The sequence below is a fragment of the Diospyros lotus genome, chromosome 1 (assembly GCF_014633365.1).
Source record: "Diospyros lotus cultivar Yz01 chromosome 1, ASM1463336v1, whole genome shotgun sequence".
Lineage (NCBI taxonomy): Eukaryota > Viridiplantae > Streptophyta > Magnoliopsida > Ericales > Ebenaceae > Diospyros > Diospyros lotus.
The window spans coordinates 46514149-46575096 of NC_068338.1; the positions used below are offsets into that span (position 1 = coordinate 46514149).

Below are 60948 nucleotides of genomic sequence, written 5' to 3' on the forward strand. Positions count from 1 at the left end.
ATGTATCCTCATTGGTTACTCTGTTACGCAGAAAGGATAGAGGTGCTACCATTTACCTACCCGAAAATTCTATGTGAGTATAGATGTGACATTTAAAGAAGATAGCTGTTATTTTCAGCCCAACCAATCACCTCTTCAGGGGGAGAATCTAAGTAACGGTGTATAGGAAGAGGTGCCAGTACAGTGGATTGACACTGGTGCTATGGACCAGATTGTTACTACAGGTGGGAATGCTATAACTCAGGGGGAGCAGTAAGATAAGAATGTGTTGGATTTAGTGGAAGCAGGTGAAGAGACTGTTGATTTTGATAATTCTGTTGATGTTGATAATTCAAGGCAGCAGGAAGAACCTAGGAATACTGGTCAACATCAAGGATTGAACAGACTTGATAAAGGAGAAATCTTGACTTATTCCCGAAGGAAACAAGCCAATCAGCTAAATCTACCAAGCTAAGAAGATTCCTAGAACCTCACTGATATTGGTAAGCACTTGATGTCGAACAACTTCCTACTTCTAGTCAAATTCCTGCAACTAACCTTGAACTTGATACTACTTTCAAACTCTCTGACTTGTAACTTCCTATAGCTATTAAAAAAGGAGTTAGAAGTTGTACACAGCATCCAATCTCCAAATTTGTTACCTATGATTCATTGTCTGCTTCCATAGAAATTGTTATCCTCTTTAGAGTCAGTAACAACACCCATAGATTGGAATCAAGCCATCAGTAAGCTTTTTTGGAAGGATGCTATGGTTGAGGAAATGAAAGCCTTAATGAAGAATGAGACATGAGAACTCACTGAACTGCCAACTGATAAGAAACCAGTAGGTTGTAAGTGGGTGTTCACAGTTAGATACAAGGCAAAGCTGGTGGCTAAGGGGAAAGTTTGCAAGTTGAAGAAGGCCTTTTATGGTCTAAAACAGTCTCTTAAAGCTTGGTTTAACAGGTTTAGTAAGGCTGTAATCAGGTTGAGATATCAGCAAAGTAATTTTGATCACATTATGTTCTTTAATGGAGAAGAACACAAGATAACTGTTCTTACTGTGTAATGTTGATGACATAGTGGTGACAAGAAATGATCATGAAGGGATACAACAATTGAAGAAATACTTGGGGGAAGAGTTTGAGATCAAGGACCTTGGACAATTGAGATATTTCTTGGGGATTGAAGTAGCCAGGTTAGACAAAGGCATATTCATTTTCCAAAGAAAGTATGTTCTAGACTTATTAGCTGAGACGGGCATGCTAGGATGTAAGTCGAGTGATTCACCTATTGAAGTTAATCATAGGCTCAAAACTGATGTAGGTGAAAGGGCTGATAAAGGCAGGTATCAAAGGCTGGTTGGTTGGGAAACTAATATACTTGTCTCATATAAGGCTGGATATTGCCTATGCGGTGGGGTTGTAAGCCAATTTATGTAGAATCCTAGGTTAATTCATATGGGAGCTGTCAATAGAATTTTAAGGTATCTCAAAACAACTCCAGGCAAAGTTTTATTATTTTCTAACCAAAATCATTTGAACATAGAGGGTACACTGATGCAGATTGGATTGGATCTCTAGATGATAGAAGATCAACCTCAGGCCATTGCACCTTTGTTGGAGGCAACCTAGTTACATGGAGAAGTAAGAAATAATTTATTGTGACTAGGTCAAGTGCTGAAGTTGAGTATATGTCAATGGCCCTAGGTGTATGTGAGCTATTGTGGGTGAATAAAGTTATGGAAGAACTAGGATTTCCTAAAAAGGGATCACTTCTACTGTACAGTGACAATAAAGCTGCAATTAGCATTGTTAATAATCCTGTTCAACATCACATGATTAAACACATTGAGATCAATGGCATGTCATAAAGGAGAAACTAACTGGTGGCCAATTGTGCATTCCATTTGTTTATTCAAGGCATCAACTGGCAGATATCTTCACTAAGGCTTTGCACAGCAAGGACTTCCTTACTATGATATCCCAGATGGGTATGAAGGAAATTCATACATCATCTTTAGGGGGAGTGTTGGATTCTTGGGTAAACAGTTGGTATAGCTGGGTGTATGTGGCTATCCTAGAAAGGTTGACTTGGTGGTGCAAGGCTGTAAATGACAGATCCTATGGCATAAATCAGGGAAGACAAAAAGGAAGATAGCAATCAATCTAAATGGTAGTTATTGTACATAAGCTATGATTAGGAGAATGTTTGTATGTATATTCTTTCATTTTCTAGATTTCTAAATTGTAAATTCTAGAGTTACAAATAAAGGAAAAGCCTAAGAGGTAGGTGTCTTTGTCTACCCTTTCAAAAGCCTAATTGCCTGCTGATTTTTACACATACCATATTGTCATGACCCAAGGGTGTGGTACTAATAAATATTAGATGTATTTCTTTTTAGTTGTACTTGTTGTAGCAGTTTGTACCTTTCAATTGAATAGGCTAGACCAGCCCATAAATAGGCTGTATCACTTAAAGAATGTCATGTTTGGAATGATAATTGAATCTCAGAATTTCCCTCTCATCAATTCTCTCTCAAATTCCCTCTCGTTTGCCTTTGCTTTCTCTTTAATCTCTCTCTTTCTCTGTTCTGTCTGCAACTCTCTCTCATTTCTGTCAATTATCTCCCTCTTTCTGTCCAATTCTCCCTCCAATCCTTTTTGTTCTTGGTTCTAATTCCCTCGGATTCTTCCAAATTCCAATCCAAACCCTAGGTACATAACACATACGAGGCCAAAAGAAATTTACTTGCACAAGTGCTAAGGTCTTGTCTCCTAAAGTGTCCAAGGAGGCCACCATCATGACATTCAAAAATATTGCTTCTCTCAAAGAGCATTGAGGTGCACACAATCTCTTTTCCAAGAATAAGTAGTTGTCTTGAAGAAGATATTGTCTATAGGGACTATTTTGATAATTCTTCCATGACTCCAAAAATCTGGATCATCCTTCTATAGCTCTTTGATAACTTCAAAGCCAATAACTTTTACTTGAAAAGTAGAAAGCGAAGTGTACCTTTGGTTTAATGCATCAGGAACCTTATTTTGGACACCAGATTTATGCATAAGGGCATATTGGAATGATGATAAGAGTTCACTCCACACAACATGATGTCCCCTAAGCTTGTTTTGACTACTCAAATACTTCAATGCTTCATGGTCTGAATATCACACAAACTCCGTAGCTAATAAATAGTGACTCCAATGGTTTATGCACAATAGCATAAAACTTCTTATCATATGTTGAGTACTTGCACTTGGGCTCGTTGAGCTTTTCGCTAAAAAAAGCAATAGGGCGATTTTCTTGGCTAAACACAACACCAGTTCCCACATTAGAAGTATCACAGTCAACTTCAAAAACCTTGTTGTAGCTAGGTAGTGCTAAAATTGAGGCTTCAGTCACCTTGTTCTTTTAAGCGTCAAAACTTTTTTGAGGTGGTAGTGTCCATTCAAACTTCTCTTTCTTTATTAATTCTGTGATTGGAGCAGTGAGAGTGCTGAAGTTCTTGATCAATCTTCGATAGAAAAAAGCTAAGCCATGAAAGCTACGAACTTCATGAAGTGAGCAAGGTGTTGGTCAATTGCTGATAGCTTCCACCTTGCTTGAGTCCATTTCAATGCCATTGTTTGATATAACATAGTCAAGGAATATCGCCTTATTCATAAGAAGTGGCATTTCTTGATATTTGCATATAGCTTTCGCTCCCTTAAGACGTCAAAGACTTGACGAAGATGGGCCAAATGTTCTTTTTGATTTCGGCTATACACCAATATATTGTCTAAATAAACAATAACAAATTTGCTAATGAAAGGTCAAAATACTTGGTTCATAAGTTGCATAAAAGTGCTTAGGGCATTGGAGAGACCAAAAGGCATTACCATCCACTCATTCAACCCATTTCTTGTCTTGAAAGCAGCCATCTCCTGGCTGCATTCAAATTTGATGGTATCCACTTTGAAAATCAATCTTTGAAAAGATTGATGCACCATGTAATTGATCTAGTAAATCATTGAGACAAGGAATAAGAAAACAATATTTGATAGTGATCTTGTTGACGGCATGACTGCCAATGCACGTACCCATGATCCATCCTTCTTTGGTAATAGAAGTGCTGATATAGCACAAGGACTCACGTTTTCTTTTATTAATCCTTTATCTATAAGTTCAATGACTTGTCGTTGCAACGCCTCATTTTCCTTTGGAATCCCAGAACTAGGAACAAAATCAATATAGTGTTGAATTTCTCGCATTAAAGGTAATCCAACTAGGATCTCTTCTGGAACAACATCTTCGTACTCTTTTAATAAGGACTTCACCACTTTTGAAAGTTCTTGACCTTCCTTATTTTCTTCTAACACAACCAAGGCACACACAATTTTAGGTTCTTCTAATGCTCTTGCGAACATTGATTTTGATACAACATTGCATGTCTGATCAGCTAAACTTGATGAAGAATTCTTCTTAAAGGGCATCAATACTATCTTTGCACCACCCTTCTCGAATGAGTAAGTATTCTTGTACCCATCATGAATGACTTGGCAATTGCATTGCCAAGGTCGACCCAATAACATATGACAAGTATCCATAGGAATAACACCACACCACACCTTGTCATGATACTTCTTGCCAATAAAAAATTCTACTAGGCATCGCTTTGTGACCTTCACATCATTACCTTTCCATAGCCAAGTAAGCTTGTAAGGATTTGGATGCTCTTCAGTAGAAAGTTTGAGCTTATCAACCATCATTGTAGACACAACGGTCTCACAGCTGCCCCCATTAATAATATCACAAATTTTCCCATGCAGAGTACATCTTGTGTGGAAAATATTATGACGTAACCAATCATCTTCTTCAACCATGGTAGCATTCAAAGCTTGGTGTATTACTAGCATCTCACCATTGTCGGCAAAAGGAATTCCATCATCACTAAGAGTCTGTGTATCTTCTTCATCGTGCTCTTTACTAGAAGTTTCCTCAACAAAAGATACCACCCTTCTATTTGGAGAGACCACAGCAATGTGACCAAAGCCTTGACACTTGAAACACTTTCGAAAGTTGTTTGATGAACTATACTTGCCTTATCACCCTTTTTTGTCGGTCTTAGTAGCGTTTGACTTGGTAGACTTTGTCAAAGTGCTCCCTTGGTTGGAAGCACTGTCTTTATTTGCACTTTTAAACTCACTTTTGGAGTTTTGTTGTTGTTGCTTCACCTTCAATGACAACTTAATTACATCTTGAAGGGTTGTGTTGAAGTTGGACTACATTAGAAATCTCATATTTTAGTCCTTCAAGAAATCTTGTAATTGTTTGCTTATCGGGTTTTGTAATATTGCACTTCATCATCAATTCATCAAATTCAACAACATATTCTTCAACAATCATGTTTCGTTGTCGAAGGTTATGGAATTTGATGAAGACATCTTGGCAATAATGATCTAACAAGTATTTTTATCTTCAATTTGTTATGCATCTTCTCCCATGTTGTGATCTTGCTATGTCATTCACTTTCTCATTGGCGTTTTAGGTTCTCCCACCAAATTGGAGCATTTTTTTTGAGTTTGATGGGCTACTAATTTGACCTTGCATTGCTCAGGAACGTCTTTGTAATCGAATACCCATTCTACATTATGCATCTATTGAATGAACTCATCTGGTTGCGTCCTTCCTTCAAAGTTTGGGACATCAACTTTCACTCCCAGATCTTTGTTTCTTTCTTTGGCTTGGCGTGCGCAAAGTTGTGGTTGAACTTCTGATCTTGGTGAAGTTGAAACCCTACTACGAATGAGCAAAGTTGACTTAGATGAATGGCCAAATCACCACCTTGGTAGGCCACACCAAGGATATCGTTATACTCTAATCCTTAGGAATCCACCACAAGGAAAAAGAGCAAACAAGAGAAATCTTTCTCTAAAGAAGACTAATTATTTCATTCAAATTGATGATAAAAATTGCTACGTAGCATCTCTATTTATAGAAGGGAATCGTAAACTAAAGAAAAAAATAATTATAATAGGAATCCAACTCCAAATAAGAATAAGAATCCTAAACCAAAAAGGGAAAATAAAATATATTCTCAAACAATTAGGATCCCTGAACCCTATCAAAGTGTAATTCTAGGTGTAGTTATGGATGCTCTTTTATTAATCAACCGAACGTGTTGGATAAGTATTTTTCAATCTAGAAATGAATACTAAGCTCAATATAATGATTTATGATCTTTCTAGATGAGAAATGTGTATCCTTCGGAGTTTGGTGTTACTGTTGACAGGACAACCATTTCAATTTTTCTTACAAATAATTGACAAACTGCATAGGTATGCTGTACACAATGTTGAGGAAATTGAAATAAAAAAAAATAAATAAAGAGTGGTGGCATCTTCTTATTTAGTGAAGGTGAAATTATATTTATTTTCTTCATAATGTACATATATGCACCATAATCATTCAGATGCTGATACCAGCAATAGTTCTTCTACTTCTTCAGGCATTGCTACATCCTTTTCCTGAGGGTCTCAGATATTTAAGACACTGATTTATAGTATTCACTTTTTGATACTTTTTTCTTCTTGATGCAGTTCTGCCCGACTTTGCACAAGTGTACAGCTTCATTGCCAGTGTGTTTGACCCAGATGCTACAGGTCATCTGCAAAAACTAAAGAAGATGGACCCAATTGATGTTGAAACAGTATACTTTCTAACCTACACTGTTTTGATTAGTTCGTGACTTTGATTTGTACCATATTTTCTTTTTCTTTTTCTTTCTTGTTAAGTCTTGAAGGTAAACCCCCCCCCCCCCCCCCCAAAAAAAAAAAAAAAAAAAAAACCGATATAGGCATTGTGGCAAGGAATTGGAACTCTTGAGTTTCTCTCCACTCTCTGTCCTCCTTTCTCATTCTTTTTCAGAGAAGCAAAAAACACTAATAGAAGACCAAGTTCTTTTATGAAGAGAAATCTACTGTCATACTTGCTGGATGAGTGTCTTAGAACCATCTACAAGCTCATTTATTACTTGGATTTGGTGCAATAGTGAAATGATTATTTATTTGGTTGTCAGTTAACCATTTTTAAGGTCACGTGGTAATTGTTTAATCACTATAAAATGTTTAAAGAGAGGTTTCTGATTAAATTATTCATTTCTGGTTTGGCACTGTATGTTGTTGTAGCATGGTATATTGAGTTTGAATAGAATTGCATTTACATTTGATATTAGCACTGTGTAAAAATGTTGTGTGCTACAACTTCTAAGATGAAAGTTTTTATGTACTTCATCTCATGGATGCTTGCTCTTTGATTTGGGTACCTATCATGCATGTGATTATACAATACATGGGATCACCTTTATCATCAGTCATAACCTTTAAATGTAGCTAAAGCTTGTTCACTTTCAGAATGAACAGGGATAAAGTATTATAGGTGTTGCAGTTGATGAAAGTTGATTCCTGTCCTCCATGCCCTCACTTATTACCGTTGTATAGACAACATGAAATTTATTGAACTTTCACCTCATCTCGAGGCTGAGTATATGTTGAAGAGTTGCTCTTACAGGTACATGTGCTAAACCACATTTGTGTTAATTTTATTGTTATGTTTTGTTTTCAGGTGTCACTATTGATGCGAAACCTTTCCATTAATTTGACCAGCCCAGACTTTGAGGAACACGTAAGTGCCTTTTCCACTTAAGTTTTACATTTTCAACACCTTAGATCATATCCTTGGATGGGCTGGAGTAAAATTTGATTTGATGATATTTGGGTCTGGAGCTATACATTGCATTCAAAGTTTTTGAGGTCCTTAAGCTGCTGTCGTGTTCCCCTCCTCCCAAACGCAATTAGTTGAATAACCAAATATAACCATTTGCCATCCAAGTTTTAGGGAAGGGACCTAATGGCATTTCTTTAACTGATCTTTTGGACTTCATGTTCCATGCAGAGGAGGTTGCTCTCATCCTATGATATTGATGCGGAGAAGGATAACCCTAGTGGTTTGAGCAAGCCTCACTATGGTAATCAATCTGATGATACGGGGCAATAAAAGGTAGGGGATGTTGCGACTCTTTAATTTGGGCGGAATGACAATATTTTTTACGATTTGTTATTACTTAAAAATGATGCCTCGAGTGTGTTTCTTATATCATAAAAGAATGCTGTTTTGGCTATTACAATACTACTTTCCATTTGTTGCTACATAAAAATGCTGATTTGAGTTGTCTAATTCCAGGAGAGAACATTGAGGTTCGGAAAGCTGTGAAATGTTGTTTGGTTTGCCAGTTTGTAAGTACCAGTCACCCTCCGTTCGCCATCTTCTGCCTACTGCCCGTTCATTGATTGACAACTTCCATTTTATGATGTATATAGCGTATATGTAAGAGAAAAAAAAAAAAAAAAAGTAAGAAGTCAAAATGCGGGAATGTAAAATTATAAAGCCAGTTTGTAAATTTGAGATTTTGTTTTCAAGTTGCTCTAGTAGAGAAGCTTGTTAGAATGTGTATGAAAATCCTGATTCTGATGCTTATTTATTTTATTACCCTCTGCGTTCCATTTTGTGTGTTTGTCCATCTTAAGGTTCACCAACGGGATTACAGATGTGATGTCTACAGCAAAAGAAGAAATAATTTGATTTTGTAGGGTTTCTTGTCTAGTTGAACGATTCAGAAAACCCTACTAGTGACAAGAGATTGGAGTTTGGTTCAACCCCCTTTGTGAATGTTGGCACTTTGCATGGTTATCTAAATGGAGGAAAGAAGAAGAAACATAAAAAGAAACAAGAGAAGAGAAGAAAAGAGAGGGGGCAAACAAAGAGAAGCAAAGCATAGAGGGGTTATTTGTTGGGCAAGTGGGTTGGGGAAAAGAGAAGGAAATGAAAAATGTGTCACGAGATAGGAGAAATTTGAATTTTTGAGGTTAAATTTTATGTTTAGATTCGTATACTATTTATTTGTATTGTTTTAGTATTTTAGTTTCTTACTTGTATTTCTTTTCAATTGGATAGTTTGTTATGACAGTTCTGTCAGGTGTACAAGTGTTAGAATATGACAAATTAGTTGGTTAAAGAGGATGTGATTTGTTGTGGCAGCACCTACGAAAGAAGCTATATATGCTTGTTCTTTCCTCAATAAAAGGCATTGAAAAATTTAATCAAAAACTCATTACTCTCCATCTTACTTATTTTCCTATCTTTTTATTTCTCTACATTTTCCTTTTCGTTTTTTTTTTGTTCTAGCATACTCTTCTAATTCTCGCTGAATCAAGAAAGCTGCTAATTGTCACAGCATTGCCGTGATATTTGGTATCAAAGCTTTGATCCCAAATAAGAGCATTAAAGGCATAAGAGATGGACGAATGAACTCGCATGAAGAACATGGAGTCTTAGCTCTAGCAACTCAATTCAGCTGTGGCTAAATTTCAGGATCGGGTGAACCGACTGGACATTAGCAACTGGAAAAATTTTGATGCGATCATGATAGTTGATCGCAAGATGGAAGGGAGACTTAATTAAATAAGAGACGATATCAACCAGATTAGGGAGGAGATGGGTAATCAACTTCAACAATTCATGTTGATGTTTTCCCAGCAGAACCAAATAAGGATGTCTCCCGACTTTTTTCATAGAGATAAGAATGACCCTATTTTACAGAATAAAAGAATGAATCAAGAAAATAGAGCCCGTGAGATTGTTGTTGAGCATGGTGATGACATTGAAACGTTGATAGGAGGTGGTAGTGAGGATCGGGTTATTTCACCACCACAGGGGTTTCACATGCCTCGAATGGAAATACCCATGTTTGAAGGGACTAATCCTAAATGGTGGGTTAGAAAATGTGAGCGATTGTTTGAGTGGTACAATGTGTCAATGAAAAGAAGAGTCGCTTTGGTTGTTGCCTACTTTGATGATAGGGTGGATGCATGGTTTCAAGGGTGGACTCAAGCAAGGGAGAACTATACTTGGAGATAGAAAGGTTGTGTGAGAGATTTGGAGAAATGAGCATGTCGGATACCATCAAAGAATTTAACAAGCTGACGCAAGTGGGTGACGTGGGGTCATACTTAAGGAGGTTTGAAGAACTAAGATCATTGATGATAGTTATGATCCTCACCTAACGAAGGCATATTTTGTTTCTAGCTTCCTCGACCTAAACGCAGATTTAAGGCCTATGGTGAAGATGATTAGGCCAAGAACGGTTGAGTAGGCAATTGAGAGTGCAAGTTGCAAGAGATGGTGGTGGAGGCATTGTTAAAGAAGCAGAAGTTACAACAGCAAAAGGCTGTACACATAGGGAATTAGCAACAAGGGGGTCAACAAGGAGCTGGTTAGAGGTAATGCTAGGGGAAGGAATTTTGGTGGGAGACCCAATGTGCCTAGGAGACAACCCAAAGCATGTTATAGATGTGGAGATAGATATTATCCAGGGCACCAACGCAAACATCAGTTGTTATTAGAAGGCAGAAAATAAGAAGTAGAAGACAAAGAAAGAGATGAGGTGGAAGGAATCGATGAAGATGGAGTAGAGGACAATGGAGAGATATCCCTCAATGCACTCAAGGGGATCGCCAATAACAAAATAATCAAAGTAGAGGGTAAGGTGGAAAAGGGCAGTCTGCCAATACTTATTAATAGTGGAAGCACACAGCTTCCTAGATGAGAACACACCAAGCGACTCAAGTGTCCACTTATGGGTACACCACCTTTAAGTGTCACTGTTGCTAATGGAAATCGGGTAATAAGCAACTCGACTTGCCTAAGATTTATGTGAGAAATGCAAAAGGAAAGGTTTGAAGTAGATCTTAGGCTGCTTCAACTAGGAGGATGCAATGTGGTGTACGGGGTAGATTGGATGAAGGGAGTGAGTCTTATAAGTTTTTGACTTCAACCGAATGGAAGTATCATTCGAAAAAAGGGGTAGGATAACTCTTACAAGTGAGAAGGAGAATTGCTAATTGTAAAATGATTATAGGAAAGAGACTGAGGAAGGTTCTGTAAAGCAAGTGGAGTCAACTCACATAGCTATTCTTGATTGTAGAAGTAGAAGAGAAGCATGAGTGGGAAGATTATAGAGTGTTGCAACTTACTGTTAGTCGCCAACCAGGGGGCCTGATCAATTAAGCGCACTGCCCTTTATTGATGGAATTTAGGGACCTATTTGAGGAACCAAACACCCTACCTCCTAGTTGCACCTTAGACCATGCAATTAACCTTAAACCAAATGTTGAACCAATTAATATGAGATCATACCGTTATGCACCTGTCCAAAAGACTGAAATTGAAAAAATGGTGAAGAAAATATTGAACCAATCCTTCATTAGACCTAACTAGAGCCCCTTTGCCTCCCTAATCCTTTTGGTAAAGAAGAAAGATGGCTCTTAGTACTTTTGTGTGGATTACCACTAATTAAATGCCTTGACCATCAAAAATAAATCCCTTATATCCCTTGTGGAAGGCCTAATGGATGAACTACACTAAGCCAATTTTTTCTCAAAACTTGACCTAAGCTTGGCTATCACCAAATCAGAATGAAACTCGAGGATATACATAGAACAACATTTCGAACCCATCATGGCCATTTTGAATTCTTGGTGATGCCAGTTTGGCTCACCAATGCCCCGACTACCTTCCAATCTTTAATGAACCAAATATTTGAACATTACCTAAGAAAATTCATACTCGTATTCTTTGATGATATCATTGTTTATATCCATACCTTAGACCAACATATTACCTACCTAAGAACCACCTTCAAAATCCTTAGATGCCATCAATTATACATCAAAAGGTGTAAGTGTGTATTCGCTCAGACTCAAGTGGAGTACTTGGGACACCTAATCTTGGGGAAGGGGGTCAATACTGACCAAAATAATGTAGAGGCTATGTTAAATTGGCCCAGACCCACTACCTTAAGGGCCTTTAGAGGATTCCTTAGACTTACAGGGTACTACCGCAGGTTTGTTAGGGGTTATGGAATCATCAGTAAACCCCTCACAGAATTGTTGAAGAAGGAAAATTTCTATTAGGGACAAGAGGCTGAGATGGCTTTTGATAAATTGAAGGTGACAATGAACATAGTCCCAATTCTAGGTTGCTTGACTTTAACAAACCATTTGTGCTAGAAACAGATGCTTGCAGAGTGGGGATTGGGGTTGTGTTGATGCATGGTGGTAGACTCAGCTTTCCTAAGTCAAGCTCTAAGTTCAAGGCACCTAAACCTAAGTATCTAAGGAAGGAATTCTTGGTTGTTCTCTTGGCAGTGGAGAAGTGAAGATACTATCTGGAGATGAGCAGGTTTGTAATTAAGACTGATTATGAGTCTCTTAAATTCTTATTGCAGCAAAAACTGCAAACTTAATTGCAAAAAAGAGGTATGACGAAGCTAATGGGGCTTGACTACTCTATATAATATAAGAAATGTAAGGAGAATTTGATTGCAAATGCACTATTAAGGTGTCACGAAGAAAGGGAGGCAGCTGCCATTACTATGGTAATGCTCAAGTGGTGCAGTGAAGTGGTGAACAGCTATGAGAGGAATGAATACATAAGGGGAATTCTGGAAAAATTAGCCATGGGAGGCAGTGAAGCTGAAGGATATGTGTTGAAGGATGGGTTGTTGAGATGTAAAGGCCGAGTGATCGTGGGTAACAATGCTGAACTAAAGAGGAACATTTTGCAATCTTTGCATGAGTTCTCTTTAGGGGGGCACTTGAGTATCCAAAATACCTATTTGAGGGTGAAACAATTATTCCATTGGTCTCAACTTAAGGGTGCAATGAAGGAACATGTTCTAGGGTGTAACATATGTAAGAAGTGCAAACATGAAAATGTAGCCTACCCGAGATTGTTGCAGCCCCAATCGATCCCAAAACAACCATGGCTAAGTGTGTCCATGGGCTTCATAGAAGGCCTACCGAGATCAGAAAAGGAAGGATTGTGTGTTGGTGGTGGTGGACCGACTAACTAAATTTGCACACTTTGCAGGGTTGGCACATTCGTACACGACCCAAGTGGCTAGGGTGTTTATGGATCAGGTGGTGGCTTTACATGGGGTTCCAAAGACCATTATCTCAGATAGAGATAAGATGATTACAAGTCATTTTTGGAGAGAATTGATGAAGAATGTGGGTGTCAAGCTCAGCCTATCAACAGCTTACCACCCTCAATATGATGGGCAGATTAAAAGGGTAAACCAAAGCTTAGAAATCTATCTACAATGCATGTGTATGAGGTAACCCAGGAGTTGGCATCAGTTGTTGGCCATGGCGCAGTGGTGGTGTAATTCTAGCCACCATGCTTCTACCAAGATGACTCCATTTGGAGCTGTCTAGACAAGTATAAACCCCCTACTCTATCAGCCACAAAAGGTCAAACCACAGCCACAACCGTGGAGAAATACCTACAATAAAGAAGGGAGGTACTACAATAGTTGAAGTAGGAGTTGGTAGCAACCCAAAATAGAATGAAGCAAAACACTGATAAGAGGAGGAGTGATCGGGAATTTGAAGTAGGGAAAAGAGTTTATTTGAGACTAAGGTATCCTCACCTAAAGGCCATCACCCAGGGGTAGATATTTAATCTTAGCCCTAAATACTTTGGTCTATTCCCCATTACAGCTTGGGTAGGCAAGGTAGCCTACCGATTACAGCTTCCTGAAGGGACCAAGATCCACCCAAATTTTCACGTTTCCTTGCTAAAAAAGCCTATTGGGAATGAGAGGATCAGTCATGAGCTACTAGCCTTACGTAAGGAAAATAAGGTCCTAAGGAACTTGATGCTATAATGGAGAGAAGGGTAGTCTACCATAAAGGAGTCCCCTTCATTCAAGTCAAGGTTCGATGGCAAGAAAAATCGTTCGAGAGGACACTTAGAAATACCTACCCATGTTGTTACAGTAGTTTTCAAGGATAAAGCCTTTTAAGTATTTCTTGAGGACAAAAAATAGTTTATGGGAAAGGTACTATCATGAGAATTTGAATTTTTTAGGCTAAATTTTGTGTTTAGATTTAAATACTATCTATTTGTATTGCCTTGCTTATATTTCTTTCCAACTGAATGGTTTGTTAAGGCAGTTTTGCCAGAGTGCTAGAATAAGACAAATTAGTTGATTAAAGAGAGTATGATCTGTTGTAACAACACCCACAAAACAAGCTATATATGCTCTCATTACTCTCCCTCCTACTTCTGTTCCTTTCTTTCTATTTCTCTACATTTTCCTCTCTCTTCTTCTTTTCTGTTCCAGCACACTTGTCTGATTCTCACAGAATCAGGAGAGCTGCGGTGACAACATGGAACGGGAGTTTTTATTCTTTAGTTAGGCGTTATTTTTTTGTTTTGTTTTTAAATAAAAATGGAAGGGTTGAGGCAAGCAGGGCATCAATAAAGGGGACACAATTACGGTATACAAGCCAGACTCACCAGATGATGATTAGCACAAGTAATCTAGAAGAAAGTATCTCTGCGAAAGAAAATAGTTTAATTCTTATGGTTTTTAGTTTTTGCCATTTAAAGTCTTAACCAAATACATATTGTATTGTTGTTGTAGCAATACTTCTTTGTTGTATCGTTTCTATGAACATTTTATTCAAGTAGTATCAGCTTCTGGTTACTTTTTGAGTCCGGGTGCCCTTACAATGTGAGCTCCTCAGAAAAGTGGCTACTGGCTAGTAGTAAATATAAATAAGATTCAGGGAGGGAATATTTAGAACAGAAATTCCAAGACACCATAATACTTGACACTGTTGATATGAGACAAAAATGGGCATTTAATTCAATTTCAACACCCCACGTGCAGAAACCATAAGAAAAGAAAAGACACCATTACCTAACATTAAACCAACCATCTTTATATATATATATATATAGAGAGAGAGAGAGAGAGAGAGAGAGAGAGAGAGAGAGAGAGAGAGACCAACCATCTTTATATATATATATATATATAGAGAGAGAGAGAGAGAGAGAGACTCAAACCCAGAACATGCACGGACAGGCCTATTAATAACATACTACATATTCATTCAGTCGACTTCCTCCATTTTGCTCTCTTCCAGCTGAGGCATCATCTCAGCATCCTCTCCACCCTCCCCCTCCTCTTCCTCTTCCTCATCTATGCTCAGCCCCAGCTTCAACATCCTGTGAATCCTGGCCGCAAACGTGTTGGGATCATCCAGACTGAACCCCGACGTCAACAGCGCCGTCTCGAACAGCAGCATCACCAGATCCTTCACCGACTTGTCGTTCTTGTCGGCCTCTGCCCTCTTCCTCAGCTCCTCCATTATGCCGTTGTCTGGATTTATCTCCATGGTCTTCTTACTGGACATGTACGAGCTCATGCTGCTGTCCCTCAGCGCCTGCGCCTTCATGATCCTCTCCATGTTAGCCGTCCACCCGTACTCTCCCGTCACCAGACAGCAAGGGGAATCCACAATCCTGTCCGAGACCACCACTTTCTCCACCTTGTCTCCCAGAATGTCCTTTATGGTCTTGCACAGGTTCTCGAAAGATCTCTTCTTCTCCTCTTTTTTCTTTTTCTCCTCCTCACTCTCGTCCTCCAGCTTCAGCCCTTCCTTGGTGGCAGAAACAAGCTTCTTCCCGTCGTATTCCTTGAGCTGCCCCACTGCATACTCGTCGATGGCATCGATCATGAAGAGAACCTCATAGCCCTTCTTCTTGAGCCGCTCCAAGAATGGGGAGTTCTCAACCGCCTTCTTGCTCTCGCCCGTGATGTAGTAGATGTCCTTCTGCCCCTCTTTCATTCTGGTCACATAGTCTTTCAGGCTAGTCAACTCTTCACCGCTCTTGGTCGAATAGTACCTCAGCAAATCCGCCAATTTCGCTCTGTTTTGGCTGTCCTCGTGGATACCCAACTTCAGATTCTTCGAGAAAGCTTCATAAAACTTGTTGTAGTCCTCCTTGTTCTCTGCAATCTCGTTGAACATGTCAATGCATTTCTTAACAAGATTCTTCCTAATGACCTTCAAAATCTTGTTCTGCTGCAGCATCTCACGAGAGATGTTTAGCGGCAAGTCATCAGAGTCCACAACGCCCTTCACAAATCCAAGGTACTCCGGAATGAGCTCCTCACAGTTGTCCATGATGAAAACTCTCCGGACATACAGCTTGATGTTGTTCATCTTTTTCCGGGTGTCGAATAGGTCGAAAGGAGCTCTCCTTGGGACAAAGAGAATGGCCTTGAATTCGAGCTGGCCCTCGACTGAGAAATGCTTGACGGCGAGGTGATCTTCCCAGTCGTTGGTGAGGCTCTTGTAGAAGGACGCGTATTCCTCCTTGGTGATCTCCTCTGGCTTGCGTAGCCAAATGGGTTTCTGCTTGTTGATGAGCTGCCATTCATGGGTAACCTCCTTGACCTTCTTCTTCTTCGACTTGTCTTTATCTTTCTCCTCGTCTACCTCTTCCACGTCGCCCTCCTCTTCCTTCTTGGGCTCGTCTTCCTCGTCGTCGCTGATCTCTTTTTCAGTCGTTTTCTCAGTCCATAGGTAGATTGGGTAGCTGATGAACTCAGAGTGCTTCTTCACAAGGTCCTTGATCCTCCTCTCTTCCAAGTATTCCAACTGCAAAATTTATGGTAAGCTCGAAAATTATCAATATGCACTAGCACCAAATTTCCAATCAAATTTAGGAATGAGAATGACACGTTTTATACAGAAAAACACCAAACATGTGAAGATACTATAATAAAAATCCTTTTACTCTGAATTGATGATGAACCTAGATGAAATGGACTAAAGCACGTAGCAAGAACATTGAGATACAATCAAAAATAAAAAATGTTTGAAAAGCGTAACCAAACCTGATGAGATTCTGAAAATGTTGTTATTTAGGGAATGGATTTCTATAAGCAAATTGAACAAGATGGTTTACCTGATCATCCTTGAGAAAGAGCGTGATCTTGGTTCCTCTGCCCAGCTGCTCTCCATTGACGTCCCTTGTCACGGTGAACGAGCCACCGGCTTGAGATTCCCAGATGTACTGCTCATCATCGTTGTGCTTAGTTGTAACAATCACCTTCTCTGCGACCAAATAAGCAGAGTAGAACCCAACGCCGAACTGCCCAATCATGCTCACATCGGCCCCCGCCTGCAATGCCTCCATGAATTCCTTGGTCCCAGACCTCGCAATTGTTCCCAGATTGTTCACCAAATCTGACAAAAGAACCACCAATAAGACTGGGCAATAATCCACAAATAGAGCAGCACCGATTCTAACTTGAATTGGAAGTACTTTATACTAACCTGCTTTTGTCATGCCAATGCCACTGTCGATTATAGAAAGCGTCTTGCTGGCCTTGTCAGGGACGAGCCTAATGAAGAGCTCCGGCTGAGCGTCGAGCTTGCTCTTGTCTGTCAGGCTCTCGAATCGGATCTTATCCAATGCCTACAATCAAAATCCGAAAACCCTATATCAATCCCCATTCCAACTTGAAGCTTTCACAAACTCATCCACTCACGGAGGACTAATGATTCAGTACTTACGTCGGAGGAATTGCTGATGAGCTCACGGAGGAAGATCTCCTTGTTGCTGTAGAAGGTGTTGATGATAAGGCTGAGAAGCTGATTGATCTCCGCCTGGAACGCGAAAGTCTCGGCGTCGGCCATCTGAACGTCCGCCATTGATGAACCACCACAAGCAGGTCGAAATGGAGACTGAGAAGGAGAGAAAAGTGAGTGTGATGCGATCGAAGCAGAGCTTTATCGTTCAGTAATTGGCGTGGGTTCAGAGAGAGGAGAAAGAAGGGGCATTTATGGAGAGGAATGAGGATCTAGGAGCTTCCTTTGGCGACCATTAACGAGGCAGGGAGGTCCTGCTTCTGGAGCCTTCTACTCTTCCCTGGAAAAATAGTGTCACACTGAGCTTCCCTCGTTAGTACATTTAAATTAATTAAATATATGAATTATTTTGTAAAATAAAAAAATAGAAATGACAACATTTGAATTTTAAACCTCAAATTCTCAAAACTTAACCCGTTTTCATTCAGAGATTTATTTCTTTTATTTTTACAAAAATTATTGTCAACCCCATCCATTAATAAGTCTATCTAAGTTAAATACTAATTAATTAAAATTAAATTTGAGTTTTCAGTGCTTAATTTTTATTTTGCTTGGTTAAATTTGGTTTCAATTTTATTTATTTATCATTTAATTTAAATTAGTTTTATTAAGATGTAAGCTACAGAGTGAGTAATGGTGGAGATGCAGTGTAATTTATCGTTTTAATTTTTTTGATGAATTTTTATAAATATAAAAATTAAAGTTTTAGATAGAAAATTACTTTGTTAATTTAAATTTAACGATTTATATAATCAAAATTTTATTTAGATATTTAAGATTTGAGAATGATATTTTTATATTAGTGTATTGAACACTTACACTGATTGAATATTTAGTATAATATATTAATGTAAGAGTGTTATTTTTGAATATTTAAATAATATTTATATTATTATACAATTATTACAGTTACAGAGATTAAAAAAGTATTTGATAAAAATTAAAATGCATTATTATATAATTAATTACAAAACAAAATTTAAAATTGTTCCCAAGACTTTGGAAGCACAAACATTCCTAACGTCTGTTTTTCTCTTATCATTGAAATACCAGCGGTAATTTACTAAAATAAAAAACAACGAAAATCGAGTAGCAAGGTACGGAGTTCGTTTTAGTTGAACAGGACGGAAAGACGGTAAAATTAATAAATAATTTTAAAATTTTAAAATTATAATTATTTACTTACTCAACTTTAAATTATAATCGGTTATTCATTAAATTTTACTCAACGTCAACCATCCATCACTCGTTATTAACTCCATCAGCTATTGTAAACGAAAAATGTTAACGAAATCTAATGTGGTAAAAATTAATTTAACATATACTTACTGAACTTTAAAAATGTAACTATTTACTCACTGAACTTTACTCAACGTCAATAATTCATTATCCCGTTATATCATTGTCTGATCTTGAAACACCCGTTACATCACCGTTTGATTTTGAAACATATTAAAAGATTTTTGTATGCATTTGAGATAACTTACTTCTCAAACCAAAAACTAAACTAATGATTCAAATTAAAAAAACTAATGATGCAAACCAAAAGTAAAAAAAATATTTGCTTAGATTTTTCTATCTCCATTGCGAATAACAAAATTCACAAAAAAAATGTATTTAATAATGAGATCAAGAGCCAAAAATTAATTACAAAAATCGTATTTTTTTTATACCAAAAACAAACAATCTTTAATCCATCATCGCCTCAAACAAAACACTTACCCATCCAAACAATGAGTCTGTTTGTTGCACCTTAAAATCTGTAACTTTTAACTTTTAGTTTTAAAAAAGTGAAAATGTAGTGTTTGTTCTAAGTTGTAGAATTCTACCTTATAGTTTTTACTAGCTTTTAGAAGGAATAGAAGTTAGATTTTTCAAAGTTGGGATACTCTAGCTTTTACAACTTCTGATTAAATTGTTACATTTTAATGGCATTTTTGTGGCAATTTTGCTCCTATTTTTAACAAAAAATTACCCTCTTATCCATGCAATCAAGTGTCTCTCTTCTCCACCGCCATTTGCATTTTTAGATCTGTTCCTGTCTCTCGCCATCTCCCCCCTCTCTCTCGCCATCTCCATCTTTCTCGCAATCAATTACATATATACTAATTAATTTTTAAATTATTATTCTATAACTACTAAGGGTATTATGGACAATTATACAAAAATAAGCTATTTTACAGCTTATGGTATCAAATACCACAATTGCTTAACTACAACTTTTGAAAAGCTGCAGCATATAGGTTCATAACTTATTCTAAGTTTTAGAAGCTATAATTTGAGAAGTTGAAAACTATAATTTCTCTAATTAAGCTGCAACAAACAGGACCAATATGACTATATGACCATCTTAAGAAAATAAAAACTCAATCCTAAACAATTGTCACAAAGTTTACTCATTATATCTATACCAATTTGATATAATACATCATTGTGGGTGCAACAATATTTGGTGATTGGCATACCTTCAGTGAGTGATCAAATTGGTCATATTCAGTGACAGACATACCTTTAGTTTTTGACTGTTGATCTTATTATTAAATATATTGAATTTCTTTGTTCGTAAGGGATGTAAAAAAATCTAAGGAGATATTTTTTTTTTCTACTTTTGGTTTGCAAGCTTTTTTTATTTAAATCATTAGTTTAGTTTTTAACTTTTAGTTTTAGAAGTAGGTGATCTCAAATGGATATAAAAATCTTTTAATATATTTCAAGATCAGATGATAATGTAACGAGATAATGGGTGATTGATATTGAGCAAAATTCAATAAATAAGTAGTTACATTTTTAAAATTCAATAGTACATGTTAAATTTTTTTTTGTCACGTCAGATTTCATTAGCCATGTCAGATTTCGTTAATATTTTTTTTTATAATAATTAACGGAGTTATAACGAATGATGAATGATTGACGTTGAGTAAAATTTAATGAGTAAATAGTTACAATTTAAAGTTGATTGGTAAATAATTATAATTTTAAAATTTTATTAATTTTACCCACGAAAATACCGTAAACGGAAGCAGCCACGCCCAATCAACAACGGCGCTCATCGCGATCGACCGTCGTCTTCGGCAGCAAAATCCAGTCCGCCGTTCATCTCCTATCCCGCATGAAGGTTGCCGGGAAACGCGGTGCCCATGGCTAGCGGATCGCTACGGAAGAAATCCAACAAGCGATCGGACATGAAGCCCCACATCCCTACGCTCTCCGCGAAGACGCCTCCTTCGAAACACAGAACGATCCACATACTAGTCACAGTTGTTATCGTCGTCTGCGTTCTCGCTCTCTTTTTGGGCGTTTCCTTCAACATCTGGTCTGTGGTTGAATCGAACCCTCGCTCCTACCGAATTTACTCCGTCCAAGTGGTCAACAAGTTTCCTCACGATCCCGCTGCCTTCACTCAGGTCAATCCTCTTCCGGTCTCAGTCTAGAGATTTAATTAATTTCTGGCGTATATGTTATTTTTCTTTGTGACTGCTTGGATCTGTCAAGAGAATATTGATTTGTTTCCTTGTGCAACTGGAATTTCGTGAGAACTGCGATAGATTTTCGTAGCTTGGTTAGTTTTCTGCCTTTGTTGGTATACTTCGTTGTATGCTGCTAGTCTCCAACACTAAGATTATCTATTACGAGATTAGATCGACAACAAACCATAATCAAATCAATCATCTACACATAAATACAGAATTTTACATGAAAATCTTAAATCGGGAAAAATTATGGGTAGAAAGAACAAAATATCACTAACCAAATATTGGTAGTACAAAAGTAATATTGGCATACACACTCTGTGTCATATTCTATGTGACTTGGGCACCTATTTATAAAACTAAAATCATCTATGGATGTACACAGAAAATCATATCCTGGTCAGAAGATGATGTATGAGAATATTCCTTCAGATGAGATAAATCTCACATAAAATTAAATTTGACAATATTAAAATCATAGTCAAATTCGAAGTTATAATCACAATCAAATTAAGAAACCCAATCACAGATAAATAAGGATTTTGAGTCATAATTATCACAAATCTCCACCTTGATTCTAAATTTACAAACGGAATTATCCAAAATTCTTTCTTCCAACGAAATCACAGAGAATCAATCTCCCTGACGAATAGCAACCAAATCCTCACCACGAGGAATATAAACAAAATCCACACAACGCTCACTATAGTGGATATCTTTAGCTACGCTCAAAGCATAGGTGACAAAATTAACTTCAACATACCGTTGAGGAGGTCTAATATTTCTTCTGGATCCATCCTTAGCAATATAATAATCTAATGGGCTGACACTTGCTTTCGGACTTGACTTGGGGTTTGATTAAATTTGAGATGATGATGACAACTCAGATGTTTGACTATTGTTGATTTCAAGCTCCACCTAAATATCAAAACTTTGGTGACCTGTAAGGTTAAATACTTTTGCAGACGAACCATGAAACGTAGCAATTTCATAAAAAATAACATCTCTGCTGATCACAACTTTATCGCTTTTGGATCCCATAACTTATAACCCTTTAACACTAGGCTTATAACCAAGGGAGAGACATCGTTTAGACATTGGTTCTAATTTTCTATTATCAACACAAACAAATGCAGGACATTAAAAAATTTTCAAATCAGAATAATTTGCAGGAGTACCTGATCGTAACTCTTCTGGAGTTTTTTTATCAATAGCAAATGATGGAGACTGATTAACCAGAAAACATGTCATATAAGCAGCCTTGGCCCAAAAAAACTTAGATAAACCAGAATTAGACAGCATACCCTGTACATTTTTCATTAAGGTTCTGTTCATCCGCTCGATTACACCATTTTGTTGTGGTGTACTTGGAGTTGTTAAATGCATTAGAATTCTTTTTTTCTTGCATAAATCATTAAATTCACGTGAACAAAATTCTAAACCATTATTTGTGCGGAGACGCTTAATCTGTTTGTTAGTTTGTTTTTCAATCATAGTCTTCCAGTGCTTGAAAGTAACAAAAACTTTAGTTTTCTGTCTCAATAAGAATACCCAAATTTTCTTAGAAAAATCATTGATGAAAGTCAACATGTATCTGACACCACCTGCAAAGGGTACTTTGGTTGGACCCCAGAGATCAGAATGGACATAGTCCAGTATGCCTTTTGTATTGTGAATCCCTTTAGTAAATTTGACTTGTTTTTGCTTACCGAAGACGCAGTGTTCACAAAACTCCAATTTTTCAGTACTTTGCCCTTCAAGAAGTCATCTTTTGCTCAATTCAGCCATACCTATTTAGCTCATATGTTCAAGATGCATATGCCATAACTGAGTGAGATCAGTATTAGATAAAGAAGAAGTGGAAACGAAGCATCACCTGTAATGATAGAACCATGTAGAACATATAATCGATCGTACTGTTTTGTACCTTTTATCATAACAAGAGCACCTCTAGTGACTCTAATAACTCCACCTCCACCAATGAACTTGTATCCATTTGAATCAAGAGTACTTAATGAAATAAGATTTCTCTTGAGATCGGACACATGTTTGATATCAGTTAAAGTTCAAATAATACCATCAAACATCTTAATTTTAACAGTTCCAAAGCCAACAATTTTACAAGAAGAATTATTTCTCATCAACACATTGCCAGAATTCAAAGTTTTATACGTTGAAAACCAATCCCTATTAGGAGACATATGAAACGTGCATGTTGTGTCGAGGATCCAATCTTCATTAGGTTTAGTAACCTCATTAGTAACCAACATAAGTTCTCCATCACTACTGTTATTTTCAACATTGGTTTCTCCTGAAGTTTCTTATTGTTTTCCTTTCTGGTTAGTTTTCTGTCTCTTAAGTTTGTTCTGCAGCTTATAACACTCATTTTTTATGTGTCATTTCTTCTTACATTAATTACAAACTTTTTCTTTGTTCCTGGACTTGGATCTACTTTTTCCTTTACCACCAGAATTTCTATCATGCGTTCTCCCACTAATCAACAGACTCTTTCCCTGATTCTCAGAAGTTCCAATAACTGCTATAGAGTATGGTGTCTCTAAAAGTTAAATACGAAGCCGGTAGAGAACATAACAAATTTAGACCCAAATTCTCATCATCATACTTAACCTCCATGCTTTCCAAATCAGAAACAATTTTTTTAAAAACTGTTAAATGACTCTCAATAGACGTACCTTTAGCCATTCGATGAGAATATAACCTCTGCTTGAGATGCAACTTACTGGTTAAATTCTTCGTTATACACAGCTGTTATAGTTTCAATCATAGAGTAGCACGGTTTTTTCTTTCAAAACATCCTGCAAAATTTGATTCGATAAATGCAGATGTATCTGAGACAAGGCCTTATGATCCTTATACTGTTTTTTTTCAATACTCCATGATTGTGGCATTTTTTCAAAGCCCAAAAGTGCATCATCTAAATATTTTTGTGCCAAAATTGCACATATCTTAGCCTACCATAGCGAAAATCTGATATTCCAATCCAACAGAGGAATATCGTATTTCAACGAAGCCATTAAATATCTCCAAATAATATCAAATAATTTAAATAACAAACCCAACTGAAAAACGGATCAAAAATACCAAATTTGGGTAAAAACAAATCTAAAATCTGTTGGATTTGGCTGACTGGATCTAAAGTGGGTTTGGATTGGGTCAATGAGTGAAACCGGGTCGGACCAAATCCAAACTGAGATCTGGGTGACCTGAAACAGATTTGGGCAAAGCTTGAAGATCAGCTGCTATGGAGGCATCAATCGATGGCGGCGGCGAAGGAGAGGGAGGACGGCTGGCGGTGAGACGCAAGGATGGCCGATGGCAGAAGCTGACAGTCGATGATGGTGAAGAAGAAGGCCGGTTGAGATAGTAGCAAGTAGAGGAGAGAAAACGAACGTCAACCTCTGATGTTGAAGGAACGAAGATCAACGACGATGATGAGGGGGAAGACGATCAACGACGTCATGGGCGTGGGTGGCCAGAGGAGAAACCGACCTGGCAGCTTCAAAAATGATGGTGAACGGCAAGAGGTCGCGATGCAGAGGATGACGGTGATAGAGGTAGTCAACGACGGCTCGTGGCGTTGGCTGGACAGTAGCGGGGGCGGTCGGACGACAGGGGGGTTGTGGGTGCGGGCGGCGATGGCGGCCAGTGCTAGCGACAATGGCAACTGCTAGGGCTGGGTAACCAGAAACCTCGCTTGAAGAAGAAGAAGATGATGATATTGAAAAATAAATCAATGACTGAGATCTGCAAATGGTGCTGGTTTGATCCAACAGATTTGGGTTTTACGAGATTGGATCGATAACAAACCACAATCAAACCAATCAATCACACACAAACATAGAATTTTACATGTAAAACCCAAATCGAAAAAAACCACGGGTAGAAAGAACAAAATATCACTAATCAAATATTGGTAGTACAAAAGTGATAGTCACACACACTCTTGTGTTATATTCCATGTGACCTAGGTACCTATTTATAGATTTAAAATCATCTATGTATGTACACAGGAAATTGTATTTTAATCAGAAGATGGTGCATGGGAATATTCCTCTAGATGAGATAAATCTCACATAAAATTGAATTTGAGAACATTATAGTCATAATCAAATTCAAAGTCATAATCACGGTCAAATTAGGAAAGCTAATCATAGATAAATAAGGATTTTGAGTCATAATTATCATATTATCAAAGGAGGTTCTATGGACTGAAAATGTAAGCCTTGCCTGACTAATTTGCACAAAACTGCATTATATACAGTCTTGGTGGATTAGTGGTAAATCTCACTGAGATGGCATTGATCACCCCAAAGAATTATGAGAGCATAGGAGAAGAAGAAATTGAATAGAGGGAAAAGAGAATTTGTAGTTTGTTATTTCTTACTTCTGTCATGGTATTTCTTCCCTTTCTACTATCAACACCCCCTCCTCCAAATCAAACTCGTCCTCAAGTTTGAAATCGAGGTGTATGGTTTTGAATTGCTGGTAGTCTTTCCACGTTGCCTTTTCTAAGGGCAGACCTTTCCACTGCACCAAGATATGCTTCCTGTCTTGTTCTTTGTACAGCACCACTTGAGTGTTAAGTATGGCCAAAGGGATGATTAGGTATTCTCATAGTGACCTTCAGGTACGGGATTGGTTTTCTCAGGATTAGGATTGTCATGGCATGGTTTGAGCAAGAAACATAAAATACTGGGTGAATTTTGGAATTGGGAGGAACGCTTAACCTGTATGCAACTGCTCCAATCTTTCTTTCCACCTGATAGGGATTATAGGCAAACTTCTTATTTCGGAACTGGGAAGAATACTGGCTGAATTTTACTCAGATGATAGTCGAACTAGGTTCAGAAATAAGGAGTTTGACTATAATCCTACCAGGTGGAACGAAAGAGTAGAGCAGTTGCATACAAGTTAAGCCTTCCTCCCAGTTCCAAAATTCACCCAGTATTCCATTTTTCCTTGCTCAACCCTGCCATGGCAATCCTATTCCTAAGAAGACCAATCCTGTACCTGAAGAACACCATGAGAATATGCCCCTAATTTCTCCTTTGCCTTTACTTAACACTCGAGTGGTGCTGTACAAAGGACAAGACAGGAAGTAGATCTTGGTGCAGTGGCAAGGTTTTCCCCTGGAAGGGGCAACATGGAAAAACTACCAACAATTCAAAACTATACACCCCAATTTCAAACTTGAGGTCAAGTTTGATTTGGAGGAGGGCGGTGTTGATGGCAGCCAGGCACAATGGCTCAAAGACAAGATTACAGAGGAGGTAAACAAAGATCAACATGTCAGTAGCTAGAAGAAGCAAGAAGGAGAAGAAGATATTGGAGAATTAACCTTGTTGATGGCCAAGGAGTAGGTGAATAAACAGCAGATTTGCAAATGTCTCCTAAATTGCATTTCAGTCTCATTTTTTAATTGCAGATACTGTAAAATGTGGCTTCTAGAATAGGAGAATGCAGGTGAAACGTCAGGCTGCACATGGCCTAATTTTGGCACCAATCTTGTAACAAAAGAGAAAAAGGACCATGACAGAAAAAAAAGAGAATTTGTAATTTGTTATTTCCTGCTTCTGTCATGGTCCTTCTGCCCTTTTGTTACTAGACTAGATTGGCACTGAAATTAGGCCATGTGTAGCCTAATGTTTCTCTTACTTTTGCCTATTCTAGAAGCCACAATTACAGTCTCTACAGCAACAAAATGAGGCTGAAATGCAATTTAGGAGACGTTTACTATTCTGCTGTTTGTTCACCTACTTGTTGGTCTTCAATAGGGTCAATTCTTCAATCTTCTTCTCCCTCTTGCTTCTTCACGTAACTGCTTTTATATGTTAATCTTCATTTACCTCTATAACTTTGTCTTTGAGCCCTTCTGCCTGGCTGCTATCAATTAGCCAGTTGAGAAAAGTTTTTAGGCTTAATATATCATAATAATGTTACGCATTATAGGTTGGTATTTGTGGTTAACACCTATACTTGTTTACTTTCAGGGGCTTTTGTATGCTGGAAATGATACCCTGTTTGAGTCAACTGGCCTTAATGGACGGGTGAGTTGGATTCTTGCTCTATTGCCTCTCACTGACTGCACTATTGAATGCATTTGAGTTAAACTATCATCTATCTATCTAATAAACTGATAATGTTATTATTATTTTGGTAAAATTCCTATCACAATGGTTGCTGGACTTTACTGTTAGCATTAGTCGGCATGTAACATCCATGTGATTCATCAATTGACTGTTTATTCTCATTGTTTCAGTCCTCAGTTCGGAAAGTGGCTCTTCAGACTGGGAAGGTATAGATCTTCAGAAAATATCATCATCATCATTATATCAAGCCTTCATCCACCATGGCTCTTCAGAAAATACTAATGCAAATTATTGCTATCTTTTGAACTGGACTCCTACCTTATACTCATTTTCAATTCCCAATGCATGATGTTTTGGTTTTGAACAGTTGCAGTTCAGACAGGGTGGCTTTGCATATATTTTACAATTTGCATGTTGTAATATTACTTTGCAATTGATTACCTAGCTTCATTCTTATGTTCTTGATATTGATTAGGCAAGATATTGTAATTAGCCAGATAATAATCCCAATTTTATACTGTTTATTGCCTTCACAGATTGAGGCCATGCACAAGATGGATAATTCTTATTTTGGAGAGGGCTTGACTCTTATAGGCGAAAGGTCTGTGAAGAAAACAGCATCTCCTGCATTTCACTTCGTTGCTCTATTTTCTGTAGGGATTAATGTGAATGGCATTTTCATGTTCAAGTAATTGTTGGTGCTATCTCTATATGGACGATGTGTATGTTTATTAAGGCATGGATCTTTAAATTTGATAGTTGTTTCCTTTACAGTTTTAACCAGATTACACTACTATTCCTACCAATAATTGATGGAAAACTTTGACATATGGTTTGTTTTTGGGTATAAAAAGAGATAAATGTAGCATAGACAGCTTTCAAATAGAAATTATTATAATAAAATTTGTGGTGGATGTATAAAAAATTGGAGATTGACGGGTCTCTGTGAGAAAATATATAGAGATACTATGTTATTTTAAATAGGAAGAAGAGTTGTATCTGACGACTGGAGATTGATGGAAATGCTGTATTGGAATTTCAAGGTGTGGTGGGTGAGATATACTGCAGAGTTCAGTGTGGAAAATGGGAACTGTTCTGCTGGCTAGAGTGGCTGAGAAAGGAGGGGGGATAACTTTAGCATAGGTATCGTACTAACTGGTTACCTAGTTGGTTGGTACAGAAAAGCTGACAGGGAAGCAGCTACTTCAAAGGTTACTGAATACCAAAACTACAACAACAACAACATATCAAGAAGCCTTTATTCCGCTGTGGGATGGGCTACAAAATACCAAAAACAACCATTTTTTCTTTTTCCAGAACTAAGTGACTGCTCTTGTAGAAGGTTCATCGTAACCAAACCAAATGAGCCCTAAATAGTTGCTGCAGACCTGCCAGCCATCTGCACCGGAATAAATAAATTCCCAAAAAGTCTTTTTGTGATGGAGTAGACTTGGTTGATGCTATTTGTTTCTCTAGAATGATGATTCTCTTGTTATCACATCATTTGTTTCTTTAATAACTAGTTCAAATTGGGTTCAATTTTTAATTTTATATTTCTACCTGAGTATCTAATATATGCTGACATCAAAAGAGTCCAAAATTCTGATTTAGTAATCTCATGTACTTTTGTAGGTTGTTTCAAGTAACTTGGTTGAAGAATACTGGTTTCATGTATGACCGAAATAATTTAAGCAAAGTTTGTGCTTCATCTTTCGGCCTTTTTCCTTGTATAGTGTTGATTTTTCTGTTACTTTCTACCATATATTCTTATAAATTTTATGTGAATATGCCTCAGAAAACAAATGTGAGTTCCATCATGATATAATTTTAGTTAACTAGAACTTACTTGTTTTGTACTAATTTAATTTGCCATTTATGTCTGCCAGTGTCCTGAATTAACATGTTGCTAAAATTTCATGCTTGCTCTAAATCTCATGGAATTAGTTCCCCTGTTATAATGGCTGAAAGTTTATATAAAATGCTAAATGGTAAAAACCTGATGTTCATTTGATGCAGGCAATGCTAGCAGAGCATTGGCCTCCAACTGTTTGACAGGAAATTATGTATTCCAGACTGAGTTAACATGAATTTTTGGCATAAGGATCATCTGAACCAATAGATAACACCCCTCTTTCGTTCTTCTTCTTCTTCCTCCCCTTTTTTATAACAAAATTGTCTGCAATCAGTTACCATGCTATGTAGATATGCATGCCTCTGCCCTTCACTTGAGGTACAGATGAATTGCTATTATAGTTGCCCCTTGAGACCTTGATTATTTGTTTTCATTTGTAATTGTGATTTGTTGATACCATTAGTCTTGAAATATCCAAATCTTCAATTACTAATATGTCTTACCCTAAAAGAAAAAATGGACATGTATATACACGGAAGGATACAATAATTTCATCAGACTGGTTCTTAAGAATTGGAAACAGGCACAGTGGGGTATAATAAACAACTTGTTAGAAATTTTCACACTATGGCCACAAGTGCTACAGCAGAATCCCACAAGTTTCTTTCTTCCCTTCTTTCTATTAACATTTTAACAAAGTATGAAATAAATGTTTAGTCCCAAATTTCAGAAAATATTAAATCAATAAAAAAAGTACGCAACTGAATTTTTAACAATTAGTCCAGTTAAAGAGGTTCAAATTTGCAATCAACCAACTTTCTGGAACATTTTAATAAATTTTTCCATATTATTCAGTGGCAAATATAACAACGTGAAATAAATGATAGTTTAGAAGAGAATTAGCTTTTAGCCCGAAGAAGGTGGAAGAAAACTATTTAATAACCCAATAACCCTAAAAGTCTTGAATGATGTTTAAGGACCTTTCTGGTCAAAAAGACCAAAATAAATATATTAGCTAAAAATGAAAAGGAAAAGATGAAACTTAAGGTTGACATGGACAAACACCTGAATTGTCCCAATCACAAATTTGTTAGTTCCAGCACTTACAACTCAAATATAATATCAGCAGGCATTGAGAACCGGTTCTTGTCAATCCAAGTTATTATTTCAATGAGGTCCTACCATACTTTATTTGAATATATGTTGTTTTTCAGATAACTTTGTGATTTAGAGGTTTAAAATTTGCTCTGCATGTCTTCAATAGTTTGTTGATTTTTACATTCTCAAATGTGGTCCACTTACTAGTTTTATGACCCAAACATTCCCTTGAGATAAATGCCACCTCATTGTATAATGATGTGTTATAGCATTACCTAGTAATTAGATTGCAGGCATTGTTATCCTAGGACCACGCCGAATTATCCTTAGAGGATATATGCCTCTCTCAGCACTCTCAAATTCACCCAGCGATAATAGGAATTGAGAACAGAAACATAAGCAATCAAAACAGAATGAAAATAAGAACAAGAAACAATCAAACCACAAGTAGTAGGCGCGGATTTATCTTGGTTTGGTTTCCTTTGAGGAAACCTACATCCAGCCTTCAAAAAGCCCTCCTAGCAGTCTTATTAAGGAGAAGAAACACCAGTACAGCAGCAAGATCTCCCCCTATTCCTGAGTACAAAAACAACAACTTCTCTCCCAAGATTACAAAGCTAAAAAACAGAACTCTAGCCTTCCTCTCAGAGAATACAATGCACTCATTACAGTAGAAGAGAATAGAATGGCCACACACACCCCCTAGCACTCTATTTATAGAGTTAGCGGTTATCTTTAGAGAAGACATTAGATATTTACAGTTTAATCCCCCCAATTTCCATTAATTACAGTTTGGGATATAAACTTCTATCTAATTCTTCAATGGCCCTCTAACGCATTGCCATCACTCACTGCTTTCACTTTTCTTCTTCTTATACCATATACTCGAGACAATATTTCAACAAATCTCCACCATTATCTTAGTATACTTCAGCCTTCATCCATCAAGCCTTGGCCTTTCAATAGATGACCTTCTCCTATTCTCATCTTGCTCTTCATATGACTTGCTGCTCCTGATCACTCAAGACATAAAACAAACATATCAAACAAAACAATGCTGAAAAAACATAACAATGGACCACCTTTAAATAAATTCCTAGCTGCAATAACTAAACTTGCAACTCTCATTAGATATTATCCTCCTCAAGGGATTTCCTAATGAACATATTCCTAACACTAATATGATTGATATACTACATGGTGGGACTAAAGACTAAACCAAAATGGACTGCCCATTGGTTGTTTCAGCTTTTCTACCTAGTCTTTCCTTTAGGGTTCCTGCTGCACATCAAATGCAACATATATATCCTAAAAACATATCTCTTCATCTAGGTACCCTCCACCATAAACCAAAATCCATACTTGATGTTATTCCTTAATCCCAAAGGTTCCATCCTTTTACACAGCATCACAGCACAGTGAACCTTACCCGGATTGGCCTTAACTTTGCTAGACTTTCTCCGAACACCCAAAACCGGCCTTTTAGGATTTACCACTGACTTTCTCTTATGTTTGTTTCAATATTTGAGAACTGCTCAACTCTCTTGAGACTCTTCTAACTACCAACCTACTAAGATATGCTTAAGATTAGGGTAACCTAGGCTGCCATAAGCTGTTCCTATTTCTATTCCAACCTCTATGCCTTAGATTTCCAGCTTATCCTTTCTCCCACACTATCAAACACTGATCTAAATACTCAGCTAGACCTTGAGAGTTCTATTTGGAGAAAAATATCAATATTGTTTACCTTTCCCTCTAACCTCTAATCCCTTAGGCTACTCTATAAGACCAATTTCTCTCTTAATTTTCATGGATACTATCTGATTAGAGACACCTATTTGACCCAAGTTAAGCCTTCATGTGCTGCTATAACCAATGGCCATGTCTAGCCATTTCCCTAGACTTTTCCCATTTCCCAGCACTTCCTTAATTTACAAATAGACACTACAACAACACTCCACCCCTTTAACCTAAGGGATATTCCATTTAAGTCCAAGATTCTCCCCATATTTACATGGCTCCATGCCATTCATTTGGACAAGAGAGCATTACCTCTTATTATACAAGAGATTCTATTTTCCAGCCTGCTCCTTAGCACTCAAACCTAAGCCTAAGCATCCTTCAAACCCAACATTCCATACCTCACTGGTAGATTACTTGAGGTTCTATCTTTTACCCATCCTAGGCAACACTAGACCTTCTATTCACTTGCTCATTACCTACAAGATGACTCTCCTTCCTTTTCATTGCTTAATCCAGATTTTGATCAACTAAGGGCTTCACCATACGAGACAACCCTGGCACACACCCTTTTCCCCTCACTGTTCACAAGGACCCTTACTGCAAGAGCCAAAGCTATCTTAAACACTAGCTTCCTCCCTCTCACAATTCAGCCCAAGCTTACACAATGAATCTGATCAAAACATTTTCCAGATTTCCCTATTGCTATACCCTGGTTCATAGGTTAGTTTAGGACATTCCCAAAGGATTCTCCTTGTTGTTTTTCTTTACACAGCATTCCAGATTCCATCCCTTGCCCTTGGAATCAACTAATTCCATGTCCTATTAGTAGAGTTTTCCCTCATAGGTAAGAACCCTAGCTTTAGGAGACCTAGGCATACCTATTACACAACTCCACACACCTAACCCATCACACCAGAAGCAATTTCCAGCAAGCTTCCTAAATTCCAGTAAGCTCATATACGCTTGGGAATTCCTTAGGAACACACCATCTTCACTAGGTTCACTTCACCTAGCTCCATGAGATAAGGCCTAGATAGGTCTCCCTAGATCCTAGAAATTGATCTCTAATGGGCTTGATACTTTTCTCTTGATTATTGCCTACTAACACCTTATCACCTACTATGACTCTATAAATTGAAAAAACCATTTCCTATGATAAGACTACCCTAAACCTAGAAACTATGCTACATTTCCAGCATTTCTAGACACTTATAGGGCATCTGCACTATCATAGTCAGCCTTACACACAGATGAAGAAATTCCAGGGTTTTTCTCTAGGAGTTCACTCTTTCTTTTGGGACAATTCTTCTTAATATGTCCCTCATCATGGCAGTGATAGCATCTTATCATTTTCTTGCCATTCCTAAACTTTGACCTACCCTTAAATTTAGGATCCCTGTTTTCTGGTCTAGTCCCAACTGTAAGAGCATCATGAATAGAGTTCTTTCCTTCAACCTTATGTTGTAATTCCTTGGAGCTCAAGGCTCCGATCACATCATCTAGAGACAACTTGTCTCTACCATGTTTTAAGATGTCAACAAAGGTTTCATATGACTTTGGTAGAGAGTGCAATAAGACTAAGGCTTTATCCTCATCAGCATATTTGATGTCTATGTTCTCAAGATCCAAACATAACTTGTTAAACTCATTTATGTGCTCCTGCAGTTTCTTACCTTCATCCATTCTAAAGGAGAAAAATTTGGTTTTCAAATATAACCTAGTAGACAGGGTTTTAGTCAAGTAAAGGGTCTCCAATCTTTTCCAAAGGTCTGATGCCGTGGTCATTTTGGCCACTTCCCTCAAGACTTTGTCCCCTAAACTTAGAATCAAGGTGTTAAAAGCTTTCTTGTCAATATCTTTCTTTTCTTTTGATTTTTCTTTTTTCTATTCTTCAATGGAGGTTCGAGGCAGTGATTCTTCCTCATCTAAAGCCTCTTCTAGTCCTAGATTCCCTAGCAATGCCCTTATTTTCATCCTCCAAAGGCCGAAATCATTCTGGCCATCAAACTTCTCAATATCATACCTAGTTGCAGCCATTATAACACTATTCTATGATAGAGAATTCAAAACAGATGAAATCTTGAAGGTTCTTGGACTGTTCTTGAACCTAAAAACTAGCTCTGATACCAATTTGTTATCCTAGAACCATGTGGAATTATCCTTAGAGGATATATGCCTCTCTTAGCACTCTCAAATTCACCCAGCGATAATAGGAATTGAGAATAGAAACATAAGCAATCAAAACACAATGAAAATAAGAACAAGAAACAATCAAACCACAAGTAGTAGGCACGGATTTATCCCGGTTCGGTTTCCTTTGAGGAAACCTACATCCAGCCTTCAAAGAGCCCTCCTAGCAGTCTTATTAAGAAGAAAAAAGACCAGTACAACAGCAAGATCTCTCCCCTATTCCCGAGTACAAAAACAACAACTTCTCTCCCAAGATTACAAAGCTAAAAAACAGAACTCTAGCCTTCATCTCAGAGAATACAATGCACTCGTTACAATATAAGAGAATAGAATTGCTGCACACACCCCCTAGCACTCTATTTATAGAGTTGTCGGTTATCTCTAGAGAAGACATTAGATATTTACAGTTTAACTTCCCCAATTTCCATTAATTACAGTTTGGGATATAAACTTCTATCTAATTCTTCAATGGCCCTCTAGCGCACTGCCATCACGCACTGCCATCACTCACTGCTTTCACTTTTCTTCTTCTTATACCATATACTCGAGACAATATTTCAACAGGCACCCATTAGTTATTCAAGTTCCAGGCCTATTTTCCTCTTTCCATGATTGAATGAAAACTGTCATAATACTATCCCCCCCCTATAATGACTTAGGAAGATCTTGAATTTATGGTGTGGGAGACTCTAAAAAGTTACCTGATCTAGTACTTTTAGGTATGTGTCCATAATAATATGAATTATATAAGAAACTTTTGAGGCCACTATCATGTGTAGGTAGTTGTTTGTTGAGTTTGGAGCTGACCGTGGCTCTCAAATTGTGGTGATGCATGATACTTGTCTTCGCCAGATGTTGGACAACAAACATGGAGAATTTGTCACAACTAAATCCTGCATCAATAATTTCTTGGGGAGATGGCTGTGTGTGGATGATGAACACAATAATTAGTTGACCCATATAGATGGACAGATTTCATTTTTGCAATGCAGTCACATTCCAAATGCACTATACAATTGAGTGTTTACATTTGTTCTGATTATATATTTTGTTGGAATAAATTACATTGATTTTGGGATCAGATTTGTGATGATTGTCATGCTTTAATACTTTTTGGTGCAGTTTGAGAAATTTGCTCATCAGATGCAAGATGGTTGGGGGTTGGCAACTGATGAGAAAGTTCTGTTTGGAAGTGATGGAACTTCAACATTGTATCATATTGACTCTCAAACATTGAAAGGTTTGTGTGATGCAAAAATTATCCCTTTTTCATTTAAAGCGGGTACCTCTCCCTTAACAGGAAGCCTGGATTGTTTTGGATTATGTTTTAATCCTTTTCTTCTTTGTCAACAAGTAAATCACCATCCCCCGAAAGGAAAAAAAAAAAAAAAGTAAAAGAACAAAGAAGAACTTAGTTGTCAAATTCTATCAATTGAATAATCTCTAGCAGCAATGCCTTCTAGCTCATCATTTTCTTGTTTTGGTGGCTTTCTACTTTTTTCATTTGCATTTTCATGCCTTCCTAAACTTATTTAATTCTTTTTGTTTATGTTGCAGTCCTTCAAAAACACACGGTCAAGTATAAAGACCATGAAGTACACAACCTCAATGAACTGGAGTATGTGAATGATGAAATTTGGGCAAATGTTTGGCAGGTATGGACTTTGGGGTCATATATGAAATATGATGTCATGATGAAGGCATTCCAGGAACATTATTGCTTGGCGATCTTGCCTAATCAAAATTTTCTTATTTCTGAAGTTGCAACCTTTTCCATAATTTGAGTTATCGTTTTGACTATGTTATATAGGTTCATTGTTATGCTGCTTGTGATGTATGTAACTCAAAACTAGTAGAGAACCTGTCTTGGTAAATCTCCAGCCTTTCTGCTTGCAGGTCCTGTTTGCTTCTCTTTACTTTTTGGGATGACAAGTCCCTGCCATCTGTAGGCCCCTGTTTTTTTTAGTCCCTGCTGTTGTAAACACAGCTTTTCACCTTTCATAACTCTCTATTGGCCTTGAATTCTGTGACTTTGTAAAGAGGCAGTCATGTATTAGCAACCTTGAATTGGATAGTGAAGGATATATTTTGATTTTTGACTTTTTATATGGTATCTATAGATATTATATTTTCCATCTAGCATTTATCAAATTCAAAACCCACTGCATAGATTTCAACCTTTTATCATTCAAAGGCAAGAACTAAAATTCTGATTCTTTAATTGCTGGTTTTCATTTTCTCCTAACAATTTCTATTCTTGCCATTCAGACTGACTGCATTGCCATAATATCACAAAAAGACGGTCTTGTTCTTGGATGGGTTCTTCTTCACAATCTAAGGTCATGCCATTTCATTTCTACTTCTTTAAAATTTGATTTTCATCTTGTATTTAAGGTTGCCTTGTATTGTGTGGTACTTAGATATGTATTTACTAAGTCATCTGTTGATTTTTAGGGAAGGCTTGATAGCAGCTGGTGCAAGTGTAAGCTTTTATGACTAGCCTTTCTTTATAAATGGCTTCATTTTTTACTTGAGAAGATATTTTTCTTTGAATTTGTGTTGTCTTTACCATATTCATCTTTGTGACTTTCCAGGATATTGATGTTTTGAATGGCATAGCATGGGATAAATATAGAAATCGCCTTTTTGGTAAGCCCTAGCTCTCTGTCCTTTATCTACCATTGTTATCTCTCCCGTTAAGCAATCTTATATGCCAGTGTCTAGAAGATTATGTTTGGAGGAAAAGGTTAATATTTTCCAGCATGATTTAGGTTGCTGAAGTTAAAACAAGTGGGAACACTGATGTCCCTCTTTTTTTCTCGGTGTTTTAGGAACTGAAAATAATGAAAATTTCAAGTACATTGTTGTTTTCCTATATTTTATCATTTTTGTCCAAGAAAGATTGTGGAACCTTGTGCCTAAAAATTTTCTGAGACAAAATTTTCCAAAAGAAAAAACATATTCTAAATTAGTTTGGTATGCCTGTTCTCCCAAATTTATGATTTATCTGGTAGTGAAATTGTTTTTGGGTTGCAAAACTGTATAAACAGTGTCAGTATGTAAACAAATGGGGCACAGGTATTTTATTAAGTCTCTATCTGAAATGCCTAGAAAAATATTCCACAAGGTAACTATCATATCCTAGTAGAGTATCTCGTTTTGATGCAACATGTATAAAATTTTTCTATTCTTGGTGGCTTTCCAGGGAAAAAATGGTCACGTACTTGATAAGTCTTGGAGATTGTCTCCATTTTTAGTTTTAAGTTATATGATTAATGATGAAGAACAAACTTAAGAAATTGATATTTGAGACTGTTACCTTGCTGCTCATTGGCTGTTTCTTGGAGTATGGTTTTACTTGGCACCCCAAATCCATTTAGCTGCTGCTTCTCTTCTCTCCAGTCACAGGAAAGCTATGGCCAAAGCTTTATGAGATCAAGCTGCAGCCTGTGAGGATGCCAGTGCATGGAGCCATCGAGGGACTGTGCCTTCGCCCTCCATTCCACTTTGTGAAACAGTAGATTGGAAATAACCATCAAAACTGTGGTGCTGGATCTGATGAACTCGGAATGTAATGTCATTCTTTGCCTGCGAATTTCAACTTGCAGCCCGAAAATATAGCGTGGTTTGAGCCCTGCGATCTTGTTTTAGCCCACCCAGTATTCCAACTGTAGAAGGCCGTTATTAACAGAATGCCAGGATGTACAGAGCCATACAAGGGGAAGAGAGAAAGTTGTTATGACTGTTGTGTGTTTGGAGTTCTGAGTGATGCATTGACAGTTGCTTGACTCTATAATTGCGTAGTCTTTTTTCTGTTGGCAGTTTAGGGATGTCAGCGGGGTTGGGGAGGAGAGTGGGACCCTTTCCTATCTCCATTATACTCATATTTTAAAAACATTTTATGTTAACTCTCATTCCTTCCATGTCGTGTTTCTAAATGTCTTGCTGTCTTTAGCAGAAAGAATAGAAATATGTAGCAAGTACACGAGGCCAGCCTACTACTACGATATATAATGAGAAGATCTACAATTTACATGACCAAATATTAGAATGGCATTTTACGGCCCATTTAATTTTACAATAATCAAATTAGGTAGTGAATTTTAAGTTTTATTAGATTAGTTTTTTCAGATACAATTTTAAAAGAATAATATATGTATATGTATCGAGATGAGAGAACAAAATAAGTTATCAATGTAATAAAATATATGTTTATGTTTTCATGAGTTCTTAAAGCCAAGCACTCGCTCTCTCAAATGGTCATGTCCATGATCATGCTTGTCAGAATTAGCTTCCGAATCAATTTTTTTATATTTTTATTCATATTTATAAAAGCTTAAATCAAACGGCCACCATGATCCGGCTGTCCACCATAATAAACTGGTCCCCCCCACACCATATCCGGACCCTCTTTCCCGCTACTCTCGGTTTTCTGTTAGCCAACCAAAGATTCGAATTCGAAGAAGAAGAAGAAGAAGAAGAAGAAGAAGAAGAAGAAGAAACAGTCTCCCATAAGACCAAAACAAAGCTCCGATTATCTGTCTTTAGTTTCACGTTTCAGATCTCTCTTCATCCTTCGTCTATGGCTCTGATCGTTCCCTTTCTTGATCACAACCTCTCGAATCACACTTCATTCTTCGGCCTCAAGCTATGGATCTTCCTTCTCATCTGCGTCGCAGCTTCGCTCCTTCTCCTTCTCTCACTTCTCTGCCTCTACTTCCTCTATTGCAGCCGCCTGAAACAGATTTCTTCTCGCTTCACCCCACTGAGCCCCGCAGGTTTCAAGAACTCTCTCTGTAATTCCTCTTCGCTAGACAGGAGGTTGTTGTCGAGTAGAATTTTGGAGATCGAATTAGGCACCGGAACTCCTGGGATGCCGCCAGCGGTGTCCGGCCGGTGGGCGAGGAGTTCTGGTTTTGCGGAGTTAGGGGCGGCGGCCGGGTTCTCTGGCGATGTTAAGATGATGAAGCAGTGCTACAGTCTGGGGGAAATTGAAGTGGCCACGAATTGTTTTGCCAGTGAGAATGTGATCGGCTGTGGAGAAAATGGGATTGTTTACTGCGGTGTATTGTTCGACGGCACGCGAGTTGCAATCAAGAAGTTATATGACAGGTAAGTTAATAAATTTAGTGATCAATCTTTTCTCTAGAATTAGTTTTACGAACGGCAGTTGGTTGATGAGAGCAAATTTTAGTGTCCCCTTGTTAAGTAAAGATAAATTCGAAAATACATACATATCGTTACTTTTCTTGCTTAGAAGAGTATTTATGGATTTATCATTATCATTAACTCTGACAACAAATAATTAGTTTGAGATACCAAAATTTACTGATGTTGCCTCGTAATCACAAAATAATATCTCTTGATATATGTTTTATTTGCAAAAATTCTATGGTTTGAGTGACCTAATGGTTATTGGCCAATGCATATATACATGCATTGCTCAACCCTAAGCTTATTAAGTATGAATCTTAAGTTTGTTTTAAGGTTTCATGTATTCATAAAACTTGTGAATTTGCCAGTGGTAAACCCGAAAATTTTGTAGCAAATGTGGAAGCGATTGGGCATGCTAGACACAAGAACCTGGTCCAGTTGCTCGGATACTGCAGCGAAGAACACTGCAGGTACTCCCTCTTTTGTTTCTAAGCATTCGTGTAAATTTCCAATATTTAGGTGAGAATATAATAAATGCTGCATTTTCTTTCATTCCTTTTCTCTCCCGTGGATGATAAGGATGATTGTGTACGAGTATGTGGACAATGGTAGCCTTTACCAGTGGCTTCATGGATGCAAAAGAGAAGTCAGTCCTCTAACTTGGAAAATTAGAATGAACATTATCCAAGCAGCTGCAAAAGGGTGTGCAATTTCAGATTCATGTTATTATTCTTTTTAGATAGAGAGAATTAGATGCCAAAATCTATGACTATTAACTTGAAGAATATTGTTTTTCTGCAGTCTGGCATACCTGCATGAGGATATTGAACCTAAGATTATCCATCAACATGTTAAATCAAGCAACATTCTACTTGATCATCAATGGAATCCTAAATTATCCGATCTTGGCATTGCAAAAATCTTAGGACCAGAGTGGAGTTGTTTTGCAACCTCTACCAAGGGAATGTCCGGGTCAGTGTGCGCCATCTAACTTAGCACCAGGCCACTAAAACATATGTAAATGTCTGAAGCTTAATTTCGTAACGCTTATTTCACTGACTGGTTCTGCATCTTTTTTTTTTTTTTTTGTTAGTTATACTGCTCCGGAATTTGCTTGTACCGGGGTTTTTAATGAGAAAACGGATGTTCATAGCTTTGGGATACTTCTCATGGAGATTATAACGGGGAGGACCCCTGTCAATTACTCCACTGAAAATAAAGCAGAGGTTGATAGTTTATATTATGATCTCTGCAGCTTGACAAATAGAGCAGTTAATGCTTGATATGAATCTCCAATTGCAGGTATACTTGATAGACTGGATAAAATCTATGGTTGCAAAGCAAAACTACGATGTTGTGGATCCTAAAATGCCAGATATGCCTTCATTGAAGGAACTGAAGAGAGTCCTTTTGATTGCACTTAGATGTGTCGATCCAGATGCAAAAAGTAGGCCGAGGATGGGAGATTTAATTCACATGTTTGAGCCACTTGACTTGTTGCTCATTGATGTAAGAGCAAGCTTCAAATGGCTGTAATCTTTTAGTCTAGCTCATGTAGCTTGTAAATGACATATTTCCTATAAATTCTGCTCACTTGATGTGCGTTTCTTAAAATGCAGGGAGGCTGTATTAGGAATAAAACTTGTCGTTGTGATTCCTCAAACGAGAATCTTCAGGCCATTGTCCAGCATGGGGAGAATGTTGATTAAGGTAAATTTTGGTGGAAGGGAGTGCTATAAAAACTTGAGGAGATCTCAAGGCAGAACAGATCAAGTAAAAAGCTGAAGTTTTAAGATTTTTTTGTTTCTCGAAAAGGCAGTCTTGAATGCAAAATTATGTCAATTTGGAAATAGTTTTTTAATTAGAAGATAACCATTTTGTATATCTTTTTATCAATACATCTCTAATAATCATTTCAATTCTAGTGATGACAAAATTTTATATAGAATTGGTCGAATTTGAATAAAAAAAGAGAATTGTATTAGATAACAACAACAAGCATAAAACTCATTGAATCAAACAATATGAATTTTGAATCTCTATATAGTGCATGTATATATTTATTTATGTATATAAATATTGCAGTTATTTAGGGGGGGAAAGAAAAAGAAAAAGCCTCTTTAGGCATCTTTTGCTTTTGTTTAAGAAAATCTTTAGCAGTGCCACTTGATTCTTTATTAAGTCAAAGATGGTGCATCTCATTAGTTTGTTCTTTTTTCCCCCGTTTCATTTCACCACTAAATGAAATTTGCTGTTTGGCCCATTTTTTGAGAGAAATGTCAGGGAAGGTGATACAAAATGGTGATGTATAGCATTGGGTAATCAAATCCCTACTTGTCACACTAACATGTTAAATCAGTTCTACGAAATCAGTCCTCAAAAACAGAATGTAACCTGAAAGATAAAAAATTTGGTCGGATTGTGCCCGCCAATTTTATTGAAACCTAAACAAAGATACCATCGTCATCAAGTGGTCTCTGGACTAGATTATAATATAATCCATAATAACAAGTTCTTGCTCTGATTGATTTGAAAATTTTCCACCCAAACAAAAAATATGATCAGATTCTGGATTACCCATCGTTCTTTTAGCTGGGAAGTTCTGTTTCTCCGTTCTCCTCTAAGTGCATTCCTGAGAATAAAATGGAGGACCACTTTGATCAATAGACTTGCAGACGGCTTTGTGTTGATGACTTTTTTTTCTGAACCAAGATGGTTGTCATCAAAATTCATCAGATACAAATGATGATTCTATAAATTATAACATCTCAGATATAGATGGCAGCAGCAGAGAGAGTCTTCAACTGTACATTCTCAGTAGGCAGCCTCTCTTCCGGGAAATCACAGTATCTGACAGAGCCACGCTGCGCATCAGGGACATGGCTGACGAGTCACACTGCTTGTAACAACACCTTCTCCTTAATGTTACTGCAGTTCCATGGCATTGTCTTTGAGCTGCTTGATATGCCAATAATACTCACATTAGAAATGCATATCCCGGTGAAGGCATCGCCCTCTATTCCTCGGAGATCTGCTGCAATTGCAACGTTTTCTGCAGTCATGTCTCGGTAATTTATCGCCTGGATGACTGGAAGTGCTTTCGGGCCATAATCACTATCTGGACGTGAGGTATAATTTCCTGACATCCAGAACACATACTTCATTGTGTGCATTGCCATTCTTCTGGCATGGATGCTCTTCACAAATGCTCCCGTTCCCACTGCAGTTGTGATCCTGATGCCGGATTGGGAGTTGATGGCGCTGATATCTTGGACTCTGACGTCTTCGATCGCACCTGACATCTCGCTGGTCGCTGCCAAGGGCGATGACAGCGCTGAATAAATAATTCTTTGTTCTTCATCCAATCAATTCTCTGTGGCCCAATGCCCAATATGTTCAAAACCATTGGGCCGTCCAAGCCCGGTTCCTTAGTACCTAATGGTGAGGGGATAGAACATACATTGATCTGCCGAGACTTTTGCTTCATCTGTCTATTTATTAATTCAATTGGTTAATTAATTTTTTTCTGTAACTAATTGGTTAATTAATTAGGTGAACATTAATAGGGGGTTCTAACTTCTAACTTGACCTGACCCTAACATTAATAGCGTTTTTAACCAAGTTCGGGTGGATTTGAGTATAAATTGTTTATTCTCAAATTTGATATTGTTTTTAAAATTATTTTTGATATTTTATTAATAAAATTTTCCTATATTAATTTAAAACTATTTTCAATCTTTACAATTTCTCTTTAGTATTAGTACTGATGATGTCCATACAGATAATTTAAAGATGTTATGTAAACAAAATAATTATCTCAATAATTGACATTATCAATGATTATATCTTATAATTTGATAAGGTCCTTAATTTTTAGGACACATGTCAAGTGATTGGATCACAATAAGTTAAAATTTATACCAATAGATCGTGAGTTTGATTTTTTATCCTGCGCAATAAGATAAAATCTTTACTTACAATTTATCTCTTCTATCGAAATTAATGACACGAGCAATAAAAAATCACGCAAGAACGATAACCCAAAAAACACATTAATTATGTTCATTACCAGTCTTCCACAAACTTCTTGCAAATATAGGTAACCTTAACTTATTTGTCGTGATCATAAAAGGTAAAAACAAATATAAAAAGAAACGAAACAGCACATAAAAGGGATAAACTAAATCTCACTTTTTTACTTACACATAGATACACTCTCTCTCTCTAACTTGCTATTTTATCTTTTGGCCGCCAAACTCCTTTAAACCTTTCCCTTCTCAGCTATACAAACTTTAAGCATATGAGAATGTTTGAGGAATCTCCTATCCAATCCTACTCACTAGTCTACAAGCTAAAAGGGGAGCTCAAGAGAGAGGTGTTCTAGCCAGAGTACAACCAATGAGCGATTTGGGTACAACAAGCCAAATATGGAGCATGATTTTTGTGTTCAGGTTGGAGTAGAAGTAAGCAAATTGGCTTTAACCAAGTGCTAACCTTATTGTTACTTTTGAAGCAATCCTAAAAGCTTTAAGTTTAACCTTATCAATTAACTTTGAAACATTCCTTAAATCCAATTAAAAAGTTTAAAATTTGTATTATTAGGGTGGTAGCATTAGTGAATATGTGGACTTAAAGTTTGACTCTCGCGAGTTTCAATTACTTCCTCTCTCCCTCTAGTTTGATCCCGACATGATTCTCCACCACCACGATAATTTAAATTTAAAATGTAGAGAGATTAATGATATTATTTTAAAAATTTAATAAAAAATTATTAAATCTAATTACATCCTATTTAATTTTATAGATAAAGCAATACGGATCAAACATCACACATAATATTCTTTTGAGCATCCAATTTTACTCACTTGTTTTAAAAAATAATACTAAAGTTAGTGAATGGAAACATGAGATAAGGTATTTACAATAAATTAAAATGTAAATATTTGAAGGGAAGTGTTTGAAAAATTGTGACTATCGGTGGGTAACAACTGAAGCAAGCAAAAGTCCAACCATTTCAACCAACTAGTGAAGTGGGGTTGGGCATTGGCATTTCTTCCAAAAGGTTAGGCTGGCCATTGCAGCGACAACACTCACTACCAAACTGAATGTGGAAATTTGGATAATCCCAATCCCATTATTCCCCTCCTTTCTTAGACGTTGGTGACAGTGGAAATAGGTAAAAGTCCTATAAAAGCTTTCGAAGTATGGTTGAATGTTATTTTAATAGATGTATCATTTAAAATGTAATCATATTTTGACCCATCAATAATAAATCATATAACACATGAGATGAGATCAGATCAGATCCTAATAAATATCTTTACAATATTCTCTTTTTTTTTTCATTAAAATAAATACCAATTTTGTTTGATAACGAAATCTTATTTGACCCCATCGTTGAATGTCATGATACTAAGAGAAAGAAGAAAAGAAACAATACTACGAGATGGCTTGTTGGATTTGGGCAAGTAATCTACGTTATCACCAATCACAAGCAATAGATAATCCTTTTTCAACATCAAATCAACCGGGAGGCTCAGATCAGCAAGCAGCCAGCCAGCCAGCCAGTTACCCAGTTTGCTTCCCTCCTCTTCCAACTCCAGCCAGGTCTTTTCCAATTGCAAGAAGAGATATATAGCTTTCCATTACACGCTTCGCCAAGCCAACTTTAAATTTAAAAGGGAAAAGAAGAAAATTGTGATGTTTGGTATCTTTAATTATATATATATATATTAGTAACATTAATTATTCTTTAAATAATTTTTTATTGATAATAAGAGGAGAGAAACTCAAAGGGAATAATGTGTGAAATCTTTTTTTTTTTTTTTTATATAAATTGAAGCACCGGCCGTTAATTATTTATTTGGATTACGAGCAGCAGCAGCAGCTTTAGCCTTTCGGCACAAATGATTTGATTAAAGCAATCTTATTATAGGAGATAATTGATGGGATTAGTGGTTGCGACCAGTAGTACCACAACCAACCACAATGGGAATGGGCCGGCAGACCGTCCATTCTGTGTCGGACGCTTGTCACTCTGATGACCAGATTCGTGATTGTTTCTTTCTATTATAAGAAAGTTGGAAGTTACCAATTAATTAATTAATTAATTATATTACTTTTACTTTTGGAAACTTTTCTAATTGATTGGATGAGGAGGAGGAGAAGGATAAGGCGAGGATTTTACTTTAAAGGGATTGGATTGGATTGACCATTGTTTAGGGCACTACTCAAACTGTACACAGTTTTGGAATCAAATACTTATTTATACTTGCCTTTGCTTCATTATTCTTGGAAATTAGATTTAATTATACATGTGAGTTTGGATAAATTCCACTTAAAAGGTCATTTGAGTCGATTTGCTTTAATTTTTTTTTTTTTAATCTGATTTGGGTCTATGTTTAATACATTGGTGACCCAACTGGCATTGGTTCAGATTTAAATTAATCTAAACCCTCCAATTTATGAATCTAACCAAAATTAATCACCCCATATAAAAAAAAAAAAAAAAAATTAAATTTTTTATCCAATATAAAATTTTCAATTTTCTATTTTTTTGGCATAACAATTACTTAATATGAATTTGCTATACGCATTTAAATTTCTAAATGAGTTACATAATTTTGGTACGTGCACATTTTTGTTAATATATAAAACTATTTAGAACCAATGTATTTGGGATACTTAATTTTTTGAATTGATTTCACTTTACTTTATGATTAAATCACTTTCAAATCCAAAATTTTAAACCTAGGGCACAAGCACACTCTTAGGTATATATAGCGCTATATAACCCACCCTCAAAATTGAAACCCAAAACTTAATTTTAATTAGTTTTAAGTTTTGAGCTTAAAAATAGAGACACGGTCACATTATCAATTTAGTCCATATATTAGCATATGTAATCTATAGACTAACCAAACCTGAATGCCACTACCATTAGCAAACACTCAAAAATTAATGTTAAAAAAAAACTAATTATTCTCTCCTTATATGTTAAAAAAAATATATATATATATATATATATATTTATCCGTATCCGTATGTTTATATATTTGAGATTATTCATACACTATTACGGTACGTCCTCATGCTTTTTGTCTTTTCGCTTTTTCTCCTTTCGGTGTAATCGGGAACATCCAATGGCAGAGCACCACGTAGGACAACATAAAGCTGTACACCAAGACGATCGATCGATCAGGATCACACAATCAGGAAACTCATTTTTCCTTTTTTTTTTTTTACTTTTTTGTACTCCATAAGCAAAACCATTTGGATTTGACTCAATACGGCTAGTGTTTCTCTACGTCGGCAAGCCAAATCCGCTTCAACAAACCACCAATCACGAGCCTTTGGACAATCTGGTCCTTCGGTTCACTTCCTTTTCCAGCTCTTCATCTCCTCCCACTTCCTCCACTTCCTGCACCCAACCACACCCGATTAGCTCCCCCTCTACATTTTTGCAATTATTATTATATAATAATAACCAATCAAATGAAGACATGTATAGAGAACATAAGTTCCAAATTTTGTAGTCTGATCTAATTGGTCACAATGTATCAAATATTACCCATTGTAATTATTACTTTGTTTTTAATTTTAAAATAATTCATTAGTTATTAAAATAATAAAAGAACAATATATTTATTACAAATCAATATAAATATATTATAAGCAAAATCACTTTTTTCTGATGTTTTTAAAAATTATTTTTTTTTTTTATAAAATTAACAAGCTTAAATAATAATCAATAAATAAAAAGAAGCGAGATGGAGGTGGTGGAGTGTGAAGACAACAACCCACCTTAGGTCCCAAGAACAGGCCATAAGGGACTCCATTAAACTTGTCCGAGTGGTGCAACTGCATGCCGGACATCACGATCAAAGAAGATTTGAACCGTTAGATTCCGTTGCCCCCAAAACAATTAACAATTGCAATATTTAATTGATTCACATTAAACTAGTTAAATCATGATTAGTCGCGTAATAATGATTTCTGAAGTATATCATAATCTATTATCTATCACACGTGGTTTGATTTGGTTTGGATCAACACCCATAATCTCCTCCTATATATGTTTTTACTTTAAAAAATAAGACATGAACACGTTCAGATCTATTAATTTCTCTTTTGTTATTTTATTATTATTATAGATAGATTTTATTTGTTAAGTTGTCGTAGACCCATTCAAACGGTGTGAATATTCTTTCAAAAAGTTTTGAGAGTGTTTTAAAATGATTTTTATAATAATAAATTACACTTGACTTAACACTTGAGCTTTAGCTAATTACAACATGTACCCCCAGTTCTGTAAATTACACTAAAAAAATATTTCATTGTTAAAACAAATTAATATAAGTATATAAAAATGTTAAAAGTGTATTCTGTATAAAATAATAGTCAAAAGTAATCTAATTTAATTTTTAAGCAACAAAGATAATCAATGTAATTACTTTTAAGGATTTTATCAGTTTTTAAATATCCTTTACTTTTTAAAAAAATTACATTGAATTCTTAACTATGTAAAAGTTCTATAAATTAACTGCTATAGTTAGATTTATGTTATATACTTTGTATTTTTCAAATTTTACAAAATTAGCATAATTTTAAAATAAAGAAAATGCACGATATATATATATATATAGAATTTTACCAAAACCTCGACGACATCAATTCAATTTACCTGATGGTTTTTATAAAATAATAATAATAATAATAATAATAATAATAATAATAATAATTCATGCAACTAGGAAGGGCATAAATGTAATTTAACGTTGTTACCTGATGAGCCGCAGCGACTCTCCTGAAGTAAGGTACATCAGCGATAGGGCCCACAGGGAATCTCTTGTGCACGAGACCATCGTGGACGAACATGTAGGCCATCCCAAACACTGTTATGCCAAGACCCTGTTCACAAAAAAAAAAAAAAGGACAGAAAAAATAAATAAAAGTTGACCGCGTAAATATGCCACTTCAACAGGGGCCTTTTCGTCATTGAGTCCGTGATCTACTTTCTAGTGCATGACACTATCTATCAGCGATTCAGCGTACTATCAGCCTTGATATAGACAAGTGTTTATAGTTCACTGATTTATGCCTTTAAAATTGAACTTTTAGAAATTAAATCAGTTGATTACGGAAAAATAATTACACGTTAATGGCGGGAAGAGAGCTTACGGCTCCGAAGCAGAGGCCGGGAACAAGGCTTTTGTGGAAGAAGCCATAGGAGAGGAGTGCGATGGCCGGGACGGCGTTGATAATGGCGAAGACGTCGTTTAGCTCAAAGGGGCCTTCTCTGGGTTTATGGTGAGACTGCAACCAGAACAGGAAAATGATAAGAAACGATAGGAAAAGCGGGATGGATGGATGAATCGACGTTTCAATTCTAATTTCGTTGTTTCGAATTTTTTTTTTTTTTTTTTTTTTGGGGGGGGGGGGAAATGGAAACGAACCTCGTGCATGTGCCATAAGGAAGCGTGCCAGAGAGCTCGGTGAGCCCACCTCGCCCAGAACTCCATGCCCACCTGAAATTCGACATTACCCAATTCGATCAAACACAGGAAACCGATTGAATCCGACACGAAGCAATAGTGAAATGGGAATTTAATCGATTCGGAAAGGCGAAAATTGGGAGGGAAGAAGAACTTACGGCAGCGCCCACAGAGAGAGCAAATGTGCCAAACATTTCCGAATAGGGAATCTCTCCGCCCTAAACAAAAATAAGCCCGGATTGAGAACAAGGAGAGATTTTAGAAGGAATCAAACAAAGAAATACAAATTTAAGATGGTTCGACAAATTGTCCACATGACTACGTCCATCTCACTTTCCACCCGAAACTCAGAGAGAGTACCTCCATTTGCCAAGAAAAGCGATAGTAGACAGCCAAAACAGCCATGGAAGTTATGCCAAAGCTAGACATCACGGCGGCGACGAGGTACGTGAACCGCTCGGACCTCTTCCGGGCCAGCCTCTCCTCCACGCGGGCGGCGGAGATCCGCTTATCCGTTTCTACACCGCCCGTTTCGTCCTGGTCACCGGCTTCGAGTTGGGCGGCCAATTCTTCTTCCTTCACCATGAAACAGATCGTTTTCGCCGTCCTCGAGCCTGACCGGAGCACGGCGCCGAACCGGCGAGCTGGCAGAGAGAACAGGCAAGTCGGAGTACTGGTAGTGGATTCGGGTCCCGGGCCGAGTAATGGGTATTTCCGGGTAAGGATGAAGGAGCGGGGGCCCGAGGCGGCGATGGAAATTCCGGCCGGCATGGACGGTGGCGGTGGAGGCTCAGGGAGAAAGCGTGGGGGACGGGGTCCCGACTTCCGAGTGGTTCTGTGGGAGTCTGGACAGAAGGTTAAATGCACGCAGACCACATGTTAACCTTGTGGACCGCTTCGCATTAAATAGCACTACTGCAAAATGAGAACATGTTTGGACAGGAAATTACCCCTCTTTACCATCTAATTTACATACATGCCATTGTCGTTCGGACATGGGTAACATCTTGGCGGAGCTGTCAGCTGTGCTGTTTTGGTTTCATTGGCTCTGAAATGTTTAGGGCTCCGTGGGTACTTTCTATGTCGTTAAATTTAGGATAATGCTGCTAGGACTTGCAAGTCCACACAGGGCTTGACGAACTCAAGTTATTGCTAGATTTTAGTATCAAAATTTTGTAAAAACTTGAGATTCATTTTTGAGTTCATTTTTAGACGATATCCAGTCTAATTTAAAAATTAAGATTTAAGTCGCTCGCTCTCTCTCTTACCCTCTCCATTCTCACCCCTCATTATCGACGACTCTCTTTCTCTCTCTCGCTCACTCTCCATCCTCACTGTCACAGGCTGTAAGGACATTGTCGATAATAATCTCTCTCTCTCTCTGATTTCACGAGTTATTCCCCCATTGCCAACAATAATCTCTTTCTCTCTCTCTCTGATTTAGGATTTAGGTCGCACTATTTTACTCTCTGTTTTGCTCTATCTATCGCTCGCTCTCTCTTACTCTCTCCGTCCTCACCGTCACAAGCTATTCCCCTATTGCCGATGATAATCTCTCTCTCTCTCTCTTTGATTTAGGCTTTAGGTCACACTATTTTATTCTCTGTTTCGCTCTATCTATCTATCGCTCTCTCTCTATATTTTTTACATTGATATGTTTTTATGTTTTGTATATTTTCGTTCGAGAGGCTTGAACTGCTCTCTCTGTTTTCTTTCTTTCTTTCTTGTGGTTTTTGTATTCATTGATTTGAGTTTTGAAAATCTAGAGTTGGAGATCTAGGATTGGCATAAATTTGGGTAAATTTAAGGACTTAATGGTGGGTAATGAAAATGGCTACTGAAAATGTTCTTACATACTTTTTTAGATGTAAACTATAAGGTTGGGCATTAGTTGTAAACCTATGCAGTGTTCTTGCATATACTGTTTTAGAGTCTTGATTACACAAATTCTATGAAGTGTTCTTGCACAAGTTAATTATGAATTATTCTTTACCTCGACATATACTTTTTAAAATGCATTTGAGTTTAGTCCTAATATTTTATTTGAATTCCAATTAATGCAATTGTTTTAGTGCCACAACTTCCTGTGTAACTATCTCTCTGATGATTATTTTTTCTAATTTTCTCTGAAAACCTATGCTTGTTGTCATAGCTTCTCTCTGTTTCCAACTTGTTGTTGTGGTGATATTTTCTTCAAATCTTTAGCTCAATCTTACAAAAAGGGAATTAAATCCACCCTAAAGACTACACTTGTACCTTGATGGATTGAACTATAAGGGAAAATGTGAATAGAATAAACCTTCTCCTAAGAGAAACTAAGACTTCTGTTTTTATTGCTTTTTTCCTTCTCTTTTTGCTGTTTGTATGTATGAGTGTGTTTGTTGCACCTATCTTTGAAAAAGATAAATTTGTCTATTATATTGTTACTAGGCCCTATTATTCTTGGATGGTATTTATTTATCTAGTTCTTTCTAGAGAGGATTGATTTATAGTATTCTAACATGTTTTAGCTGGCATTCTAGCAATTAATTTTCTTAGTTTGGTTTGGGATAGTTGTGTTGTTATCTTATTTGATTGTTTCTAGGTTATAGAGTTGCAACTAATGCCCAAGCTAACAATTAGATATAAATTTAAATATTTTAGTTAAGAAGACATCCAATTTAGAAATGGGTGAAGTTTCAATTAACTCTTCAACCTCGTATTAAAGAATCATGTCTGAGCATGGTGTGCCTGTTTGGTGTTATACTTCATGGACTAAATCTAATCCTGAAAGGAGATTCTTGCAATATCGATTCTGGAAGGTAATTTTTATCTTATAAATGAAATAATTGTTAACGATTTTCTTAAAATTGATTGTTGGATGGTTTGGTGGACATGATGATGATTAGAAATGGTTTCAATGGATCAATGATGAACAAACCAATCGTGAGAAAAAAATTATGCGGAGTTTTGTTAGATAAGTTAAAACGTAACAAGGCAGAAACAGATGAAAATGAGATATTACTTCAAGAACAAATGAGGGCTTTAGAAGAAAAAGCTTTAAGGAGAAAAAAAAAATATTGGCGCTTCAAGAAGACCTTATATGTATAATGGAAGCGAACTTTTAGTTGAAAATAAAGCTTCATGATAAAGAAATGAAGTTTTGTTAGTGTTCTAATAGTGTTAGGATTGAGTTGTTTTTTATTAATTGTATGGCTGTCGAAAAACAATAATAGTAGATTTAGGTATTTGGTTTTAGTGTAAAAGATAATCTATATTAGTAAAAATTTACTTGTTACGTGCAAATTATTTGTTTACTTAGGGACAAAAATGGATTGGTAATTCATTTTTAAATAGTTGTCTCTTCTTATTGCAAACAGTTGGATGAATACTTTAATAGTAGCCCTGTTGTGGTCATTATTTGCACCTCAAAATGAAATGTGCAGAATTGCACATAATAAGTACATTGTTTCAGGAATGCTTCAAAATTTTACCTATTCCCTTGTGTACATTACCATCTTGCAAAGCATACATTACCATCTTGCATGTGCCGTGTGTGCACCATTTGAAGGATTGTTATCTATTTTTATACACCCAGTATAGGACTGCAAGAGACATTTGACCATGTAAGCAAGAAAGCGAGCCTTTTGTTTGAAGCCACTAAATTGAAACTGGATTATTAGACACCCAAAGTCTTTTCAAGCAAATTTGCTCCTGTGCAATGAATATCTGTAGTGAACAGAACAAGGAAATAACCTCTAAAGCATACATGACAAATCAAAATCTTAACCATAATTTGCTCCTGTGCAATGACACTAATCCAGAATTTTGATGCCAACTCCTTTTCCTCCATAAACATTCAAAATCAAAGTATATGTAAAAAAAATATTTTAGCAAAAATAATAAAAAGTAAAAGTAACAAACATAAAAGAAACAAATCAAACCAGGCATAAAAGAATAGAACAACAAATATAAGATCACTAGTGGGAGAACTTACACAATTCTCCCACTCATCTTACCATATCCATCTACAAGATTTAAAGCTATCAATATTACCTTTGATTCATTACAACCACAAATTCAAAAGCAGCCATGAATTCAAAATTCATTACACAGCCACGAATGTAACAATATTAAATCCATTACATAGCCACGAATACACTTAAAATAGTTTACATGAGAAGTTCAACAATTCATTTCCTCATTATCACTAAGTGATGACACTAGAATGAGTTGAAGTCTTGAAGACCTCAATACAAGATAATTGCAAAATTCAAAACTCTTGAAGATGACAGTACTATTGAATCATACAAAGTCTCCTGCTTCAACAAAAATACAAGAAATTGTGTGAGGAGAATTATAATGAATTATGCAAAACAGAAATCATAAACAAAGTATAATGAGTAAATGGAGGTTAAAAACAAAATATTAACATTTGTATACAAGGAAATCACCTCAAAATTTTGGTGGGTTGTTATCGGGCTATAGATAGGGTGGGTACATTGGCATACAAGGATGACCCATGCGAGAGGTAGGCACCATAGGCACTCTGTGAGCAGCATTCCAAGAGACTAGCTGTAAAAAGATGTATGCATATCAACCTAAAAGACAATGCGAAAAAATTTTAACCCAAATTTTATCTAACTACTTACCATCAATTGTTGTGAGTGGGAGATTGGGGGAAGCGCCTGATACTTGTGAAAAAGTTTGATTGAAATCTTGAGCATCCTCAATAATGTTTTAACTCGGGGCATTGCCTTTGTTTGATTTTGAGGATCCCACCTAGACATCAAATGAAAATAATTGTCATTAAAATTTATTTTTCAATCACAACATCTTGCTTTGAAGCAAGAAAAAATACATAAAACCCATACCTTAGCTTTCTTTGTACGTGTTTCCAATGGACCTTTCTTGCGAAACTTCATAGGGGCTCCATTTCTCTAGGAGCATATCGAATCCATTATTTGCTTGCTTGAAGTTGTTGATGTCTTTCCACAACTACGAACTTCTTTTTGCACACTGTGTTGAGCATATATATTACTACCATAGCTTGGATTTGCATTGGATATGCTTAATGCATTCAATTGAGATTGGATCCACTCCGTAGTTGCTCGAGTTCATTCTTCGTCATCTACTACCTTGGCAAATGCACTGCACAGTTGATCGTGTCTTAACTGGTTAGGTGTACTAATCCAACCATTATAATTGATTTTCACCCTTATGTAAGATCTACTAACATGTCTCTTCCATTGCCGTAAGATATATATCTCAGGAATTGACCTAATACCATTTTGGATCAATATTGTGTCAGCATGTCTACAAATTATTCCCTTAAACTCGAACATGTGATAGCTGCAAACAATATCATAGTTGTCTTTCTAAAAAAAAAATCGAAAAAAACTTTTCCTTCACTCTTTTATCAATTATGATATCTTCTCGCATCTCATACCTCGTACCAAGCGGTCCTTCTTCGGTAGACACAATCGAGCAATAAATCTTCCCAGTTAACTTTTCTTGAAACTCCTTGAATTTTGCAATTGTGTACACTTCTTGAAATTGTTTCTCAATGGCCAACCTCGATACACATGGAACCATCTGAGAAAAAAACCTTACATCGGCCTGAAACTCCTTTTCAACTTTACACCTCATTGCCCGTTCATATTATTCAACAAATTGCTTCAACGAGGTTCCATTAAAGAATGTGTTCGTACCTTCACTCTGTTGCGTTGTTGACATCCCTGCCTAAAAATTGGTTTTCACGAACCATGGGACCCAACGACAACTTTCTTTGTAAAGTCCAAACAACCAATCATTGTCATGCAGTGCACATTTCTCAATCATTGAATTCCATGCGTACTCGAATTCTTCAGGACTCTGTGATTCATACACCACCTTATGTACGCCTGAAAGAATATATGCCTTAGAGCTATTGTTACCAAATTTTTCAGGTAACTTCTTTAATATATGCCACAAACACCATCTATGATTTGTGTTAGGGAAGACTATCTCAATATCATTTTGCATGGTCCTATCTTGACCAGTGATTATTCCTACAGGTGCTTGATCCTTCATACACTCAAGCCATGTCCTAAACAACCACACAAAAGTCCTGGGGTCCTCGTTGGAAATAGTACCACATCCAAGCAGTGTCGACTGTCTATGGTCATTTACACCAACGAATAGAGCAAACGACATGTCGTACCTATTGGTCAAGTATGTGGTGTCAAATGTGACAATATCGTCGAATTCCTTAAATGCTTGTCTATATCTATTATCAGCCCAAAAGACGTTCTTCACTCTGTCATCTTTATTCAAATCCACACTAAAGTAAAAACCCAGACAAAAGGCTTCCAAATCCACACTAAAGTAAAAACCTGGACAAAAGGCTTACATCTTCGAAAAATAAGCTTGAATAACAGCAGCATCTCTTTCCCCAAGTCTTAATCTCTTCACCTGATCAATGTAATTTCTACAATCCTTTTCCACAAACGTCAGGTTCTCATATCCACCAACTTCAACAACAGTTGAGTTATAACTTTTATGTAATAGAATTCCAGCTATATCATTAACTTCAAGCTATCGCTTCACATGTTCACTTAATTGTCTGTTGCATTGATATAACCTAGATTTGGTTGGACTTGTTTTATGGTTATGCTCAAGATGGATAATGGTTATTCGCCATGTTCTTAAAAAGTTTGAACATGTTGTTATCCTAACTTTACACCCTAACTAAATAGTTAGTTGAGCATTCAAAGAGGTGCTAGTTTTAATATTTATTTTTCCTTCTCGGCTACATGCATATCCCACATACCTTAGAACACCGTCATCACCCTTCCTCGAACTCTTTCTTTTAACAAGAAAACCCACATGGTAAGTATATCTTTTGTAAAATTCAAAAATGTCTTTCTCCTCATTGAACTTCATTCCAATTTTAGGGACAAGATCACTCTCTTCTTCTTCCGACGTAGGATACTCATTATCTTTGGTAATTTCCTCATTATTAACAAAAGTTTTCTCATTATCTTCGAATGATTCTGTAAGCACAATATGATTTTCTTCTTCTTCAAAAAAAAAAATCATATCAGAATATAATGTTACATATATTATTGTTGGTTTCCTTCATATTAGAATATAATTAATGAAAAAATCAAACATACTTATGTCACTCATTATTGGTTTTCTTTGTCTTATAAAATAAAATTGATTATCTTCTAAAATATGCAAATGCACTGCACAATTTTAAAGACTGCATAAATATAAAAAATCCTCAACACTCCTAAGTTCAAACCAACCATTACAACTTGTATTAACAACAAACCAAGACAACCAAACCTAAACAATCTATCTCAATCATACCTTATAAACAATTTACCATGTTATGTCTAATAATAATATTGACAAAGGATAAAAATTAATAGAAATGATGGCCTTTTAAAAAAAAAATAATTATTATAGGTAGCTATGCAGAGAGGTAAAGCCAAAATAGATCATAGGAGATGAAAAATGATCAACATCTCAAAACATCAACATCAATTAAACCACTGAAAATAAAATGACTAGTAATGCACCCTCGGAAAATTTATCTGGAAATTTGCAGGTACCTTTCAAACAACTTAAAGCCTCTATGCACTATTACCGACACTTGCCCCCACAGGGTTTATGGCTGTAACGAGATCATTACTGGAGGAAAACAAGCAGTCAGTTCTTGAAATTTACCATTTTGGTTAGTCAGTCAATAATCTGCCACTGTTCTGTTTAGTGTTGTAAAGACCTATTAATTAAACTGATATAATGAACACTTTCCTAAAATTTTTGTGCATGTATCATCATCATAACCACTAATTAAGCTAATATATGAACAAGATTACTGAATTAAACACACGAAAATGCGACGCAGAAAGGATCAAACACCTTTAAATTGAGAGGACCCAAACGAGCTCATTTTCCAAATTAACAATGCTTGGAAACAAATCTTTTTTATAATCGTTCATGCATACGTGGATTTGTCATATACAGATTTTTAGATACACATTGTTCGAGCTTTAGGTGCCATGCATCAGACAAAAAACATAAAAAATACAAAAGAAACATCACTTGCATCATAAAAATACATAAAAACATAAAAATATATCTGTTGGCATTAGAGGCTGAAACATAAAAATATATAATAAACATAAAAATATACCAATGTAAAAAATACAGAGACCTCAGGTTCTTGTTTCCACTGTATATCAGACCTCGTTGCCGGCGGCAAGAGGACACGCGATCGATTAAAAAATACAGAAAGAGAGAAAGCTCATCGCCGACAGCAATGGGGTTTCAGACGATAATGGTGAGGACGGATAGAAGAGTGAGTGAGCGAAAGGGGGAGATGAAGCCAATAGGGTGGGGTGGGGGCGTCCGATCTCTCACACTGTTAGCAATGGAGTTTCAGTCGGTAAGAGAGAGCGAGTGAGAAATCAAGCAAAGAGAGAGCGAGCGAGATTAAGACAGAGAGCTAGAGAGTAAGAGAAAGCTAGGCATCCAATTTGCTAAACCCTAACCCAATTGGCTGGAGGGTTAACTTGTAATTTAACCACGTTTGTCAACCCATTTGTCGCTACGTTCATCCGTGTAGCATTATCCTTAAACTTAAGCATAAGAGCGTCTCCAAGGGAGTGTTGGAGGGCTAAATTATATATTTATAACTTTGAATAGTGTTATAGCACTTCTAAAAGATAAATTTGTTTCAATGGCAAGAGCCAAAATAGAGGTGTCATTTAATATTTTAATTTTTTTTTATCATATTTTAAATTTAAATAAATAATTAAAATAAATTCTAATAATTAATTTAAACTCTAACAATTAACTAAAATACTTATTTTAAATTAAAATCAAAATATATAATTCTAACATAAAATAATCAATTTAAATTCTAACAATTAACTAAAATAAAAACATTTATTTTTATATATAATTGATAATTGATTAACTAAAATAAAAATAATTATATATGTATAATTGATTATATATAGCCTTTTGCCTCTCCAGAAACTTCATTCCCCCTTTTGCGCCTCTCCCTCTTGTCTCATTCCCCTCGACGGCTAGCCCTCGCTCGATCGCTCCTCGTCGCTCTGCCTTAGCTTGTCATCGTCTCGCCTTCACCGGCTCTCCCCTTAGTTGCTCGCCTCGCTCTCGCTTGCTGCCTCTCTTGATTCTTCTCCCTTTATCGCTCGCTAGCGTCACTACCTCACCCTCACCCCTTCGGCCCTTATTGCCTCTTTGGCTCTCTCTCGCTTCGTCGCATGCCTCGCCTGAAAACCCCTACTTCAAGTAATCTATATTTATTTTATAATAGAAGTTGAAATAGAGCCGTTGGAAATGGCAATTAAAGTTTGCATCTCTTCCTTTTTCTCTCTCCAGTGATTGTAAAAATGGCACCGCAAAAGGGTTGTTGTCATTTTACAACTCCATATACCACCCCCATTGGAGTGGTTGATTTTTAATCCGAGGTGCTATTTCGACAGTTATGAAAATGGCATCCCAGATACCACTTCCCGTTGGAGATGCTCTAAGACGCAAAACAAACTAAAATCCCAAAATTGAAGATAAGTTCTCTTTCTTTTTTTCAGCTTGTCTTTTATTTTTTTATTTTTTAAAATATTTAAAATACATTTGTTTACTTATTTTTAAAAATGTATGTTTTAAAACACACAGAAAAAATATATAAAAAATCCAAAATATTAAAATCACATTTTGGTTGTTTTCAACCAAAACATACCTTCTAAATCCAAAATACGGAAAACTCTTCCTTCTCTCTCTTTTCTTCTCTTTTCTTTCAGTCGTCACCACCCACCACGGCCATCACCACTACCCGACATGCTTAGATCTGTCATCCACGCTCGCCATCGCTCTCCACATCCAAATCCGCCACCACCGATCGTTTCTTTCTTCTATCATTTCTTCTTTATGCGACTCCTTCTCTTTAAGGTTAAGAGTTAGGGATTTCTTCCCTCTTCAAGGTTGAGGGTTGAGAGTTGGGGATTTCTTCCTTTTGCCATTTCTTCTTTCTACCACGCTCATATCCACCATCGCCCACCACTCTCAAATTGAATATGTAATATAATTTTTTTATGAATTTTTTTAATTATATTTTTAAAATTTTGAATTATGTCTATGATAAATCAATATTTTTTTATTTTATGATTTATAATTTTTTTTATATTTATGTTGTGAGTAATCTAAATCTCAAAATTATTGTCAGATTTCAATTTATAGGTAAAAATAAATTTATCATGGAATTAATAATTGAGTCAAATTAAAAATTATTTTAGAAAACACTTTGTAATTTTAATGTATTATATTTATTTTTAGCCATTAAAAATAATAAATAAATAAATTTCATGAGTTGTGTTAAGTAAATACATAAATATTTTGAATGAATGTTTGTCATATCATAAATATTACTTAAGTATTATTATTTATGATGATAGAATATAACATTCATTCAATTTGTTTATCTTTTCCTTTAATATCATTTTATTTAAGAAAATATTATAAGTCACGATCGATAACATTATTCTTTTATTTAACCAAACAATGACTAACTCTTTAAAAACAAAATAAATAAGGTTGCGTTCTCTTTATTTTTCAATTTTCAGTTTTGAGTTTTGAATTCATTTTTAATTTTCTGTTTTGGTAGTCAGTTTTTAGAAAATTGAAAACACGTTCTCTTTGTCATTTTAAAAAATTATTTTTCAAAACAGAAAATTAGAAAACGCGTTCTCTTTGAAAATTTGAAAATATTTTTTTAATAATATTTTATTCAATAAATTTGATTATTAAGTAAATTATAAATATTTAATATTAATATATTATTAAAAAAATATATACATTTTAAAGTTAATGAATTTTATAATATTTTTTTCTATTACAATAATAAAATATGAATAAATAAATATGTTTTGAGTTTTGAGTTTGTTTTGGATGAAAACACTCAAAACAATTTTTTGTTGTTTTTAGTTTTCTTTACAATTTTTTTTTTTGTTTTCAAAAATACATTTTTAAAAACAGTAAAAAGAACACGTTTTCAATATTTTAGAAAATTAAAAATTAAAAATAATTTAAAAACAGTAAAAAGAACGTAACTTAAATATTTTAATACCACTAAGATAGTGGCTCAAGGCCTCAAATTTATCACAATGAAACTCAATAATTATATACGGTGATTCTTAGATGAAGTATAAAAGATATTTGAAAAAGGGTTACGGTCTTTAATATTTAAATTAGTTGCAACTAATAAAATAAAATTAAAGTAAAGAAAAACAAAATAAAATTGTTGGGCCATTGAATGCATTGTATGAGTTGACATCATACACTTAAAAGAGAGGGTCAAAGATTGGTGGCAATTTTTTAATCAAGATGCTTAAATGAGATATTCAATTTGATCTCATCTCTATTTTCAATCTATAACTATGTCGTATTATTAATGTTTCTTAATCATAGTTGTACATTTTCTCATGTTATGGGTTATTAGACAAAAAATCACTCTTACCAAAGTGTTATTTATATATGGTATTTGTACATTTAAATTTAATGTGTTACACAATCTTTAATTAATTGCAAATACTCTTAGAGTCTTAATTTAATAAATATATAATACATTACATCTGAATGCATGCTAAAATATACAAATTTTGTATTAAGAGAAAAACATTGTCTAATTTTGAAGGGCATTCACATAAGATTTTCCGCTTTAAATGGCGTAGAGAGAGGATTGATTGTTACGTTACATGACCGCTGCAAGTTACAATAACATTGCTATTTGCTTGTACAACCACCTAACCAATCCTTGCAGTCGAAGCATTTCGTTTTTTTCGTTAAAATTCCCAAACTGACCCCTCCATGCTATTCCATTATCTTGTGTCAACTTCTGATTATGCCTAGTGAAGGAAGTTCCCCTTCCAGTTAAGTGACGCGACATAGTTCTTCGAATCTAGCACATGCAGTGGCGCCGTCGTAATTCGACGGACAAATCAAGGGCAGAATACAGGAAAGTGGAGATCGGTGATGGCGGAGGAGAACGGTGACGCGTGGCCGGGTGGAATGTGAGGTGGATGGAGGCCGCTGGATTGCACACCGCCTGACAACGAATCAGGAGCGAAAGTGGCCGGAACCACCGATTTGTCGTGGGGGCCCCGTTTGTACTGTAGCGCATCTCTAATTTGGCTGACGTGTACCCGTCTTTGATTAATTACGTGGCTAATGACATTGCCTTTTTCTCCGGAAAGTTGGTCGGTTCCCACGCGGATTGGCCCGTTTTGGGTAATTACGTGTCCAAATGGTGCAATC

General features: G+C 36.3%; 7 protein-coding genes across 11 annotated transcripts in view; 3 read left to right on the top strand and 4 right to left on the bottom strand.

Annotated features, from left to right (window-relative positions):
• LOC127813659 (protein REVEILLE 6) overlaps window positions 1-8522 on the top strand; it is an 18494-nt gene extending 9972 nt beyond the window's left edge. The window contains exons 6-9 of one of the 2 annotated variants that reach the window (XM_052354752.1): window positions 6558-6667; window positions 7582-7641; window positions 7912-8016; window positions 8200-8522. In XM_052354752.1, coding sequence (XP_052210712.1) covers window positions 6558-6667; window positions 7582-7641; window positions 7912-8013 — 272 coding nt within the window. In that variant the 3' untranslated portion in view covers window positions 8014-8016; window positions 8200-8522. Of the gene's footprint in view, window positions 1-6557; window positions 6668-7370; window positions 7560-7581; window positions 7642-7911; window positions 8017-8199 lie in introns of those variants that run through there. The other variant, XM_052354761.1, reaches the window with a different exon arrangement.
• Window positions 8523-14882: 6360 nt separating this feature from the next.
• On the bottom strand, window positions 14883-17791 carry LOC127787034 (heat shock protein 83-like). The gene is made up of 4 exons (XM_052314876.1): window positions 17454-17791; window positions 17214-17355; window positions 16843-17123; window positions 14883-16532 (listed from the first exon to the last, which is right to left on the bottom strand). The coding sequence occupies exons 1-4, from the start codon at window positions 17589-17591 to the stop codon at window positions 14979-14981; spliced, it is 2115 nt and encodes a 704-aa protein (XP_052170836.1). The 5' UTR covers window positions 17592-17791; the 3' UTR covers window positions 14883-14978.
• Window positions 17792-20531: 2740 nt separating this feature from the next.
• Window positions 20532-37914, top strand: LOC127811755 (glutaminyl-peptide cyclotransferase). 2 transcript variants are annotated; one of them, XM_052351916.1, is made up of 11 exons: window positions 20532-20932; window positions 27010-27066; window positions 27279-27314; window positions 27645-27709; window positions 28741-28804; window positions 35114-35231; window positions 35549-35646; window positions 36260-36330; window positions 36446-36473; window positions 36586-36640; window positions 37394-37914. In XM_052351916.1, the coding sequence occupies exons 1-11, from the start codon at window positions 20666-20668 to the stop codon at window positions 37510-37512; spliced, it is 978 nt and encodes a 325-aa protein (XP_052207876.1). In that variant the 5' UTR covers window positions 20532-20665; the 3' UTR covers window positions 37513-37914. The 2 variants fall into 2 exon arrangements, with proteins under 2 accessions (XP_052207876.1, XP_052207886.1); XM_052351926.1 differs by lacking the exons at window positions 36446-36473; window positions 36586-36640 and having other exon boundaries at window positions 37400-37914.
• Window positions 37915-38046: 132 nt separating this feature from the next.
• On the top strand, window positions 38047-42026 carry LOC127811742 (probable serine/threonine-protein kinase At1g01540). Of its 2 annotated transcripts, XM_052351907.1 has the most exons (8): window positions 38047-39103; window positions 39514-39615; window positions 39725-39847; window positions 39947-40117; window positions 40239-40371; window positions 40448-40654; window positions 40765-40855; window positions 41918-42026. In XM_052351907.1, the coding sequence occupies exons 1-7, from the start codon at window positions 38346-38348 to the stop codon at window positions 40852-40854; spliced, it is 1584 nt and encodes a 527-aa protein (XP_052207867.1). In that variant the 5' UTR covers window positions 38047-38345; the 3' UTR covers window position 40855; window positions 41918-42026. The 2 variants fall into 2 exon arrangements, with proteins under 2 accessions (XP_052207867.1, XP_052207859.1); XM_052351899.1 differs by lacking the exon at window positions 41918-42026 and having other exon boundaries at window positions 40765-41057.
• Window positions 42027-42036: 10 nt separating this feature from the next.
• Window positions 42037-42644, bottom strand: LOC127811766 (probable polygalacturonase). The gene has a single exon (XM_052351938.1). It carries the CDS (start codon window positions 42445-42447, stop codon window positions 42037-42039), a length of 411 nt encoding a protein of 136 aa, XP_052207898.1. The 5' UTR covers window positions 42448-42644.
• A 3724-nt stretch (window positions 42645-46368) lies between these two features.
• Window positions 46369-49532, bottom strand: LOC127792675 (beta-carotene hydroxylase 2, chloroplastic-like). 2 transcript variants are annotated; one of them, XM_052323295.1, is made up of 7 exons: window positions 49000-49532; window positions 48798-48857; window positions 48601-48672; window positions 48326-48460; window positions 47930-48055; window positions 46949-47005; window positions 46369-46565 (listed from the first exon to the last, which is right to left on the bottom strand). In XM_052323295.1, exons 1-7 carry the CDS (start codon window positions 49408-49410, stop codon window positions 46488-46490), a joined length of 939 nt encoding a protein of 312 aa, XP_052179255.1. In that variant the 5' UTR covers window positions 49411-49532; the 3' UTR covers window positions 46369-46487. The 2 variants fall into 2 exon arrangements, with proteins under 2 accessions (XP_052179255.1, XP_052179263.1); XM_052323303.1 differs by lacking the exon at window positions 46949-47005.
• A 4828-nt stretch (window positions 49533-54360) lies between these two features.
• Window positions 54361-55788, bottom strand: LOC127794042 (protein FAR-RED IMPAIRED RESPONSE 1-like). The gene is made up of 4 exons (XM_052324915.1): window positions 55776-55788; window positions 55430-55679; window positions 55010-55153; window positions 54361-54940 (listed from the first exon to the last, which is right to left on the bottom strand). Exons 1-4 carry the CDS (start codon window positions 55786-55788, stop codon window positions 54361-54363), a joined length of 987 nt encoding a protein of 328 aa, XP_052180875.1.
• Window positions 55789-60948: the final 5160 nt, after the last annotated feature.

What these genes read in the sequence shown, in the direction of transcription:
- LOC127811755 (XM_052351916.1), top strand. Translation starts at nt 20,666, where the DNA reads ATGGCTAGCGGATCGCTACGGAAGAAATCCAACAAGCGATCGGACATG. An exon ending in ACCGAAATAATTTAAGCAAA is followed by an intron (nt 28,805 to 35,113) that starts GTTTGTGCTTCA and finishes TTTTTGGTGCAG; the next exon opens with TTTGAGAAATTTGCTCATCA. An exon ending in TTTGGGCAAATGTTTGGCAG is followed by an intron (nt 35,647 to 36,259) that starts GTATGGACTTTG and finishes CTTGCCATTCAG; the next exon opens with ACTGACTGCATTGCCATAAT.
- LOC127811766 (XM_052351938.1), bottom strand. Translation starts at nt 42,447, where the DNA reads ATGTCAGGTGCGATCGAAGACGTCAGAGTCCAAGATATCAGCGCCATC.
- LOC127811742 (XM_052351907.1), top strand. Translation starts at nt 38,346, where the DNA reads ATGATCCGGCTGTCCACCATAATAAACTGGTCCCCCCCACACCATATC. An exon ending in TCTACCAAGGGAATGTCCGG is followed by an intron (nt 40,118 to 40,238) that starts GTCAGTGTGCGC and finishes TTTTTTTGTTAG; the next exon opens with TTATACTGCTCCGGAATTTG. An exon ending in CCACTGAAAATAAAGCAGAG is followed by an intron (nt 40,372 to 40,447) that starts GTTGATAGTTTA and finishes CTCCAATTGCAG; the next exon opens with GTATACTTGATAGACTGGAT.
- LOC127792675 (XM_052323295.1), bottom strand. Translation starts at nt 49,410, where the DNA reads ATGCCGGCCGGAATTTCCATCGCCGCCTCGGGCCCCCGCTCCTTCATC. An exon ending in CTCTCTCTGTGGGCGCTGCC is followed by an intron (nt 48,673 to 48,797) that starts GTAAGTTCTTCT and finishes GTCGAATTTCAG; the next exon opens with GTGGGCATGGAGTTCTGGGC. An exon ending in CCGGCCTCTGCTTCGGAGCC is followed by an intron (nt 48,056 to 48,325) that starts GTAAGCTCTCTT and finishes TTTTGTGAACAG; the next exon opens with GGTCTTGGCATAACAGTGTT.
- LOC127787034 (XM_052314876.1), bottom strand. Translation starts at nt 17,591, where the DNA reads ATGGCGGACGTTCAGATGGCCGACGCCGAGACTTTCGCGTTCCAGGCG. An exon ending in CATTGGCATGACAAAAGCAG is followed by an intron (nt 17,124 to 17,213) that starts GTTAGTATAAAG and finishes TTCTTTTGTCAG; the next exon opens with ATTTGGTGAACAATCTGGGA. An exon ending in TCTTTCTCAAGGATGATCAG is followed by an intron (nt 16,533 to 16,842) that starts GTAAACCATCTT and finishes TAAATTTTGCAG; the next exon opens with TTGGAATACTTGGAAGAGAG.
- LOC127794042 (XM_052324915.1), bottom strand. An exon ending in GGTGATGACGGTGTTCTAAG is followed by an intron (nt 55,154 to 55,429) that starts GTATGTGGGATA and finishes ATTACATAAAAG; the next exon opens with TTATAACTCAACTGTTGTTG. An exon ending in CAAGCTTATTTTTCGAAGAT is followed by an intron (nt 54,941 to 55,009) that starts GTAAGCCTTTTG and finishes TTTTTACTTTAG; the next exon opens with TGTGGATTTGAATAAAGATG.